This window comes from Canis lupus, chromosome 29 (assembly GCF_003254725.2).
Source record: "Canis lupus dingo isolate Sandy chromosome 29, ASM325472v2, whole genome shotgun sequence".
Classification (NCBI taxonomy): domain Eukaryota; kingdom Metazoa; phylum Chordata; class Mammalia; order Carnivora; family Canidae; genus Canis; species Canis lupus.
In genome coordinates, this window is record NC_064271.1 from 23,140,940 (window position 1) to 23,213,028 (window position 72,089).

The following is a 72,089-nucleotide window of genomic DNA, read 5'->3' on the forward strand; positions in this document are numbered from 1 at the left end:
GCTGAGTTAAAACCCCCTGAAAGCAAAGGTTACAATGGAAATGCTGACAGAGTCCGTGTCATGGCAACATTTGTGAGTGTCGTTTTATTAAAACAATAAACAACTTTTGTTCAAGTGCAAGTGAATGTAAAAACAACAGAAAAAGGGCCCCTTCCTGAGTCTAATGCTTAATCTCTTTCTGTTATTTCCTTGCTGGGGCTCTGATCTGAGTTTCCTGGGCTGTACATGCAATTATTGGTTTGAAATCACCTCCTGCACCCCAGATCCTTATAAAAAGGCCAATAAAGCACCAGGAGAGGGAGCTCACTTCTGCCCTTGTTAAAGTGGATATGGAGTGTATACTCAATTGGAGCATTGGGTATATTTATAACTGGCACTAGAACTATTTTTTTAATTTCTTAATTGACTTTGTATGTATTTCTGTACCAGATTATCTAAGAAATTATATGTGTTTCCTCCTTTATTGCCAAGTAACACATCAAGATCTAAATGATGCCTTATGTGGTAGACATTCTGTTTGCTCTGGAACAGATGGAAGAAAACAGGGAGGGCCAGAAGGCTCACCTCCTCACACAATGCAGTTCCCTGACCGGGCCGAGCTGGTTAATGCCTTTTCACATTTGAAGTTTACAAAGAGAGTCTCAGTGACCCTAGGAAGTATGGAGCTGTGGGGAGAATAAGAGTGCTCTAGTCACCTTGCCCCCCTTCTCAACAAAGTATTATTATACATAGTGTTTGCAAATGACATAAATCTAGCAGGAGAATAAGGACCATCCAAGAAATACTTTCCAAAGAATGAGCACACGAGTAAATATCAGTGAAGCCAAATTAAAATGTGAGGGAAATCAGATCAAATATATGAATTTCCCCCCAAAAGACATTAACGATAACTTCTGTGTTTATAGAGAATTAAAGAATATAACAAAAGGAACTGAGAGGTTTGTAAAGTAACGGTAGGCTAGAGGCAAAAGGGCAGGGGATCGGTGAGAAATTTTCCACTGCTTAGAGAACTGCTTGAACTTACCAGAACAAAGGAGCCCAAATTTGCTCTTATTAAATTATATTGGGAGGCTCTGTGCTCACATCTTTCAACTACCGAGTCCTATCCATTTAGAACATTCTCAAGCCATACTGAAGATTAGAATCACCTGGAGGTGCTTAAAAAACACAATGGTCATGCACAGTTGAATGAGATTTTGAGGCTGGGGTGAAATGTACATCAATATTTTTTTTAAAGCTCCCAGGTGATTCCAGGTTACAGCAAAAACTGTAGACTATGCCAGAGAGACCCCACAACTCTAGAAATACTGACCTTTTGATGGAAAACAAAACCCCAAACAAAAAACTACAGATGTTCATGGCAGGATGTTTCCTCTAGGCAATTCATTGGGCCCCTCTGTTAGCAGCGTTCACAATTTGGTTCTCTGGCTCCAAGCCCAATTGGTAGAATGTCTATAGCAGATGTTTGAATGACATTCACAAATGGAAGCTTCCAAACTTTTTCTTGTTTAACGAGTAACAGCAGGACCTTATTTAAATAAAGATCAGTAGTGATCATTTAATCCCCTTAAAATTGCCTTTTCTTCCTCTCTTCTATAAGCTACGGGACCTTTGGATGCACAAAGCAACATTGTAGACCGCTGCAAGTGGCTTTCTGGAGTAACTGAGTAGTCAATTGAATGATTGAATTGCTATGCACTCCATCCTATTTAGCTATTAAGCCTAAAATTATGGAGGTGGTTGATTATTCCAGCCATTTGAAGGACTGTTCTGAATTCAATCAATTCTTTTTTTCATCAGCTGTTCTCAGGGCCAAACTGCTGAACAGAGTGGATAACACTTGGAATCTGGAAAGGCCAAAGCAAGCCCAACTGGGACTCAGCGAAGCTGGTGGAAACAGTCTTTTCCTCATGTGCTTTTAATGTTTTATGTTTTATCCACGTTTTCATGATTATAAACTGTTACTTTGGGCAAAGAGTTGCTTCTAAGTAGCCAGTGAATTGTATATATGCACACAGGCTCTTTGGATTCACTTACAGGAAACACCTTTGAGCCCTCTTGCCTCCTACTGCTCCTGCTGCTTCTATTAGTCCTCATGTAGCAGAAGCATGTGTGGTGACCACTCTGAGCCAGTGGTTCACAGCTCTGGCTGTGCCCTCTGTGTTTAGGGTGCTTTGGAGGTACCTTGGAAAAATCTGAATCTAAACCAAGAGTTTTTGAGGACTGTTGGTTACTGTCCACTCTGGACTGGACCAGAGTACATTGATCAGCAAATGCTAGCATCTAGCAAGGAAGCTTCTCTGCCCTCTAGACACAGGGCTAATGAAGCAGGATGCATAACACTTTTAGTTTTCATTTTTCTTGGAGATATCTCATCAAAATAATTGCTTTCCTTCTCTGCCTCCAATTCCTTTGGGAGCAATCCATTTAGCAGTCAGTGGTTCTTTGGGAGAATTTTTTTGAAAAGTGAAAATCATAGCTTCTCTTTTGAACTACCTTAACTTTTGAAGCATAATTTAACTGAAGTAATGGATGTGACAAGTCCATTTTTATCATCATTTATTGTTCACAAAGAATTTTTATATAGTTGACCCTTGAACGAGAGCGTTAGGGGTACCCACTCCCACGTGGTCAAAAGTTTGTGTATGACTTTTGACTCCTCCCAAAACTTAACTATTAATAGCCTACTGTTGACTGGAAGCTTTACCAATAGCAAACAAGTTGATTAACTTTTCTGTTATATATATTTTATATTGTATTTCTCACAACTTCCCTTGTGAAGTTTTTGGAATAGATATTGCTAGCCCTTCTAGACAGATAGGGAAACTGAGACTTATTAAGAGACTTGCCTCAGCAGTCGAATGCACTTTTAAGTGCATTTTACCAATTTTATGGGATTTAAAAATTTTTTTATTTAGTTGACAATGTTTTGTTAGTTTCAGGTGTGCAACATAGGGACTCAACATTTCTATACATCACTAAGCACTCATCGTAAGTGTAGTTACCATTTATTGCCACACGGTTATTACAATATTACAATATTATTCCCTATGCTTACACTGTTAATCCGCATGAATTTGGAAGTTTATACCTCTTAATCTCCTTCATCCATTTCATTCATTCCTCCTGTACCCTCCTCTGCCCCACCCAGCAACCACAGGTTTGTTCTCTGTATTTATAAATCTGCTTTTTGTTTTTAAATTCCACATGTAGGGGAAACCATATAGTATTTGTCTCAGACTTATTTCTCTTAGCATGATACCCTCTAGGTCCATCCATGTTATCACAAATGGTAAACTCCCATTATTTTTCATGACTGAGTAGAATTTTATTTTGTTTTTAACAATGGGAAGTGGGTAGCCTGTGGAAAGATCACAACACACTATTTTGAGCAAAAGAAACCCAGGTAAAATGTGACTTCATGACATTTGAATTCCTTAGAAAGTAATTCTGAAGTTGGGGTGAGATGGCACATTCTGAAGCCTAACTATAGCCCCTTCACTTGTGGTATGGCCTGTTTGTGTCATGCTAGTCTCACCCCAGTCTTAGTCTCCAAAGGTGGTCTAGTTATAGACTTTCAGCTTCTCTACAACAAACCACCTATTACTTCAGGTAAATTTTAACCCTACAGCCCAATTCATAGAGGGGTCCTAAATGGCTTTACTCTCTTAGGCAAAGAGAAAGTCAAAGTGGCAACAAGAAAGAGTGTTATACTGACCTGTGTGGGTAGAGACCGAGGGCTAGTGGGTTTCCCCAAAAGCATGTGGCCAATTAGATCATTATGAAGGCAGCAAGGCAGCAAGGAAGCAGTGTTCACAATGGTGGAGAGGATGAGTTCATGCAAGTTTCTGAGAGGGTTTTCTTGCTTGACTCCAACCTCTCAGTATTTACCCATGCTTATCCAGGGACCAAGTGTCATGTGTTCATCATAAGAAAGAAAAAAAATGTGTGTCTTGGAGGAAGAGTGATAATTGCAAAAGAATTCTTAAAAAAAAAAGTGGGGTGTGAACAGCAATGGGTGCCAGCTGTTCCAGGTCACATGGAAATAAGTGGGTAATCTCCAAGATCAAGACTACCTGGGCTTCTTTAGGCTCTGTTTGTAGCTGTGTAACTTATTTTGAATGTATCTATTTCAAAATATTTCCTTTAATTAAATTTATTCTCGGAGTTCCAGAAAAGCAGTAAGATACATTTTCATATTATCTGGGAAATGTGTTGTTAGAAGTGATATGATAGGGATCCACAAATAGGTTTTTGATAGTTATGGTAAAAAGAGGATGAAGAATGATAAGCACACTCTATGAGAAATTGTATTTTTGGTTATAATCTTTGTTATAATGATATTTAAAAGATTTTTTGAGTTTGATTTCCTGTATCTTTTATTTGTTATTATATTTAAAACTTTTAATTCTTTCATATAACCTTCCCATTTAAATGAAAGATGACTGAATATTAGAACCAGGAGGGGCATAGTTTATTTAGCCAAAACACCTATTTATCAGAGAGCAAACTGAGGATCAGAGAAGTTACATGATTTGCCCCAAATCACAGACATACTTAGAGGAAGACCTAGGACTAAAACCAAGGAAAATATACAGTTGATTCTTATTCTTGTTTTTGTCTTGAGTCTTTCCAAATAAGCAAGTTGAGTGAAAACTGTTCGTGAAGCAGGTAAATAAAGACAAAAAAGGATGTGTAAAGTATAGGGTTATGTCAGAATGCCACAGTCAAAATCAGCAATGACCACCTCTGACTGACAGTCTTTTCCAAATTTTTCTCTGGACATCTTTATAATTCTGACTACCATCTCTCTGATATTTTTGTGCATCCTAATTGTCAATTTGTAGAATACCAATAATTTAATCACTCATTATTTTCTTTGAAAATTAAGAAATACAGGAATTTAATAATTCAATTTACTTGTGTCCCCACTGTTCTATAAATCTTCATGAAGACAGGGAGTGAATTATGTTCTCTTGTATTCCTGGTGCTTAGCCTGCAACAAGTATTCAATAAATATTGGTGCACTTTGCAAACCTGCAACTACCTGCCTTGAAAGTTAGTAAACACTTGGATATGCATTTAAAATATCTGACCACATAAAATCTCTTTCAGGTCTAGGATCAACATATTTTTTTAAAATTATTTTTTATTTTTTAAAATTTGTTTTAATTTATTTTTTATTTATCTTATTAATTTTTAAATTATTTTTTAGGATCAACATACTTTTAAGAATCTTCCTAAAGAGGCTAGCCAAAACATTTTCCTTTCTATATTTGTGTTAACATTTTAAGAGCAACCTTTCTAGCAGTGAGAAAAATGTTCGCTTATAGGCATGGTTTACCCTAGGACAGAGTTGTGTTTTTGCAATCACTGAGTTAACGCTCCTTGCTTATGATCTGCAAAGTGATTTTGCATGCAACTGCTTACGATTTTTATAAAAGTCCTATGAGATACATGAGACTAGTAGTATTTTATCATCGTATTTAGGTGATGTACAAAAATCCTCCAAAGTAATTGGGAATATGGACACAAGACCGTTTGACTCTAAATACCATATACTTCTCCAAACTCCATCCTTCCTTCCAGATAGAAACTATGGCTTTGGTAAATTACTCATAATAGTTTTTAATTTCTATAATTAGTTTATCATAATAAAAAATTTGATGATTTAAGAATCATGCAGGACCCACAGCTGTCTTTCAGAAGAAAGGGTGTCATTCAGAAGAATGTGTCATGACAGCATTGTCACCTTCCACACAGAGAGCATCCCACTATAGGATAAGCCATGATATACTCAGGGCGCTATTGGTCTTCCTATTTTGTAGATGATGAAATTAAGTTTCAGAGAGCTGCCATGATTTGCACAAGGTCACAATGATAGAAAATAGCAAAACCAGTGCAATGGCTCAGTTTTCTGCTTGAAGTACAGTAGTGCAGTTCTCTCCTCATTGCCAACACATTCTCTAAGTAGAAGATTGTCCTCCATTAGCATGAACTTCACATGAGTTCTGAGGATTATTTTATTACACTATGGGAGTGATGGTAGGCTATTTCCTCTACCCCAAATCTTCTATCTCCTGAAATTAAGGTAGGGTAATATTTATCCATCTGTTCAATTAATAAATATTTTCTGAGTATTTATAAAGTGACAAGTATCATAGGCAGGCCTTCAGTTATAAATATAGACAAGAGTTAGACCCTTCTCTCAAGAAGACTTGTTCTGGCCCAACACCTGCTTAGGGGAGTTTTTGGACACAGAGAGGGTTTTCCTTCCATTGAGCTAGAAAAGAAATACTCTGTTATATACTTTAACTTGAGGATTGTGGTGGTTTACAGACAAAAACTATCAGAGCACACGGACTGCACAGATGTGGACTTGCATCTTGCCAGACTTTCAGAGGAGTGTAGGTAAAAGACAAAAAAAAGTAAAGATTTCTAGAATGGTCTGATTAGCTTTTCTGAAAATGAAACAAAACTCCTAAATGGCTAGCTACATATATATTGTATCAAAGATACATATGGAATGCCTTCCACTTTATTATCTTGAGAACACTTCTCTCACATTTCAATTTGCAATTTGGGAGGCTTTCCCATTTTTGGTAGCTCAGTAATGACATGGAGTAACGATTCTATAATGATTACAGGACCAAATTATAGGCAGGCTCTTGAGAATGCTAAAAACTTATTATAGATTAACTGAAATACTATCACTAAGTGGTTTAAAAGTGAATGCTCTAAAAAAGACATGAATACATTCTTAATGTCTATTTGTTTTGTAATTATATTTAAAAGTTGCCAAAAATGTGCTGATTGGGGCCACCTGTGCTGTGATAGCTAAAACTGGAAAAGGCCATTCACTTTGACTAACGTAATGATTGGCGGGAGAAATTACTGTTTAAAGCTGACAGAAATTGTTTGCTTCATAGTGAGGGGGCCTACACACTGAAATATGTTCATTTTCCTATTTGTTGCTGGTTTATTATGTCAGTAATCAGGACGGACTCTTTTGCTCAAGAGCTATTAAAATGTCTTTACATGAACCAGCCTGATTAAATGATCCTGTTCCAATTCAATGCATTTTCTATTTGGCAGAACTGGCTTTGGACTGCTAATAAAATGCCAAAACATGGAGTCCTAGAGGTTTTTTTTTTTTAATATCAAATATATCATTCACTTACAGAGAAGTGGGAATGTAAGTCATCTTGTTTTCTTTACTGCTTTACCTTTTAGCTTATTTCCAGAAGTCTTTATTTTTGAATGAATAGTAAAAAGCATAAAGAAGATGATGTAAATATTTTCCAGATACAACAACCTAATTATCAAAATGAACCTTTATGGGGATGAAGGAGTCTACCATTGCATATCCTAAAGGATAATCTTAAACAGTATGTTGACTTCCTGTTTCAGAAATAATCCATAGATCCAAAGTTACATAAATCATTAAGTACTTTTTATTGTCAAATCTCTAAAAGCAGGTAGCAATGACTGAGTCATGGTTTATCACTCATGCTCACAACTTCCTTTATGGTGACAACTGATTTTTGTTGTAATTGGCTTAACTCAGACCTTAAACTAGTAAGTTTCATGGATATGATTATTTTAGTGCATGACTATGCACTGTTGGAGGAAAAAATATTAGATATATCCCCAAAAAAGTGTCATCTGTTATTTAGAACCTCCAGCTCCTGAGATTAGATTTTATATTATAGAATCTTGTTGTTGACTATAAGATAATTTGTATTTTAAATATTCAGAAAAAATAAGAAGGGGTACTTTTCTTCTTTTGCAAAAAAAATATTTTGGAAGTTATTACTATTGGACTCTCTTATGGAGAAATTAGGTCATTTTTGGCCCATTTGGGTGTATTAAGAGAATAACCTGTTCTAGTTCTTTTCGTCAAAGGACTAGATTTTCTCCAGAGTCTATACACTGCATACATGAAGCATACACTCTATCTGTAACGTTAGCTTCTAATATACAGAAAGAGGCCAGAGTTTTTACAAAATCTTTAAAGTTGTAGTTAAATTGCCAACTTTTAAAAAGGTTTTGTGTTTTCTAGAATACTTTTTGAAATCTATTCCCCCCCCAACCCACTAAAATAGCATAAACTGATTATTTGACTAATAATGAAGAATAAACAAAGAACTTATTTTCAGAGGTAAGGAAATATCTTGGGCTTCAATTGAGGTAAGAGATTAAATAAATATCTGCACTTTCCCTGTTATATTAGTCATGTTCCTGACAGCGATTTGTAAATTTAAGAAAATGAGATCATTGTGGATAATAGCACTGGTTAGAAGATAACAGTGTGATTGATCTATCTACTAACCAATTAATAATTACAGATTGAATAGAGATATGAAATCAGGATGCTGGGTGATATCAGACTATTATAAGATCTTGTAGGATCTTATCATCTCCATCTTCTGAACTGGAATAGGAGGTCAAAGAAACAAAACAGGTCATCACAGAAATATGCAAATTAATTTTATGTAAATGAATGTTTATATATTGTTGAATTTATGTATGATAGGGTGAGTAGGAAGGAGGAATGAAAAGTTATTACCCCTGAATCAAGACTTGGGGAGGGAACGGCTTCTTGATACTACCTGGAACTATTTAACCATAACTTAACAATAACTTAATAACTTAATATTAATAACAATATTCATATTATATATGAATATAACTATTTTTGTACCTATCCATTACTAATACAATGCCTGACTCCTATGTGCTCAATAAATATTTGTTGAATTATATTTTTAAAAAAGGATGAGATAAGGAAGAAGGGAAGGAAAACTTTTAAAACACACATTCTGGGGCACCTGGGTGGCTCAGTTGAGCATCTGCCTTTAGCTCAGGTTATGATCCTGGGGTCCTTGAATCCAGTCCCATCATCAGGCTCCCCATAGGGAGCCTGCTTCTCCCTCTACCTATATCTCTGCCCCTCCCCTCTCTGTGTCTCTCATGAAAACATAAATAAAAAATCTTAAAAAAATAAAACACACATTCTGAAGAGACTGAAAAACCCTGGGTTCTCCAAGTGTTTGCTTTTTTGTGATCTAATTTCTCTGAATCTCAGTTTCCTCAGCTGACTAATAAGGGTGATAAGGTAATCTACTTCATAGGACAGTTGTCTGGAATAATGAGATAATATGCAGAAAAGCTCTCTGGAAAACAAAGTGCTATTCAGACAGATGTAATTGGTGTTATCAGAGTAATAGCAGTTGGAAAAATCTTAGTAGATGCTTCCTTTCACAATGTGTATGAAAAATAGCTGGCTTGAGAGATAGAGAATGGCTGAAATAGATAAACGGGATTAAAAGTATACTTATCTCCATGAGCACTGAGAAATGTATAGAATTGTTGAATCATGTTATATAGCTAAAATTAATATAACACTATATGTTAATTATATTTCAATAAAAAATAAAACAGTAATCTAGTAAAAAAAAAAAAAAAGCACCACTTAATGTAAGTATTATGCCAGACCTTAACAACTGTAAGTCTAGTTCTCTTAGGAAAAGATGTACTCTATATATGATTTCATCCGCTTAGGCAAAATTAGATAGATAAATAAGCTTCTGCAGCATATTGGAGACTATGTACTCTATTTGCTGCCTACATGGTTTAAACTAACTGTATTATTTAACTTCATTTTGATCTGTGCCAACCTCAAAGGTTCTGGTTTTTCTTTCCTACTCCCAAATCTAGTTTATTTAGGTAATAGGTTATTAACTTGAGATAAGCACTTACACTTTTATCTGTAGCAATGGGTCAAGAAGTCCCAAAGAGGACAAATACCAGACCATTTGAACTGGTGAAAGTTGGTAACTAAATTAACTCACTCCCTTATTATATGGATGAGATAGCTATTGTGAAGATGTCAAGTTACTTACACACATCCGTTACTTGATAGAGCTTGGAATAGAATCTGGATGTATGGACTCCTAATCCATCTTTTCATTAAATCGATTACATTCTCCAAAGGATAGAAATTTTGAAATCTTGCATTGGAAAAAAATTAGATGCTTGCTAGTTATTTGGAAGAATATACTACTATCACATTTATCCTTTCTTTTTTCCAAGATGAGTGATGAAGTCCACAAAAAAACAAAAAGCAAAAAACAAATAAACAAAACCCCCAAACTCTTAACTGTGCTTCCCTGGAAAGAGATTATACACTAGCACCTTGATTTTAGTTTGTGTTATGAATTTTACTTCTCTTCCTATTTCCAATTGTAGAACTAAATCTAAACATAAAAGGTCATCCCTGACACTTGAGAGGGTAAGCAGTAATGTAATTGGGTATTTGGCTGATGCTGACACACAATATACTCTCAGATTGCACTTTATTCTGTATCTTTCAACAAGAAGACCAAATGCTTAACTTTGGAGTTTGAGGTCACCCATTGTCCCTAATGTTAAAATATAGCTCTGTCTCCAGTTCACAGATAAACCAGGCAGCAGTATATTAGAAATATATCGACAAGCAGGGTGGATACTGGAAATAGAAAAAAGTTGGCATTTGCTGGAAAGTGTATGCAAAGATGTTGCATCATGGCGCTGGCACCCACTGCTTGGCTAGACAGCTTGTCTTAGCATGGGTTCTGTTATGAGCAAACCAGTATCAGGGCCCTCTTCTTTTTCTGAAAAGCTACTCCAGTCTGGAAAACATTAAAGGAGCAAGATAATTCTAAGAAAAAGAGGAAAGAGCAGAATAACTTCAAGTCAGCACTGTGTCTGAGACCTGATCTTTATAAGAACATTATAAAACATCAAAGCCAAAACTGAATAAATGGAAAAATGTGGTACTTATTGGTTATAGAAATATTCTACAATATAAACTCTTTGCACACATAATGATATTCAAATACTGTTCCCTTTTTGTGCCAATGGATAAGTTAGAGTGAAATAAAGATCTATAGGAATAGGTAAAGTTAAGAAATAGACCCTGATTGCTTTACGGGAAAAACATCATTTACACAAGGTTTTAATTAATGTGAGGAGTCATGTTACTTGACATTTTAAGATGCTTGGTCTGAACTAAGCAGAAGAAACCAATTTTTTCCCTGGAATATAAGTTTAATGAGGGCAGAATGGTTTCAATTTCCCAACTAGAAGATTTAAGACCAATTTTTGATATTTAGTTATAAAAGCTAGCAATTTATCATGTCTTTTCAAAAGTAATACATGGTACTTCACATACACGATCTTACCTAATTGTCTCATAAGGATAAAGTCAGGCAGATATTATCACCATTATCATTTTTACGTGAGGAAACAGTTTCGTAAAATGATACAACTGACAATTGGCAGAATCAAGATTCAAATCCAGGATTCCACACTCTAAATTCTAATTCTCCATTGTACTGATTTAATACCTCCCTTCTTATGTGGAAAGTCATTATTCCTGTGATCTTCCGGAAAACGTAGGGTCATCTAATCACACCAGACAAGGTTGTCAAAACCAACCTCCCACCTAATATAGGACTTCCTTCCTTACTTGAGATAAAGACCTCACAATCTTGGTCAAGTTGTTTATGTGAGAGTCCATTCTATTAAACAGCTGTACTTTCTAGAAAGTTTGTCCTTAAATGGAGTGAAAGGTACCTCTTGGTAATGCCTGACTGCTCTCTAAACCTAATTGGGGTGAAGCTTGCTTACTTTTCCATATTACTACCCTTGAAATCCTCTAAGACAGGAGAAGTCCCTTCTCCAACTCTTTAAAAATATGATATAACTCTTTATACCCTTCATCTTTCTTGGTATTCTCCTTATAGAATAAGTGTACCAATTGTACACTCAAGTGTACCAATTTCCCTGTAAAATCGAATATCTAAAATTTAGTCAACTATTCAAATGTGTCCTGACTAGTAAAGAATATGATGGAATTTTTTTTTTGCCAAGATTCTGAAATTTAACTTTTATTAATGTGGCCCAGGTTTACACATTGGCTTTATTGAACTTGGGGTTCAATGAAAACCTCAGTTATGTTTTTTCAGATGAAATATTACCAAAAAAGTTTCTAAACACTTATCATTTACAAATACCTCTTGGGCTTTTGTTATTTTAGTTGCTTGAGAAAATTTTGAATTCTGATTTTGCCAATCCTCCCTTAAACTGCCCAACTAAGGAACTCCACATTTACTATGTATTTGATAAGCTGTCTTCAATGTCCTTATCCTGGGCATTGATAACAAAACCAAACAGAACTGAAAGTCAGGACATTCTGATACCATAAGAAGAGAGTTGAGTAATATGGAGCCCTTCTTCATTCTGTTATTCTTGATCTCTGAGATTTCCTTGTGCATAGAGTAAGAACGATGGAAATTACTTAATGCTTATTCCTCTCAGCTTTCTTTGCCTCCTTTAGCAATTATCATAAACACCACCTTAAGTGTCAGTTTCCCTCCTAGACTATAAATACCTAGCTAAGGATTGATGGTGTAGGCAATAAAAAGTATTTGCAGCGTTGTGCACTTATTTACCCTTTGTCTCCCACTGAAATAAGAGATGGATGGTATATTAAAGAAAAAAGCCTCTCTGTAATCTACTGAGATGATCTTTATATTTTAAAGAAAAAATTTCAAAACTAAGCGCATAATTTTCTTTTTGATTCCTTTCTTCTTGGTCATGCTAGTTCATGGACTCACATTCTCTTTGACAGTTTCTAACACCATTATTTTTGGACTCATATTTTTCGTATCCAACCAGTAACTGCATTCCTTGTTTTATTTCTAAACATCTCCCATGCTGAATCCTTGGGTTTCTTATTTTTAATGTCTTTGCTTTGCTCAGTTCATTTCTTTCCTTCTGGATCATGGCAAAATTATTTGCACCTGATATCTCTTCAACTTTATCCTCCACTGCTTCTGCCCAAAGCACCAGTCTAATCACTTCGTTATACTCACAGTGCATAGTAATTGCCCACTGATGTATTCCCTCGTCTGATACCCACACTCCATGACTTGAGTAGAGTTTTTCCAATCTCCTTTCCCATTATCCTCTCCTGCCCTTTGCTCTGGTTACTATTTACTCTCTCCAGTACGGTCTCAGCTCTGTATTTATTTGGCTTTAGTCTTTTTTTCCCTCTTCCTTGATTAACTTTTCACTTTTATAAAGAGTTCATGTAGGACATGATACTAGGTTTTCAACACAGATTTTTATAAGCAAATATTCATTTATTTAAATAAATTTGTATTTATTATAGCTTAAGGAAGTATGGTATGGAGCCTAAGAGCAGAGCCTTCAGAGTCAGACCCAAAACTGGCTTACCATCATCTAGCCCTGTAATCTTGGACAAGTTGTTTAAACCTTTCAAAGGTTTAACAGTTTGCTCATTTGAAAGTAGATATGGTTATACCTACCCTCATAGTGGTTTTAGGCTTTAGATGAGGCACATGTTCCAGCACCTGGACCATGTCCATGGGTCAAAAAATGATAGAAATATTTTCTTTTATTGAGCTCTTACTATGTGGTAATGTGGCAATCTGTGAGGAATTGGGGGGAACAAATGGGGAAAAAAGATTTCTCCCTAAAGAATTTAAGACAAGGTAGCTTTGTTAAATATAATCTTCAGCCCTTTAAGATGGTGTAATCAGGAAATTAACCAGAGTTCCTGGGAATCAGTATAACCCACTCCATTTGATTGGACACCACAGCCAGTGGCCCTGCATCTAAAAAGCCAAGAAGGTGGGCTTTGTCTGGTCAGGGAGCATAGGGTGCAGTTCTTCCCGATTCAGTCCCCAAAGAGCTTTGCCAGCATCAGGCAAAATGTAGATGAGAAGCCTCCGTAGCCTAAACTGGGCAGGAAAGATAATTTATAGCCCCTCTCAAAGCAAAATACAACGTCCAGCTGGCCTGTCCTGGAAACCAAACCGGAGCTCCTGGGGATCATAGACCAGCTGAATGGAGACCTCAGCTGGTGACCCTGCCCATCTGCAAAACCAGGACAGTGACCCATCAGGCCAAGGAACTTGGTGCAGAGTTCTGCCTAATTGAATCCCTAAACAAGAGCCTTGCTGGCTTTGGAGCCTGTATAGTGGGCCCCTCTGGCCAGGAAATGAATTTATAGCCTTGCCCACTGTTGAATATAGCCCTCAACATCTCCAACCTGGGAACAACCAGAACCATAGAAAGTTGTGTAGCCCATCTCACAGACTAACATATGGTGGTGCTTAAGCAGAGAGCAAAGCCAGTAGCTCTCCCTATCTGCAGAGCAATACCAGTGGCTCCAATGAGCCAAGAAATTCAGTGTACATTCTACCTAATTCAGGTCCACATACTGTCCTTGGGACCCATTCTGCTGTCCCACTAACCCATATAAAGCTAATATATAGCCCTGCCTACTGCTGAGTAGAGTTCTTAGTCCTGACTGTCAAAGAAGACTGACCAGGAAAACTGAACAAGTGTGGAGCCCATTCTACAGCCTCCATTAGAGAACCAAGCCAGCGGCACCAGTCAACCATTTTTAGCCGATGCTGCCCCACCTGTGCCCTGGCTCAGCAGAGGTGTTGCCCCAAAAGACTTTGATATCAAGCTTCAGTTGTCCAAGGATGCTATCAGCTGACATGTCCAGAACTTTAAGCTGAGATGACTGATGAAGGACTGCCAAACTAAACCTATCAAGTTTATGAGAGGATTCTGCTGCCTCCAAATGTGTGGATACAATGTAAGGAATCAAGAACCACAAAAAAGACAGGTAAACATGACACAACCAAAAGAAAGTAATAGAGCCCCAATAAGGGACACTATAGAAATAGAGATCTATAAGCTTGCAAAGAATTCAGAATACTCACATTAAAGAAGTTCAGTGAATCACAAGAACACCCAGACAACTAGATGAAATTGGGAAAACAGTGCATGGACAAAACAAATAGATCAACAAAGAAATAGAAACCATAAACAAACTAAATAGAAATCCTAGAGCTGAATGACTGAAAATTCAATAGATAGTTTCAATAGCAAACTTGACCATGCAGAAGAACCAATGACCTAGAACACCTGATTGAAATTCTCCAGACAGAGGAACAAAAGGAAAAGAGAATGAAAAGAAATGAAGAAAGCTTTGAGGACTTACGGGATACCAGCAATATATATACATACATTATGGAATTACCAGTGGTGAATATAAAGAGAAAAGGACAGAATGTTTATTTAAAGCAATAATGACCAAAATGTTTCTAAACCTGGGAAATGAAATGGACATCCAGATCCATGAGGTCCAAAGAATAGCAAATAGGTTGAATCTAAAAAGGGTTACACTGAGACATATTATAATTAATGTTGAAAGTCAAAGACAAAGTATTTTGAAAGCAACAAGGGGAAAGTAATAGGACACATATGAGAGAGCCCTCATAAGACTATAGGAGAATATTTCAACAGAAAATTTTCAGGCCAGGGATCCCTGGGTAGCTGGGCAGTTTAGCGCCTGCCTTCGGCCCAGGGCATGATCCTGGAGTCCCAATCGAGTCCCACATCAGGTTCCCTGCATTGAGCCTGCTTCTCCCTCTGTCTCTGTCTCTCTCTGCCTCTCTCATGAATAAATAAATAAAATCTATAAAAAAATTTTTTTCAGGCCAGGAGAAAATTGTATGATATATTAAAAATATTGGGAAAAAAGTGTTGACTGAGAATATTATAACCAGAAAAGCCGTTCTTTAGAATAAATATTTATGTTATAAATAAATAAATAAATATTTCTGTTGAAATATTCACCTATAGTCTTATGAGGGCTCCCTTGTCCTTTAGAAGAAGAGAAGACTTTCATAAAAATAAAAAAGTAAAAAAAGAAGCTAAGAGAGTTCTAAGAGAGTTCAAAACCACTAGATCTCTCTCTTACAGGAAATGCAAACAAGAGCTCTTCAACCAGAAGTAAATGGATTTTAATTACTATAATAAAAATATATGAAGCTACTCTAAAATTCATTGGTAAATGTAAGTTTAGTCAAAGTTAGATTCTCTAATATAGTAATGGTAGTGTGTAATTCACTTACAACTCTGAAAGGTAAAAAAGATATTAAAATAACCATAAGTATAATTGGTTATTGAATATACAATATAAAAATATGTAAATTCTAATATCAATAACCTAAAATGTGGAAGGAGGAGGTAGTAAAAATTAAAGTTAACATGTTATCAGCCTAAAACAGAGTGTTTTAAATATAAGGTATTTTAAGTAAGCATCATAGTAACCACAAAGGAAAAAAATCTGTAGAAGTTACGCAAAAGATTATGATAAAGGGATCAAGTATACCACCACAAAATGTCTTCACATCACAAAGGAAGCCAAAGTTAGAGGAAGCATCTAAAAAATAGTCAGAAAACAATTAACCAAATGGCAATAGTAACTTCACATCTATAAATAATTACTTTAAACATAAATGGACTAAATTCTTCACTCAGAAATACAGAATGGCAAATGGATAAAAAAAAAAGACCCAATAATATGTTGCCTATGACACGAACTATAGCTTTAAGGAAACACAGACTAACAGCAAGGGGATGGAAAAGGATATTTCAAACAAATGGTAATCAAAAGAGAGCAAGGGTGTTTATACCAAATGTAATTATCTTTAAATTAAAAATAGTCACAAGAGACAAAGGTCATTGTATAGTGATAAAGAGGTTAATGCATCAAGAAGATATAAATAAATGTGCATACAACCAACATCAAAGCACCCAAATATGTAAAGCAAAAACTAATAGGACTAAAAGGAGAAATAAACATGAATACTGTAATAGTCCGGAACTTTATTACTGTATTCTCAACAATGGATAGATAATTTAGGTAGAGAATCGATAAGGAAACAGTAGATTTGAACAGCACTACCAAATGAACCTAACAGATATATACAGAACATTTTACTTAGCTACAGCAGAATATGCATTCCTCTCCAGGATACACATAACATTTTCTAGGATAGACCATATGTTAGGCCACAAAATAAGCTTTAGCAAGTTTAAGATGATTGAAATCATACAAAGTATATATTGGACGCAATAGTATGAAATTGGAAAACAACAACAGGAAAAAACCGTACATTCATAAGTATATGAAAATTAAACAACACTCAGTTGAGTGACCAATGGATCAAAAAAGGAAAGAAGAAATTAGAAAGTATTTCAGGATGAAGAAAAATAGAAACAAACATACTAAAACTAATGGATACAGCAAAGCTGGTTTAAGAGGAAAGTTTACAGCTCTGAATACATGTAATCAAGAAAATATAAAGAATAAACCTATCTTTACACCTTTAGTAACTACAAAAAGAACAAATTAAGCCCAAAGTTAGCAGAAGAAAGAAATAATAAAGACTAAGCAGAAATAAATGAAATAGAGAACAGAAAAACAATAGAAAATATTAACAAAAGTAACAGTTGGTTTTTTGGAAAGATAAATTAACAAAACTTTAGCTAGACTAACCAAGAAAAAAGAAGACCCAAATCAATAAAATGATACATGAAAGAGGAAGCATTACAACTGATACCACAGAAATACCAAGAATCATAAGAAGCTATTATGAACAACTATAAACCAACAAACTCGAAGAAATGGATATTTTTAACCTACTAAGAATGAATCAGGAAAAAATAGAAAATCTAAAAAAAAATCAATTACTTGCATGGAGATTGAAGCATGAATCGAAAATTTCCCAACAAAGAAAAGGCCAGTATCAGATGGCTTCACTGGTGAGATTCACCAACATTTAAAGATTAATGCCAATCTTCCTTATACTCTCAAAGTTCAAAGAGGAGGGAACATACCAAACTCATTTTATAAGGATAGCATTAGCATGATACCACAGCCAGATAAAAACACTGCAAAAAACAAAAACTACAGGCCAGTATACCTGATGAATATAAATGCAAAAACTCTAAAAAAATTACTAGCAAATCAAATTCAGCAGCACATTAAAAGAATCACACACCATGGCCAAGTGAGATTCATCCCTGGGTTGTAAGGATGGTTTAACATACACAAATCAATAAATGTATTATATTGGTCACATTAAGAATGAAAGATAAAAATCATATGATCACAATAATAGATGCAGAAAAAAAGCATTGGACAAAATTCAACATATGTTCATAACTTTCCATACATTAAGTATAGAAGGAACATACATATCTCAGCATGATAAAGTCCATATATTACAAGCCCACAGCTAACATTATACCTGATGGTGAAAGGTTAAAATATTTCCTCTAAGATCAGAAACACAACAAAGGTGCCCACTCTCACACTACCTATTCAACATAGTACTGGAAGTCCTAGTCAGACCAATCAGGTAAGAAAAAGAAATAAAAAGTAACCAAATTGGAAAGAAAGAAGTAAAAAGGTCTTTATTTGCAGATGATGTAAGGTTATATATAGAAAACCTTAAAGATTTCACTATAAATCTGCTAGATCTCATTAACAAATTCAGCAAAGTTGTAGGAAACAAAATCAACATACAAAAACCAGCAGTATTTTTATACACTAACAACGAATTATCTGAGAAAGAAAGAACTCAGTCTCATTTACAATAATAGTAAAAACAATTACATACTTAGGAAAAAATTTAACCAAGGAGGTGAAAGATTGTGATGCTATAAATGACAAGATATTGGTAAAACAGATTGAAGGCAACAGAAATAAATAGAAAGATATATCATGTTTTTGGATTGGGAGAATATTGTTATAGCGTCCATACTATCCAAATTCATCTATAGAAATTTCAAATTACTAATAATATTCTGAGGGGGTTTTCTGGACAAGTAGAAAAAAAACAATCGTAAAATTTGTATGAAACCACAAAAGACCCTGAATAGCCAAAGGAATCCTGAGAAAGAAGAATAAAGCATATTTCATGATTTCAAACTATATTACAATGCTATAGTTATCAAAACAGTATGGTATTGGAAAAAAAGTCAGATAGACCAATAGAACAAAATTGAGAGCCCAGACTTAACCTATGCATATATATAGCAACTAATATTTGATAAGGGAGTCAAGAATACTCAGTGGAGAAAAGACAGTCTCCTTAATTGGATATTCACATATAAAAGATTAAAACTAGATCCCCATGTTACACCACTCACAAAAATGAACTCAAAACAGATTAAAGACTTAAATAAAAGACCTGAAACCACAAAAAGTCGTAGCAGAAAACAAAAGGGACAAACTTCTTGATGTGAGTCTTGGTAGTGATGTTTTGGATATGACACCAAAGCACAAACAAGATGAATAAAGTGAGACTACAGCAAACCAAGAAGTTTCTGCACAGAAAAACAATCAACGAAACAAAAAAGCAACCTATTGAATGACAGAAGATATTTGCAAACCCATACATCTGATAAGGGGTTAATATCCCAAATCCATAAGGAATACCTACCACTCAATAGCACTCAAATAATAAACAGCACAACAGCATCTAAATAATCCAATTAAAATGAGCAAAGGACCTGAACAGACATTCCCAAAGAAGGCTCTGGAATGGTCAAAGAGTATATGAAAAGGTGCTCAACATCATGAAACACCAGGGAAATAGAAATGAAAACCATAATGAAATATACTTTACACTTGTTAGAATGGTTATCAGAAAGACAAGAAATAACAAGTTTTGGCAAAACTGTGAAGAAAAGGTAACCTTGTGCAGTGGGGGTGGAAATGTAAATTGGTGTGGTCACTGTGGAAAACAGAGACGTTCCTCAAAAATTAAAACTAGGAAGTACCATATGATTCGGCAATTACACTTCTGGATACATATCTAAAGGAAAAGAAATGAGTATGTCATTTTTATTATAGCATTATTTATAATAGCCAAGACATAGAAACAGCCTGAATGTTCATCAACAGATGAATGGGTAAAGACTAAATACACATACAATGAAATAGCCATGTAGCCATGAAAAAGAATGATATCCTGTCAATTGTGACAAGATGGATGGACCTTGAGAGAATTATGCCAAGGGAAATAAGTCAGACAGAAAAACAAATACTGTGCAATTAGACTGACATATGAGATCCAAAAACCAAACCAAAAAGTAAGCTTAAAGAAAAAGATTTTTGGTTACCAGAGGCAGGAGGTAGGAAATGGGAAAAATGGGTGAATGTGGTCAAAAGATACAAACTTCTAATTACAAGTAACTGTTGGTGATATTATGATGTCACAACCATATGACTCTATGGTATATTTGAAAGTTGCTATGAGTAAATCCTAGAAGTGCTAAAAAATTTTTCACAAAAAACCTTTTTTTTGTAACTGTGAAATGATGGATATTAGCTAAACTTGTTTGGTTGGCAATCATTCCACAAATGCTTATGTCAAGTTATGCTGTACACTTTAACCTTATACGTTATTGTATGCCAATTCTATCTCAAAAAAAAAAAGAAAAAAATTAAGTATGGGCATAGTAAACATTCAAGATACTTTTTTTAATGAAAAAAAGAAGTTAAACAGAAGTTTCTCCAAATATTTTTTATATTCATGTAGTGATATAAAAATATGTGAGGTTGATTCATACAATGCATACTATTCGCAACTTTTGAAGTTTAGGAAGAGGAAATAGCTGGTGCAAAGTCTCCAAGACAGGAGTAAGTTCACAATGTTCACAACAGAAAACATGAAGATCAGGGACGATAGTTGATTTGTGGCACAAAGATCAAGGGCTACGCAATCAAACTACCTGGCTTCAAAGTCTTGTTGTACTTGTTAATGCCTTCAAGTCTCGTCTTGATCCCTTCAGGCTGTGATGACAAAATATCACATACTGGGTTGCTTCTAAACAACATTTATTTTTCACTGTTATGGGGACCTGAAGTCTGAGATTAGGATGTCAGGATGGTGAAGACTCTTTTCTGGGGGTGCAGATTTCTTGCTAAATCCTCACAAGGCAAGAAGGACTAGAGAGCTCACTAGGGTCTCTTTCCTGCTGCACTTATGAGCACTAATCCCATTGGTGGGGGTTCCCCTCTCATGATCTAGTCACTTCCTAAAGGCTCTTCCTCCGAACACCATCACTATGGGGGTTTATTTCAACATATGAATTTTGGGGACACAAATATTTAGACCACAGCAAGTCCTGTGTAGCTAAGTTACTTTACCTCTCTGAGTTTTAGCTTTTTAATCTGGAAGATTGAGAATAGAGGTTTTCAAGTTCTGAGTGAGCATGGAGTAGGGATCTTTCTTTCCCAGTTATCATGTAGGAGAAATAGACTGATATTGTTATAGCACCTAGGAATGGACCTTGAAGCCAGTTTGGGGGTAAAGGGATCTTCGTGTTCCAGTGGAAAGTAGCATAGGCCAACAATTATTGCAGTTTGAGCATATAGGAGTGGTTTATTTATTTATTTATTTATTTATTGTAAATTTTTATTTATTTATGATAGTCACACACACAGAGAGAGAGAGAGAGAGAGGCAGAGACATAGGCAGAGGGAGAAGCAGGCTCCATGCACCGGGAGCCCGATGTGGGATTCGATCCCGGGTCTCCAGGATCACGCCCTGGGCCAAAGGCAGGCGCTAAACCGCTGCGCCACCCAGGGATCCCTAGGAGTGGTTTAATAAGGAGTAACTGAGAAGTTGACAATATGGCATTTATAGTCTATATTATTTGATAATTTATATGGTTACGTAGTTTATTTAATCAATACTCAAAAATTTAATCTCTCTTTTTTCTTAAAGATTTTATTTATTTTTGAGAGAAACAGAGATAATGAGAAACAGCATGAGCAAGGGCAAGAGGGAGAAGCAGGCTCCCTGCTTAGCAGGGAGCTCGCTGTGACCCGATCTCAGGATGCTGGGATCAAGACCTGAGCCACCCAGGCCCCCCAACCTCTCTTTCCTTTTCCTCTCCATCTTGAAAAAGCTTTCTGCAGAAATTCTCATCTGTCCTTTTGCAGACGGTTCACACCATTGCTTCCCTTGTTTTTAAATCCAAAAAGTTGTCTTTGCAGTAGTTTAGTTGATTAAAACAAAAAGATCACACTCATAGCTGCCCTTTTAATTCCATTATTCTGTGAACTGCTTCAGGGAAAACTGAACCTTCATTTTCCATTTTAACTCTTCATAGTTTTTGGTACAGTGAATTCTTAAATAGCTGTTGCCTTATTGAAACTAAATGGAGATCAAAAGAAAAACGGGGAATTTGGTTTCTTTCTACTTATGTGCATTGTTTTTATGCTAAGGTGCTTTTTGTGAGCACTTGGGTACTAGGTATTAGGCAACAGGAATGTGAATCTCTCTTCTCTCGACTTGCAAAGTGTCAGAGATCAGAGACATCATTTTACCACGTGCATGATCCTGCTGTTAGAAAACATAGGTTTAGGTTCTACCTTGTTTGGGTGCATAGAGATGTGTTTGCTTCACTTTTTATGAGGTTTAGTAAGGGCTCCAGAGTCTTTGCGCTCTCTTTATACATTGAAAAGCTGCATCATCTATGTTTAAGCCTGCTGATATTCTATTTATTGCTTTTCTGTGTGATTTTTATTGGAATAATTGACATTTCACCAAAAACTCATTAGTTTTAATGTCTCCTAACCCAGTGGGTAGCATAAAAATTCCTTATCAGGTGAAAATTCTTTCAGAAGATTATTCAGAGAACAATGAAAAAATTCATAGGCCAGGGTAAAAAGGGCAGAAACTATGATGGAAGGGAGAGCATAATCTGACATGGTTTCTCTCTTTTGGGCTAAATCAACATCCTCTTCACTTCACATATTTCCTTAAGGCGGTTTTCTCAGGTTGATTTAAGAAAGAGATAGAGATGCTACATTATCAATGGTCCCCAGAAATTTCTGGCTTCAGGTTAGGGTTTCATTCATTCATTCTCCAAGTGGCTTTTCAACTTCAGGAGAGGAAAAAGCACAGGACACTGAAAGAGGGCTTTTTGCCCTTTCTACCTCAGAAGTCTCATTGTTTGCATCCTTTTGAGTACAAAGGAAAATTAGTCCCTTTTGAACACAACAAACATAAATTCTAAGCATCTCCATCCAATTCCCAGGGCATTCTACTTTAATTGATCTAAATTGCAGAATGATGAATATAAACTTGCTATGACTTATCTGTCAATAGGTCCTAGGCTATTCCTTGGGGTGATGAACCAGAAAGTTACTCTGGAGTTCTTCTTTCCAAGCTGTTTTCACTTAATTTAAAGGGAGAAAAAAGCATTTAAAGAAGTAATTTAGGTTCATGGGTTTCAGAGCATAAGACACTAAGTAGCTGTTTTTTCATCACTGCATGCACTTTGGAAATGACAACTCTGCACAACTCTATGGAAAATTACAATACATTAATTAAACAGTCAATAATTAGTAGACAGCAATAAACAGCAGAGCCATTTGCTCACCCTTCTCTGTCCATTTGATGCATTATTCTTGCTAATTGTTGTTGCATCTAGAAATCTATTAGACTGGTTCATGAGACGCAAATAAAGAGTACCAGCAGATTCCAAGTAATTTTTCAAGTGTTATTTAAAACATATAGTCAACGAAGTGAAGAGTAAAAAAGAAGGGTTTTTGGCTTAGACTCAATACTGATAAACTTGTGAATACATGTCATTATTTCATTGCATCTTGTCCCGACCACCCAACCTCTTCTCCTTGTTCATATGAGTGATTGCTTTGAAGATGAAATATCTTTTTTCCTTCCTTTCCTACATTTCACTAGTTCAAAGGATGTAGATAGTTTTATTTTCAGGGTAAAGAAGAAGCAAGGAACTGAAGGATTTACCACTGTCAGGAAATCATCACAGTTATTTTCACTTGCATTTTACATCTAGCTCTTCAGAAGCTATTGTTCATTCACAGTCAGTGAATACATATTTATTAGTTTTCTCAGGCTTCTGTAACAAAATATCAGTCAGGGAAGTTTAAACAGCAGACACTTATTTCTAACAATTCTGGAGGTGGGGAAATCCAGGTACCAGCTCATCTGATTATTGGCGAGGACCCTCCTCTTAGCTTACAAATAGCTGTCTTCTTCTGTCTCTTCATATGATACACAGAGAGGCAGCAGGGTTTAGTGGGGGGGGGGGGGGGCATGTGCTCTGGTGTTTCTTTTTCTTTTAATGGCACCAATTCTATCATAAGAAACTCACCCTTGTGAACTCCTCTAAACCTAAATTACCTCCCAATGGCCCCATGTTGGATGTCAGGGCTTTACCATAAGGATTTAGGGAGCAGGTGAGGGGGGGGGGCGGTGGACACCAATGTTTAGTCCACAATAAGATATTGACTGAGCACTCACTAGATGCTGGGTACTGGGCTAGGTAGAGCTGAGTGGTAAGTGATGAACAAGAATCCCTGCTTAAGAGTTTAGTGGGAAATTTAAGAAATAACCCAAAGTGTAGGATACACAAAGTATAGGGAGTTATGGAAACATAGGAAGGAGAGAGTACTCAACCTACTTTGTGGAGTGTCTATTACAATCCTATTTTAGTCATAAAAATATGATAGTCCCCAAATATTTTTCTCTATTTGTGTCTTTGGACTTTTATTTCCTGATCTCATCTGAGCAGGTGACTTCTGACACAAGGTATCATATCCATACCTTGTGCCCTGAGTATTCTTAAAATTTGGATTTTAAGATTCCCAAGATATAGACATACATGATTTTCTTTCCGTGTGGAAATATAACCTAGCATTTCCTTAACAGAACTGTCTTTAGTCTTTTTCTTTAGTATTTTCAATTTTGGGATAATATGATAATACTTCTTCTAGGACTTCTGGGATTTCACAAAGATCAAATTTTGCATTCCCATCCAAAAGAAGCACCCAGCCCTGCTTGCCTCCCTGGAAAAAAAAAAAATCATGTGATGGATCTCAGAGAATGAGGTGAGACAGTGAAGACTGCTTGGGATCTTTCTTCATCACTACTGGGAGACAGCTTTTGTTAATGAATTCCAATTCCAAGAGGGACTCTAAGAAGTCCCAAGGGCAAGCAATATCCTTTCACTGTCTTGAGGAGCTACTTGGGGGATGATCCTATCAGCATGCTTGAGACACATATACTGCCCCAACCATTTCCCCAGGCTCAAAATTACTCCTGATGAGTAATATAGAAATATTTTGAACCCAAAGGATTCAAAATATTTTACTATAGAGATTATTTTTAGATATTAGATTATTTTCAATATTATTTTTTAGATTTGTAGGTAAAGTGAAAGTTATCTATGTTTATCATAGTAAAAAAATAAGCAATTATGAATGAGTGCTGGATTAAATGTGGTATAAGCATGGACAGAGCCTGTAATTTTTTGCTAAAAATGAAACCATTGCTATTGGTTTTTCCTCTCCATTTCAGGACCTGGGGTATTGACTGATTGGACTCTAGATGCAATCTGGATTCTCCACTGTCGATGTCTATTTCTGAATACAATGGATCATCTTTGACCTAAGGGAAGAAAAACCTATGCCATCTTGAATCATGATTGTTAGCAAAAGGAATAATGGGGAAATTGATGTAATGAACAGAGGTATGGCTTGGTTAAGTGGGTGGACTTGGGACTCAGTCTCTCTTAATTTAAACCCCAATTCTACATTTGCCAGGTATATGACTTAACCCTGCTCTCAATTTGCTCATCTGTAAGATGGAGAAATGAAAGCACCTACCCTGGGATCCCTGGGTGGCGCAGCGGTTTGGCGCCTGCCTTTGGCCCAGGGTGCGATCCTGGAGACCCGGGATCGAATCCCACATCAGGCTCCCGGTGCATGGAGCCTGCTTCTCCCTCTGCCTGTGTCTCTGCCCCTCCCTCTCTCTCTCTCTCTCTCTGTGACTATCATAAATAAATAAAAATTAAAAAAAAAAAAAAAAGAAAGCACCTACCCATTAGAGTTGTTATTTTACCTTAAGAAGTTTGTGTGAGGATTAAATGTAATGCATATAAAACATGTAGAAAAGTGATAATTACATGGTAAGTATTTAAGAAATATTAGTTATTGTGCATAGGAGTTCTAGAATCTCTACATTTATCAGGGAATTCATCTAAGTCTGGTTTATTAAGGAGCCCTTGTCATCCTTTTTTTTTTATTAATTGGAGAACATTGCAGGCTTTCTCATACTACATTAACTAACCTAAATATTTATCTAGGGCTCTCTCTAAACTAACAGGCTCTGCCCTAAGCCAGTGTATTAAGCAGGGAATACATCCAGACTTCTTTAAGTTACTTTCCAAAAATAACAAATCTCTGAACATGCAGTACCCTTTAAAGCAGCGTTTAATCTGTGGGAGAATGTGGACTGTCAGTTTGGAGCTACAAAAGCCATCAAGGTTTATATTTTGTATATAAGTGCCTGTAAGGGACTCTGCTAACAAACTTGGTACATCAGATCACAGGTGAATTTGGGAGAGATCACATTCATGCACTCATTCAAAGCATAGGGAGGCTCCCTATTCTGATAGCAGCAATACTTAACAATGGTGAAGCTGGGCAGTGAGGAAGAATATTTATAATAGACTATATTGTTCAAAAAATAAGTTTATAATACAAATCATAAAAAAGATGCTATTTGTCATTAAAGCAGATTTCATTTTCCTAGGATGAGGTCTTTACATTTTCAGACATTTATCATCACTTCTAAGCACTGTCTCAGGTGACTGGCAAGTAGGGGTAGGGAATCTGTAGTGCCCTCAGCTTTCCCTGGAATTATCCATATAGAGTACATGTCAGTGAGAGACAGAGTCGTCTTATCTCTGAGACTGAAATCCTGGATGTTCTCAGGAGGACAATAATTGTGAAAAACAAGCTAGCAGCAAGTACATATCTAGCTCCCTGGGGTAATTCCTCAAAGCCTACTGATGAGGCAAGTTTACAGGATCCACTCTCCCAGAGCCAGCATCTGACACCAACACCTCTGGCAAAAGGACGCATGGCTGTAACTTACAAGTGTGGGCCAAAAGGGCGGGTTAGGAAAGGCTTGATGTGGTTTATCTCATAAGGGAAACAGAAGAGAGTTATGACCTCACCCTTAGCTTGGAGGCTTTACAGTGCCTTGGCAGATACACACTGGCCTTGGGGTTAAGCTTGTAGAAAGCCCATGTCAACAGAGGGAAACACTGTGACCACCTGTGTACTTTGGCTGCAATAGTGTGTACACAACAAGTGCATACAAAGGCCTGGGAAAAACACAGGAAAGCAAAAGTTGAGGTAGGTGCGGCTGAGTAAGATGGCTCTTCTCGGGATACCCATGAGCATCGCTTAGCCACCCAGTTCATTTAGTTTGGTCGACTTGCTCAGGCTTACCATAAAGTCCACTGTGAACCTGGAAGGAGGGCAGTTGCCAAATGGTACACACTGTGGAGGCATCCTGAGGTCACAGTGGAGCTGGACAAGTCGTCTGAAGGGGAAAGAATCTGAAGTACAATTGAAGATGACTTCACAGGAGAGTTGAAAATCAAGTTAAAGGTGACACTGAAGAGTAGTGAGCTTGAATCAGAGTAGTTCCAAATGGGCCAGGGGTTTCTGACTGATGGGTACTGTGAATCAGGAAGGAGCTCCTGACTCTGGTCCCTTCCATTGACAGAAGTGTTTATGTGGCAAGCAGGCAGCTATTTCTTATGGGGGCAGGACTAGATGTTTGATGAGGGTGTGCAGGCAACATCAACTCAGAAACCAAGCTTTCTTATCTGCACTCTGAAGGGTATTATTACAACTGGCTTCAGGTAATATTACGACTTAAAATTAAAGCATGTAAGTAATTGCATGAAATTGCAAAAAAAACAAAAGCATGAAAAGTAATTACTCTCTTACCATCCAATTCAGCTATACTTTGAGGAAGCGGAAAGGAAATCTGACTTTAGGAACATTTTCCATTGACACGCAAAAACAAACTTGCATAGCCATGACCATTTCGGTCTTATGTGATTGGTTTTGTAGTCTTGGCTTTTGACAGGTACACAGATTATATTGCCTTTGGAGTAACAAAAAATAATGTCATTCACTTGTACTTACTTCACAGAGGATTCAAGTGTTCTCACTTTCATGCCCTTATTTTCTCCTAGGAAGTCTGTGAACTATTATCTAATTTAATAGAGGATGCATATTTTACAAATAAGATAGCAGAGCTAACAAATGATAGATACAGGACTAGAATCTAGTACCTCCTTTCAATTACAACAAAGAAATAATATTGTTTTCTAAATCTTAAGTTACAGCAAAGTTCATCACTATATTTTGGCCCTGACATGCCTTTTAGTTGCTTTCTGCACCCCACTGCCTTTTCACTATACTTGGAAAAAGATGTTTGTGTAGATATATGGAAAAAGAAGTTAAATGTCATAATTTCATGCTTAGGGCAGATGGTTTATCAACATCCTCAGTCTACAGTTACTCAGGCCCACTTCCCTATGGAATTGTAAACTTCTTAGATTCCAGTGGTTGTTTAGAATCTATTACCTTTGAAAGCAATTGGTCAACATTTAATTTACCAGGCAAAGTATTGTCATATACCAAGTAGTCATATGAGGCTTTGAAAGAATTGATGTGCCTCACACAGGTTTACTTCTATAGTTTGCCGATTTTTAGTCCCTGCACTTTTAATACTATTTTTCACTAATAGTGGTTTCAACTTGATTACATGCTTGAGGCACAGCACTCACTTAAGATGTGTTTCCAGAGCTCAAGGGCCCTAAGCCATCAAGAGGCCCCCATTACTGGGACAATGTGCATTCTATTCTATTTGTAAAACAGGTAAGCACAGGGCGGGGGGGGGGGGGGGGGGAGGGGGGGGGTGTGGGGGGTGTGCATTGGTCAAGGGCCAGAAGAAAAGGCAATTACCTCACTGCATTTATCACAGCGGCGGCATACCTGAGTGCTGAGAGAATAATTTGAACCATATCTCAAGTAATTTAATTTGTAAAAAGTAGATATATGCTTCTAGGCTTCATACCAGACTAAGAGAAGAGAGGGTAGAGATGTTCCTGGAACTATGAGTGGAAAAAGTTATTTCAAACTTTTATTATCAGGTGGCAATAGAGATGAACTTTAGGTTTACCTCAGCTTAGCTTTCTTCATGGCAGTGGCAACAAGATTAAGAAGTTGAGTTTATTTTTCTATTATTTTTAGTTTTCTTATGGTTTTATTGTTTTACTTATATCTTTTCAAGTTTTTATTGAAATTCCAGTTAGTATGTAGTATAATGTTGGTTTCAGAAAAAGATTTTAGTGATCTAGTGCTCATCACAAATGCTCTCACCCATTTAACCTATCTTTGCTGTCCCCTCTCCCACCCTCCTGACAACTTGTCCTCTTCAGCAACCATCAGTTTGTTCTCTATAGCTAGGAGTCTCTCATAGTTTGCTTCCCTCTTTTTTCCCCTTCCCCGTTCATTTGTTTTATTTTGTTTCTTTAAATTTACATATGAGTGAAATCATGTGCTATTTGTCTTTCTCTGACTTATTTCACTTAGCGTAATACTCTCTAGTTCTGTCCACATTATTGCATATGGCAGAATTTCATTATTTTTTTAAGGCTCAGTAATATCCAGTTTATATCTGTATTCTTATGTGGACATTTTACAGAGAAATGGCTATTGGAAGCTGGGTATATATGAAGTACAAATCCAAGCTCTGGAGTGCTCAGTCTTGTTGGACTATTGGATAAGGCAAGGCACAGATAAATCACTGAAGTTTGATTTGAGGAATACATACCAAAATTCATCCCCCCTAATGTATCTCTGCTTTATTAAGGCTTTGCATCATTTTTCTTCAGAATTTTTATAGAGAGGCTGGAATTCTTTATTTGCATAATGCACAGCTAATCTGGAGAACAATAGTTATTTTTGAAGAAATTCACTTATCTGACAGTCTTTTCTAGGTATCTGCAAAACGATCTGAAGGATGAAGACATGTCCTGGCAAAATTACTTTGTGGAAGCTTCAAAGTCAGCTATCATTTGCGGTAAGAGAAAAATAGGTTCTGAGAAAAAAAAAGTAGGAGGCATGAAAATAGGAAATCCAGAAGTTCAAGAGGATGGAGGCTGGGAAACAGTGACAGATGGGCATAATGTTTGAGATTTATGACAAGGACTTTCATCTTGGGTATCTTAGATGTGTTCTGTTTGGGGGAGGGAGGGAACATCAAATTATATTGGTCTTGTTGCTGGTTGGAAACATGCAACCTGCATTCTGGAGAAAGGGGCAGACTAGTTGGATGTCACAGGCACAGAGGTGTCAGCTAAAGTCAGGAAAGAAGTGGAAGCCAGCTAGGGAAATTCTGTACAGTAAGAAGGCTGAGGACCAATCATGAGTAACAGCAGCATTTGCAGGGCGGGTTGGGGAAGAGGTCACAAAGACAAAGCATTTCCACAGGCAGGAAGACAGAATTTGAGAAAGGAGAAAGTGGTAAACAATGTCAAATGCTGTGGGGAGCTTAAACAAGATGATGGCTGAGGAATATTATTTAGACTTGAGAATTAGCAAGACCCTGTATTTCTGCCAGAGAAGGTTCAGTAGAGTTTTGAGGGCAGAATCCACAATCTAGTGGTAGAGGTGTAAATAATACCTAGGGAAGTAGGGCAGCCTGGGTGGCTCACTGGTTTAGCACCTGCCTTCAGCCCAGGGCGTGATCCTGGAGACCCGGGATCGAGTCCCACATCAGGCTCCCTGCATGGAGCCTGCTTCTCCCTCTGCTTGTGTCTCTGCCTCTCTCTCTCGGTGTCTCTCATGAATAAATAAATAAAATCTTAAAAAAACTAACTAGGGAAGCAGAGGAATGGCATAGAATGCTTTATTGTATAAATTCAAAAACAGAGTGCTGAGGTTTGAATTCCTGCTTTGCCATTTAGTAGCTATGCCCTTGGGCAAGTTATGAACATTTTTGTACTTCAAGTTTTACATCTAGAAAATGACAGTAATAAAGGCTGTGAGGATTAAATATTTTATTTTATATGTAAAACACTTAGAATTGTACCTGGCCTATAGTATGTGCTATATATAAATGTATTAGTATTTTTTATTATGCCTTAAAGAAGCACATATGAGAAATAAAGTTGAGAAATGTATTAGTTTTCTATGGCGGCATAACAACTTCCTATAAACTTTGAGGCTTAAAACAATAGTGACTTATTAGCTCACTGTAGGTCAGGATGCCAGGCAGAGCTTGATGGAGTTCTCTCCTCTGTTCCTCACAGTTGTGCAATCAGGGTGTTGGCTGGTCTGCATTTATTTCTGGATACTCTGAGAAAGAACCTACATTTCATTCAGGTTGTCATCAGGATTCAATTACTTGTGGTTGTAGGACTGAGATCCTTCTTTCCTTGCTATCAGACAGAGTCACTCTCCACTCCTAAAGGTCACTCACACTCCTTGCCATGTGCCACCTCCATCTTCAAAGCCCAACAATGGAGAATTCATGCATTTGATTTCTCTCACTCGCTTGGTATATGCTGTATGGCCAGTTTGTGGAAACATGCCCTGAATATCCCTATTAATATTATCTTGAGAATGTAGAGATTCTGTATTCTCTATATATTGCTGTCACACAGAATGTGAGGAACATGTTCAGCATTCAAGGTCAGAGTCTCTGGGGGTGACCACCCAGAGCATCTCCATTGTAACGAGGAGTGTCCAGATGGCAGGCCTTAGATCTTCTTAGAACACTGGCCAGGCAAGGAAGGAGAGGCTACAGATAATTGCTATATTAAGTGGCTACACTATAAAAGCAAGCTAAATGTTTGGTGCACATAAATCCTAGCAGCAGATACTTTATCCAGTCTGTGGCTCCTGGACTCCCTGCACGTAAGTTCCCCCAATAAGTCTATGTCTCAACCACTATCTCTAGGTCTTTCTTCAGCCTCATCAGATTATCACCCATCCTTGGCTTAAAGTCTGCTAAGGTGTGGTGACTCACTCACTTAACTTTCTTTTTCCCCCTACAAGAAAGAGCACCATCCCTTCTTAGAGCTCATCTTTTTAGGTAAGTCCCATAAAAAATAATCTCCCATTATTCAAGTCGGGTATGCCATATAACATAAGCAAATTATAGGAATGATATTCTGTTATATTCACAGGTCTCTCCCATACTCATACGATAGATTATACGAAAGCATGGTCATCAGGGTTCATCTTAGAGTTCTGCCTATCATAATGCAGAAAATTAAGTTTTTGTGGATTAGATTGGTATGTTTACAGTTAGAGGGCAAATAACCAGCAGAGAGGGAAATGTTAAAGAAAATAGGAGAAAAAAAAGGTGATATTTTTTCTAGAGTTATATTGTGAAAAGGAGTAGTTATATACGGTATTGAGGACAGAGCTAAATGGGTAACACTGGGAAGGAGCAGAGATATCTCTGAGACTGCAGGAAAGATGATTATAACATGTCACTGTATTCCTTGATGGTTAGTAAACAATCTCAAAACTATGGCATATAAAAATGACCAATTATTTTTCATGCATCTACAGGATCCAGCTGATTTTGGCTGAGCTCTCTCATGCATCTTTGGTTCAACTGGTCCAATTCCATATCTAAATGTTGGCTCTGCTCCATGGTTAACTCATTCTCTTTCTGGTACAAACAGGAAAATCCAGGCAACTCCTTCTCATGGTGATAATAGGTGCACAAGATTTCTCGGGGCCTAGGCACTGGTATACCACCACGTCTGCCTTATTTTAGTTGCCAGCTAGTCGTGTGTCTAGTCCTGTATGAGATTATAAGTACACCACAGAGATATGGGGGCATGGAAGAATTTACATCAATACAATCTACTAGAATGATAAGTTTGGAAACAGAACTATAAGTGGTGATGACATTTACACTTAATGGCATCTAAGTTTTTGGTAATGGGAGAAGACTATGAAATTTAATTTTTATTTGGACACAAGGAAAGTCACACAGACACACAGAAAAGATCTCTCTTTGAATGTTTACAGGGGACAATGGCTTACCTTGATTAAAGGAAATCTAAAAGGGATCTGTGGTAAATTCAAACCACTATGTAAGGCTAAATTAGAAAGCCATTTAATATTAAGGTAATGTGCTGGTTATCCTTCCATTGTAGATCCATTTTCCACCTTCTCATCTCTATACTGCAGGCAACTGTCCTGCCTGGATTGTTCTCCATTGGTCACCAGGTTCTATTTGGATTCAGCCAATAATGAAGCACTAGGAGTAAGGTCTGGGGTTTATTCTCCAGGTCTCTTCCCTGAAGATTGAGTCTTGCTACACTAGGCCATAGCACCTGTAAGGCAGCCCTCTGCATATGTTGCCACTTTAGGTTCTGGTAGTTTCTTCTTCCTCTTGCCTTTTCAGGATTAGGGATAGTAAGGCTTTCCATTTCCACTAGCCTTAATGCCTTAATGTCCTATATTCCATTTAATTGGTTTCCTAACACACTGCCCACACTTGGTATAATTTTTCTTTATTTTTTTTAATTTTTATTTATTTATTATAGTCACAGAGAGAGAGAGAGAGAGAGAGAGAGAGAGAGAGAGAGGCAGAGACATAGGCAGACAGAGAAGCAGGCTCCATGCACCGGAAGCCCGATGTGGGATTCGATGCCGGGTCTCCAGGATCGTGCCCTGGGCCAAAGGCAGGCGCCAAACCGCTGCGCCACCCAGGGATCCCGGTATAATTTTTCTAAACGTTCCTCAGTAGTCTAATTTCAGTGTGTCACCTGCTTCCTGTTAGGACTCTGATTAATCTAGTTAAGGATTTGGGACCTCATTTAGTAAGCAACGAGAAACAAAGCATTAGGAGAGGTCTATAAATGGAACTGTGTTGTGGGAAGGTTAATATGAAAGCCACAAAGAGAGAGCATTATAGGAGGCAGCAAAGCACACAGGAGACTCACAACTGTCCAGATGATAGGGCATGAGGGCCAACACCAGAGGTAGTGCTGTGGGCATGGAAAGGGAGAATGGGTGCAAAAGCAACTGTGGGAACAGAATGGATCAGTATCACAGCATTTGGTAGCAGTTAGATGGTCAGGATGAAAGAGCATGATATTTCCAAAATTTTCAGCCTTGAGAGCTAGGAGATGAGTAATACCATTAAGAACAACCAGGGATCAAACCAGGGATCACAAAAGGATACAATGTTCTGTTTTTGACATTTGGAATTTTCCATGTGATGTTCAGTGTCCTATATATAATTGGAAATGTTGAACTTGGGAGATAGATCAGGCCTGGGAATAATTTGGAGGTTGTCCACAGAGATTCAACAGTAATCAGTTTGAGGTGCAGGGAAAGAAGCAGATACAAAGAAGGGAGAAACAAAATACATGGTCTAAGCTTGGTTTGGAAATACAGTTTCTGAGACTAGGAGGAGGAAGGGAGGAGAGTAGCAGATAAACAAACTGAAACAAAAGAGTCTGTGTATTTCAACCCTTTAGTAAACTTTTTTTGAGAAACTAAATTTTTGTGGATTAGGAAGTTTGTTACTTTGTTTTTGTTTTATTTTGAGGGCCAAGCCTCCTAGCGTGGGTTTTGGTTTCTCTCATGAAGATCTTGGGCCTGGGGTGCCACTTATTTTTAAAAAGTGCAAACATTTCTTATTTTGCTTTTAGACCTTTATCATTTGATCCCTTACAAATGTAAGATCTTTTGATTAAGTGTTTTATTTTGTTTTTAAAATACTTTCACACTCAAGGACAAATAAGCTGCAGGAACAAAAATTGTATTAGCAATCCATGTCCATGCAATTCATAATACCTTCTGAGTATCATTGCTATTAATCTCGTTTCTTTGCCTATATCCTTTATGGACTTTATGTTAATCAATGATTATATTCCCATATAAAAGAAATCTAGGTCAATGGAACTTTATGTTTATGTCTATCAGAGGAATAGTCGTTTGAACATCAGTTTTTTTTTTAAATTTTTATTTATTTACGATAGTCACACACACACACACACAGAGAGAGAGAGAGAGAGAGAGAGAGAGAGAGAGGCAGAGACATAGGCAGAGGGAGAAGCAGGATCCATGCACCAGGAGCCCGACGTGGGATTCGATCCCGGGTCTCCAGGATCACGCCCTGAGCCAAAGGCAGGCGCTAAACCACTGCACCACCCAGGGATCCCTGAACATCAGTTCTTTAGAGAATTCATTTGCATAGTGAATTAAGCCTTCTAATTCATTCATTTTGAATACTTCCCTATCTATAGACATTTTTTAGAATTGGATTTTCTTAAATTAAGGCACACACTTTTTATTGGACTTTTAACTCATCTGAGACAGCGTAGAGGCAGCAGTTTGAAAACCACCTGTAGCTTATGTGAGGGAGATTGTTGACTAATATTATGACAGGTGCTATAGGCTGGGATTTTCCTGGGAACACAAGAGATGGCAGGAACCCTTTCTTTTCTTTCTTTCTGCCAGACTAGAGAACTAGAAATTTGAAGTTTACAAGAGCCAGTGTTAATGTTATCTATCTTACTAGCATCACAGCACTGTCCCTATTCCCCTGTGAACCATCCCTATGGAACCTGCCCACCTTGGCAGGCATCTATCCAAAGCAGCTTTTGCCAAGACACACCAGGCAAGCAGCTCCCAGCCAGACTGATGCCATTCTAAGTGACTCCTGTCCAGGCAATGGGGGAGACATAGCCACACATCAGCACCCCTACAGTTCCTACAGCCAAACCTCTTAGCTGGCTGTGTAGGGAGCTGGTCTTGCCCTTCAGTGCGCCTGAGAGACAGTTATGCTGACTGCTGCCTCTCTACCTAATGAGCCTATGGATGCTTCAGACAGGCCTCTCAATAGGGCAAGGAGCAAACTCTGCCCAAGGTGCCCATAGTAGGTAAAGCAGGTGACTGTAACCAACTAAGCTGAAGGCAACTGCAGCTCAGTCACATAGGAGGACACACCTGAAGCACCTGGTTCTGATGACCAGGGGGTATTGTGCTATAGGGCCCCAAAGGACTTCTTGTGTATGAGGCCCATTTTCAAGACCAAAAGATATAGGTGACCTACCTAGTACAAAGAAACAACACAGAGAGACCAATTGAGGAGACAGAATAATTCCCAAATGAAAGAACAAGACAAAATAAAAAAGAACTAAGTGAAATGGAGATAGGCAAGTTGCCTGATAAAGAATTTGAAGTAATGGCCATAGAAATACTTACTAGGAAAGAAAAAAAAATACTTACTAAGTTTGAAAAAGGCATGGGTGAACTCAAGTGAGAACTTCAACAAAAAGAAAATATAAAAAAGAACTGGGGATCTCTGGGTGGCTGAGTAGTTTAGTGCCTGCCTTTGGCCCGGGGCATGATCCTAGAGTCTCGGGATCAAGTCCCATGTCAGGCTCCCTGTGTGGAGCCTGCTTCTCCCTCTGCCAGTGTCTCTGCCTCTCTCTCTGTGTCTCTCATGAATAAATACATAACATCTTAAAAAAAAAAAAGAACTAGTCAGGGCTGAAAAATTCAGTTACAAAAACATACTAGAGGAAATCAACACAAGACTAGAAAACTAAAAATCAACAATAGACTGGAACAGATCAGTGATCTGGAAAGCAGGGTAATGGAAAGTGACCAAACTGAACAGAAAAAAAACATAGGATAGCTTATGGGAATTCTGCAGCATCATCAAGCATAATAACATTTGCATTATAGGGATCCCAGCAGTAGAAGAGAGAAACGGGGGCAGAAAACTTATGTGAAGAATAGCTGAGAAGTTCCTCAATCTGGAAAGGAAACAGCCAGATCCAGGAAGCATGGAGAGCCCCTAACAAGATGAACCCAAGGAGCACCACATCAAGACACATAACAATTAAAATAGCAAAAAAAGTAATGGTAAAAGAGAGAATCTTAAAAGGAGAAAAAGAAAATAATGATGTGCAAGAGAAACCCCATAAAGCACTCTACTGACATTTCAGCAGAAACTGCACAGGCCAAAAGAGAGTAGTGTGAAATATTCCAAATACTAAAAGGAAAAGAACCTGCAACCAAGAATACTATACCCAGAAACAGTATCATTCAGAATAGCAGGAGAGATAAAGGGTTTTCCAAACAAAATTTAAATGAGTACATTACCAGTGAACCAGCCTTAAAAGAAACATTAAAGGGAATTATTTAAGTGGAAAGAAAAGGCCATAACTAGAATTGAGAAAATTAAGAAAGGGAAAATTTTCATAAAAAGCAAACATGGTAAAATCAGTAGATTAATCACTTACAAAGCCAGTATATAGATTAAAATATAAAAGTAGTAAAATATATTTATAAAAATTAGCCAAGGGGTACATAAAATAAAATGACATAAAATATGACATACATAAGATGTGGAGGGGAGAGTAAAAATGTAGTGCTTTTAGATGTATTTGGACTTAAGTGGCCATTAACTTAATATAGACTGCTATACACATAAGATGTTATATATGAAACTAATGGTAGCCACAAATTAAAAATATATGATGCACACATACAAAAAAAATGGAGAAAGGAATCCAAGCATAGACCATAAAACTACAAGGGAAAAGAACAAGAAGAAAGTAACAGAAGAACTTCAAAAACAACTAGAAAACAACAAAATAGCAGTACATACCTATCAAAAGTCACTTTAAATGTAAGTGAACTAAATGCTACAATCCAAAGAAATAGGGAGACTGAAGAGATTAAAAAAATGACCCATCTAAATATTGCTGGAAGAGACTCATTTCAGACCTAAAGACACATACATACAAAAAGGAAAGAGATAGAAAAACGTATCATGCAAACAAAAGCAACAAACAAACAAACAAAACAATCCAGGGTAGCAACATTTATATCAGACAAAATGGAGGGTATTATGCTGAGTGAAATAAGTCAATCAGAGAAGGACAAACATTACATGGTCTCATTCATTTGGGGAATATAAAAATTAATGAAAGGGAATAAAGGGAAAGGGAGAGAAAATGATGAAAATATCAGTGAGGGTGACAAAACATGAGAGACACCTAACTCTGGGAAATGAACAAGGGGTAGTGGAAAGGGATGTGGGTGGGGGGTTGGGGTGACTGGGTGATGGGCACTGAGGGAGGCACTTGGTGGGATGACCACTGGGTGATATGCTATATGTTGAACTCCAATAAAAAAATGTTAAAAAATAGGCTTTAAAACAAAGAGTAGCAGGAGACAAAGAAGGACAATACATAATGATAAAAGGAACAATCCAATAAGAGGTTATAACAACAGTAAATATCTATGAACCAAACATAGGAGCACCTAAACATAAAGCAAATATTAACAGACATAAAGGAGAAATTGACATTAATATAATAATAGTAGGGGACATTAATATCCCACTTACATCAATGGAAAGATAATCTAGACAGAAAATCAACAAGAAAATAGTGGCTTTTAATGACACATTAGGCCAGATGGACTTAACAGGTATATATTGAATATTCCATCCCAAACCAGAATACATATATTTTTTAAGTGCATACGAAGCATTCTCCAATGTGCCAAAGAAATCCAAGATGAAATAAAAAAATACATTGACACAAAAAAAATTTCAAATCTAATGATTTAAAATCTTTGGGATGCAGCAAAAGCAGTTCTAAGAGGAAAGTTTATAGTAATATAAGCCTACCTGAAGAAGAAAAATCTCAAACAACCTAACCTTATACCTAAAGGAACGGGAAGAAGAATAAGCAAGCCCAAACCCAGCAGGAGGAAGAAATAAGAAATATTAGAGTGGAAATATGAAATGGAGACTTAAAAACAATAGAAAAGACCAGTGAAACCAAGAGCTGGTTCTTTGAAAAAAACGCAACTGATAAACCTTTAGCCAGGTTTAGCCACTCATCAAGAAATAGAAGACTTGAAGTCAGAAATGGAGAAATCAATGGAGAAATATAAAAAATTATATTATGAAAAATTATATATCAACAAACTGAATATCATAGAAGAAATGGATATGCTTCTTAGAAGCAGATGATCATCTAAAATTGAGTCAAGGAAGGAATAGAAAATTTGAACAGATTACTGGTAATGAAAAAACCTCCAATAAACAAAAGTTCAGAACCAGATGGCTTCACAGGTGAATTCTACCAAATATTTAAAGAGTTAATACCTATTCTCCTCAAACTATTCCAGAGAATACATGAAGAAGGAAAACTTCCAAATTTATTCTACAAGGACAGCCTTACCATGATATTGAAAACAGGCTAACACACTAAAAAAACAAAAAAAAAAAACAAAACAACCCCCCCCAACACAGGTAAACATCTCTGATGCACACAGATGCAAAAATTTTCAACAAATATTAACAAACTAAATCCAACAATACATTAAAAAAATCATTCACAATAAATCAAATAGGATTTATTCCAGGGATGCAAAGGTGGTGCAATATTTGCAAATCAATGTGATATATCATATTAACAACAGGAAGAGTAAAAATGATATGATCATCTCAATAGATGCAGAAAAAGCATTTGACAAAATGTGACATCTGTTGACAACAAAAACTCTCAGCAAAATGGGGTTAGAACATAATAAGACCAAATATGAAAAACCTAGAGCTCACATCATACTCAGTGGTGAAACACTGAGAGCTTTTCCTCTAAATCATGAATAAGGCAAGGATGTCCACTCTCACCACTTTTATTCAACATAGTATTTGAAGACCTAGCTACAGCAGTCAGGCAAGAAAACATAAAAGTCATCCACATTGGTAAGTTGAACTGTCACTATTTGCAGATGACAGGATATACATAGAAAACCCCAAAGACTCCATCAACCATCCCTTTGTCCCCCAACTATTAGAACTGATAAAGTCAGTAAAGTTTCAGGATAAAAATAAACATACAGAAATCTGTTGCATTTCTGTACACTAATAATAAAATAGCATAAAGGGAAATTAAGTATTTCCATTAAGTTACACCAAAAAAGATATGATACCTAGGAATAAATTTGACCAAGGAGGTAAAAGGCCTATTCTCTCAAAACTATAAGACACTGATGAAACTGAAAATGATATCAGCAAATGGAAAGATGATATATGGTACTCATATATTGAAAGAATTAATATCATTAAAATTTCCATATTACTGAAAGTAATCTACAGATTCAATGCAATTCCTACCAAATACCAATGGCACTTTTTCAAAGAATCTAGCATTTTCAAATTTTAGACTTGTATGGAACCACCAAAGACTTTAAATAGCCTAAGCAAATTTGTGAAAGAACAACAAACCTGGAGGTATCATAATTCCAGATTTTAAGATACATTACAAATCTATAGTAATAAAAGCTGGCACAAAAATAGACATGTAGTTTGATGGAATGGAAGAGTGAGCCCAGAAATAAAATGATACCTAGTTGGCAATTGAACTATGACGAAGGAGGCAAGAATATACAATGGGGAAAAGACCATGTACTCAATAAATGGCATTGGGAAAAGTGGACAGCTACATACAAAAAAAAAAAAAAATGAAACTGAGCTACTTTCTTACATCATGCACAAAAGTCAAAATGTAATAAAGACCTAAATATGAGACCTGAAATCATAAAACTTCTAAAAGAAAATGTAGGCAGTAATCTCTTAGACACTTGTCTCTGCAATGTATTTATGGTATGTCTCCTGAGACAAGGGAAACAAAAGCAAACATAACTATTGTAACTACACAAAGATAAAAACTTTTGCACAGCAAAATAATCCATTAACAAAATGAATGGCAACCTAGTGAATCAAAGAAGATCTTTGCATTGGTGGATATTGATATACCCGATAAGGGATTAATATTAAAAATGTATCATGAACTCATACAACTCAAAAAAAAAAAAAAACCAAGCAATCCAATTAAAAAATGTACAGAGACCTGAATAGATATTTTTTTTTTCTGAAGACAACCTACAGATGGCCAACAGAAAAAAATGTTCAGCATCACTAATCATCAGGGAAATGCAAGTCAAAACCACAATGAGATATCACAACAGTCAGAATGACTATTATTAAAAAGACAAGAAATAGCAAGTGTTGTTGAGGACATGGCATGAAAGGAACCCTCTGCACTGTTGATGAGAATGTAAATGGGTGCAGCCACTGTGGAAGTTAAAAATAGAAATGATCCAGTAATTTCACTACTGGTTATCTACCCAAAGAAAAGAAAACACTTGTTTTCTAGTTCGAAAAGATAGATGCTTATCTTTAAGCATAAGGGTATAAAGATACCCTTATGCTTATTGAAGCATTATTTACAATAGCCAAAGTATGGAAGCAATCCAAGTATACACTGATAGATGAATGGATAATGCAGAGATTGTATATGCATATACATATATATATATACACACATACACATACATTATATCCACTTATATATGTGTGTGTGTGTGTATATATATATATATAATGTCCATATGAAAGACTGAGATCTTGACATTTACTTAGAATATAAGTGAAATAAGTCAAATGGAGAAAGACAAATACCATATGATTTCACTTACATGTAGAATCTAATGAAACAAATGAACAAAACCCAGATCCTTAAGTGGTTGCTAGAAGGCAGGTTGGTGAAGATAGGTGAGACAAGGGATTAAGAAATGTAAATTTCTAGTTATAAAGTAAATAAGTCACAGTTAAAAGATATAAATGAAAAAATAGCATAGAGTATATAGTCAACAGTATTATAATAACATATATATGGTGACAGATGGTGACTATACACTGTGATGAGGATTGAGCGATGTATAGAATTGTCAAATCAATCTGTTGTACTCCTAAAACTAACATAAAATTGTACATAAATTGTATTTTAACAAAGATTATTGAGATAATATATTTTAAAATTAAAAATAATTTTTCACTTTGAATTTTGGATAACTAAATAGTTTTGATGGCTTGGGGATATTAGGTGGGAACTTTCATTTATTACATATCTATAGTAAGTAAATAACTTGAATCAACAAATTCAAGATGTACCTTTTAATTTCAGTTCAGAATGCTGGGGCAAACTAACACCAGGTTCCAAGAAGAGAAGAGTCACAAAGAACTGTTGCTAATGATCCTCTCATTTGTGCACCTAGCACAATTGGTAAAGGTTTGACTAAAGCACAGTTTTACTTCCACATCTATAATAAAATAGCATTTGTTTGTGGAGATATTTCTTTTCTCCAGCATCACTTGCTAACACCAATTCCTATTACTGAAGACAAGGTTTTTGGTTTGGTCAAGGTTGAAACTCTGGATTCTGGAACATGAGCCACTTTTTTGTTTTCTATGTGTCTGTTAGATCTGGTCTCCATATTAAGAAGACTTCCCTCTTATACCACATGTGGAATTCAACTTAGGGTGGAAACAAGAAAGCATTAAATCATCTGTTGAAAATCCTAAACAATTCAAAAGTCAAAACATACTACATTAGGCATTTTCATTTGGATCCCACTTGTGAGATATGTGTGATACTATGTTGAGATTAATTCAGGCTCATATGACTAGCTGGATCTGGCAAGGCTTACTTTAAATGTATAGTTAAAAAATGTATTTCCAGATCCAAATATATGTAGCAGATAATATAAAGCTAGCTGTGCCAAAACAATTTGAATTTTTGAAATACACTTAAAAAATGTATTTAGCTCTCCAGTGAGGGGTAGTTTAGAACAAGAAGCAGCAATTTGTTGTGTGAGAGCAGTGCAGTAAGACTTGTGAAATCTGTTCCATATTAGCTCTGAGAACTTGGACAGCAGATGATACTTTGAGCCTTCATTTCTTTAACTGTCAACAAGATGAATGATATTTTCTCTAGGTACCTGTGATACAGAAAGATCAAAAATGTGATGATGTGCTTGATAAACTATGAAGTTTTATACCTTGTTTACCAGTAACATTTACAGAACATTTATTAAGCACTGTGCTAGGATTATTAGGCTTGGAATAAACAAAGATGAATAATACATCTGCCTTCTAAGAATTTGTGGTCCTACACAGTGTATGGGAAACAGACATGTAAAGAAAAAAATACAACCTATTACAAATAGTGTAAAAAGGATACAGTAGAAGTTTTAAGCAGTCAATTTAGTTGGAGGAGTCAGGAAAGGATTTCCACAAAAAGTGATCTGAGTAGGTGTTACTAGATCGATGGAAATAGGAGGGTGGTGTTAGTAGATATTCTTTCAGGAAGAGGCCAATATAAACAAAGGTGATAAGGATGAAATAGCATGGCTTGTTAGAAGAACTATAAAACTACATATGTAGACTGTTTTGCTCTTGACTTATTTGTATCAGATACTTAATAGAGTGATGATCTTAAGTCAAATATCAATAAAACCAAGGGATATGAATTCTTTATGAAAGCACATAGAATATATGGACTTTTATTCCTACCTTTTCTGAATATATTCTAAATGGCAACCAGTAGTGCAAAACATAAGATTTGGACTGGATTTCATGATGCAATAAAGAGTTTGGGCAAGGTCTCAAGGATGCTAGGTGTATAAAAGGCATCATTTGTCATATTTGATAGTAGAGGTGGATTTGGAAAAAAATTAAAGTGATTTTTCAAGACATTCACTTATTCACAACTATGCATGTAAGGAAAACATGAATTATGAATTTAAAAAATACTCAAGTTATCAAAAATAAATTTAAACTACCATAATGAATATTTTCTCCTCCTTGCTCAGCTGCTCATAGTGGCTCCCACAAAACAGTCCAAATAAAAGGTCTTTACTTGACGTGTGAAAAATGACCTATGGAATCTTGTTCAATTGCATCATATATTTAACATGCGGCAGACATTTTTATTTAAAATCTCTTCCTGTGTGGATTATTGCATTTCCCACTCTGATCATTTTTTCCAAGTCTCAGGGGATTCTATATATTATACCACAGTCCATTTCTCAAAGAAATAGGGCCATATTGTCTACCATCTGTGTTTCTGATCTCCTTTTCCAGAAAAATATTCATTTTTAATTTGTCCCCTGAGTTTTGAAAATTCTCCAAGAATTCTCCATTCCCCTCTTCATGACCATGTATCCACTACTTATTCTTCCATTCTATTACTGGTTGTTCTCTAAGTCATTCTTTTTGGTTCTTTCTTATGTTCTTTTTGTTGTTGTTGTTTGGTTTTGTTTTTTTTACACTTGATTGGGGCACTTTGTCATGTGCCCAGTTTTCATCTAACTGGGACTTTGGTTACTTATGACTAAATTACTTCCTTTCCTTAAACATCACATTGAAAACAAAATTATCATTGGAGAGATTGAAGAAAGTGTGTCATTTTCTCAATTGGTAAGATCAAGTTCTCCCTTAGGATTTAAAGTCCTTTAAATTTTATTTCCTCTTCTTTTGTTGTTAACCTTTTGGAGATAAAGGTGGACAGAGGTACATTTCAAAAATGAGAACTTTGTTAAGTGATAATTACAGTTTCTCTAATATTTTTTATAAAGAACAATTTCTACTGTTATTTTCAAATTAATTTTAGAATATTTTTCCATATTATATGATTATATATTATGTATTTGCCATATTATATATATTTGTCACATTGAACTTTATTTGTAAATCAAAGAAATCATTTAGATTAACAAAATTTTTTAAAATTAATTTATTTTATTATTTTTAAAAAATTTCTTAATTGAGGGGTAAGGCAGAGATATATCAAGAGAGCTGGCTCAAACTCAAGAAAGATCATTTCAATCTCACAACGGATTGGAATTAGGAACTAGAGGGTGTCAAAAATCAAAATTACTTTCTCTGTGTGACATGATTATTTTTCATTGCTTCTCTCTGCTTCTGTGCCTTAATTTTCTCTCCTCCTTTAGATTGGATTTAATTATCTGTGTACATAATAGAAAATGCCTGCTTCAGCCCCTCAAAACCTCCCATGCCTGAATAAAACAGAAGCTGTGTTATTCTGTGAACCAACTCCCATAGTGAAATATTGAAGATAATTTAGAATTTAGATATGAAAAAGAAAACTTCAAAAGTAGGGACAGGATTGAAAGTAGGTTTGGATAACTTAATATAGGAATAAATTATGGAATAATTACAAATATGGAATAAATTATAAATTAATAAAAAGCCAAAATTTGATGGTTTTAAAATGCTAATAAATTTAGGTTTGGTGATAGTAGGGTTCACTTGAAGGAGTATTACTATGATTACTTATAGTCCTGCTTATAGTGGCATGTGAGCAAGAGCCTAGCCAGTGGCTCTACCTGTCTTCCAAGCAAAGCAGGTGACCTCAGCTGGTCAGGGGACTCATGTGTGGTTCTGTCTGATTTGGGTTCAGCCCATTCTGCTATCCTGCCTGGTCAGTTAAGCTAACTCATAGCCCCACTTACCACTGAGTATATCTAGTAGTCTCACCTCAGTGAGAAACCTGGCCAGAGAATACAGCCATGCTCAGGAATCAAGCCAGCAGTCCTATCTAACTATTTCCAGCCAGCAGTAACTCACCATCCCCCATCTCAGGGCTTGGGCAGTGGCCTTGCCCTAAAATAGATCCTGATAACAAGTGCATCCATCCATCCAAGGATACAACCAGTTGACTCATTAAGAACCCCAAGCTGAGCTGCCTGGTGAAGATGGTACGTCTCTGCTAAAGTGAACCTGAAAGCCCAAGAGAGGATACCACTTACTCAAATATACAGATACCAACATGAGAAACCATGGACCACAAAAGATCAGTTAAACATGACATTACCAAATATAATTTATAAAGTTCCAATAACTGACTGTAAAGTTATAGAGATCTATGTACTATCAAAGAATTCAGAAAAATACTCTTAAAGTAATTAGTGTAAGAATACAGCAACTAAGCAAAATAATGCATGAACCAAATGAAACTAAAGAGGTCATTATATAATGATAAAAGGGTCAATCCATCTAGAAGCTATAGTTATAAATATGTATACACTAAACATTAGAGCAACTTAACATATAAAATGTCAACAGAAACAAAAGAACACATAAACAGCAATACAATAATAGTTGGGAACTTTAATATTCCCCTCTTAGCAATGGACATATTATCCAGATAGAGTCATTAAGAATACAGATTTTAATGGCATTATAGACCAAAAAGACCTAACAGACTTGTACAAAACATTTCATATAACAATAGCAGAATACATATGCTCCTCATAACGGCATGAAACATTTTCTAGCATAGATTATACGTTAGGCTACAAAACAAGTCCTAGCAAATTTAAGAAGATTGAAGTCATACCAAGTATATTTCTTGACCATATGGTATGAAATTAAAAATCAATAGAAGGAAAGCTAGAAAATTCACAAATTTGGAAATTAACACTCTCCCGAAAAACCAATGGATCAAAGAAGAAACTAAAATGAAAAAGTATCTTGAGGCAAAAGAAAATATAAATAAAACATCAAACTCTATGGGAGAAGCAGTTCTAAGAGGGAAGTTTATAGCTCTAAATAAGTACGTTAATTTTTTTAATAATAAATTTATTTTGTATTGGTGTTCAATTTGCCAACATACAGAATAACACCCAGTGCTTAAGTACATTAATTTTTAGATTAAGAAAGATCTCAGTCTCATTTTACACCCAAAGAACTAGGAAAATAAGAACAAACTAAGCCCAAAGTTAGCAGAGGAAGGAAATAATAAGTATCAGAACAGAATTGAAATAAAGAACCAGAAAACAATAAAAAAGATTAATAAAACTAAGAGTTGGTTCTTTGAAGAAAAAATTGATAAATCTTTAGTTGGACTAACAAAGAAAAAAGGGAAAGGACCCAAATCAATTAAGTTATAACTGAAAGGGGAGACACTACAACTCGTACCACACAAAGAATCATGAGATTATCATAAATAATTATATGCCAACAAACTAGACACAACCTAAAAGAGATGGATAAATTCCTAAAAACATACAGCCTGCCAAGACTGAATTAGGAAAAAATAGAAAATCTGCACAGACTGATGTTAAAGAGATCAAATCAACCAAAAATCTCAACAACAAAAAAGCTAAGGACTAGATAATTTCACTGGTGAATTCTAGCAAACATTTACAGAGGAACTGATGCCATTCCTGCTCAAATTTTTTAAAAATTGAAGAGATGGGAGGGGATGCTTCCAAACTTATTTTGCAAAGATAGCATTACCCTGATACCAAAGCCAAACAAGGACACAACAAGAAAAGAAAACTATAGGCCAATATTCCATATGAATATAGATGTATAAATTTTTAAAGTACTAGAAAACCAAATTCAGTAGCACATTAAAAAAATTATATACCAATATTAAGTGGTTTCATTCTGGGATGCAAGGTTGGTTCAATATATAGTAAATGTGATAAACCACAGTAATAGAAGAAAGATGAAAATCATATGATAATCTCAGTGGATGCAGAAAAGATACTTGACAAAATTCAACATCCATTCATCATAACAAATTGGGTATAGAAGGAATGTACTTCCATATAATAAAAGCCATATATGACAACTCCATAGCTAACATCACTCTCAATGGTTAAAGGTTGAAAGCCTTTTCTCCAAGATCACAAACAAGACAAGGGTGCCCATTCTCTCCACTGCTATGCAACATACTCAAAGTCCTGCCAGAGTAACTAGGCAAGAAATATAAAAGACATTTGAATTGGAAAAGATAAAGGAAATTTTTTTTCTAATCACAGATGACAGGATTTGTCAAGATAATCAATAATACTCAATGAAGAGAAGACAATCTCTTCAATAAGTGGTGCTGGGATAACTGAATATGCACATATAAAAGAGTAACTGGACTCTCATATTACATTACTCACAAAAAGTAACTCAAAATGGATTAAGACTTAAATGTAAGACTTGAAACTACAAAACTCCTCTAAGAAAACACTTCCTGGCATGGGTCTTGGCGATGATTTTTTGGCTATGATACTTAAAGCACAACAAAAAAATCAAAATTACATAAGTGATATCATATCAAATTAAAAAGTGTTTGCATAGCAAAAGAAATTACCAACAAAGTGAAAAGGCAATTTATGTGATGGGAGAAAATATTAGCAAACCACATTCTGATATGGGTTCTTTATGTATTTAATCCTTAAAACTCATTAGCAAAAATAATCTAGTTTAAAAACAGGCCGAGGACCTGAGTGGACACTTTTCCAAAGACATACAAATGGTCAACAGGTACAGTACAAGGTGCTCAACGTCTCTAATTAGGGAAATGCTAGTCAAAACTACAATGAGATAATACACCTGTTAGAATAACTCTGCTAAAAAAACCAAGTAGTAACAAATGCTGATGAGGATGTGAACAGAAAACCTTTGTACACTGTTTGTGGGAATGGAAACTGATGCAGGCACTATGCAAAATAGTATGGAAGTTCCTAAAAAATGTAGAGATAGACCTACTGGAAAAAATTAAAAAATAAGGCCACTGAATTTCAAGGGCAGTGAAACTCAAAAGAGGGAGAGAAATATAACAAACACATCAAAACTGTAAATAAAATTATTTTAGCAGATAAATTCAAACCAAAAATTTGGGTTCCCAAATATATACTAAATTGTTGAAATGTCAACACATTTTTTTTGTCATTTCCAAATATGTGAGATTTTTTCAGAAAGATATTTAAAACATTATAAATCTCTTCTGAGATGCTCCCGCTTTAAGTCCTAACTGCACTGGGAACATGACTTTGGAACTGAATCCTATCCTGACAAGGCAGTATCGTGGGGCTCAATAGCAACCTGTAGAAGTTCAAAATGTTTTAATAATTGGCCAAACCAATATTCCTTTTGGATGAAAGTATTTGTTTCTTTGTAAGCTTTGTTTCCTATTCTGAACAAAGCATTAATGCTTGTTATGGTGGAAAATTATTTTTCATTTTAAATAGTGGCATCAGTCTAACTCCATGTTATCACAGGGTTCAAAATGAGGAAGTAAAAATTGATTTGACTATGGTAAGATTTTGACTTTGACCTCAGCAAACAATACAAATTGGAAAAAATAATTTGATCATAGGAAGGACAGAATAAAAGGAGAAGCAGGAGAATAGGTTAACTTTTATACCCATAGTAACCTATTCCTGAAATTTTTTTTTCTACTTAAGTTGACTGTCTAAAATTTGGTTGAATTTGATTTGAAATTTTCAGTAAAATTATAGACCCCCTCCACCAAGGTTATTAGGCATCTTAATTGTTGAAATTTTCAGGAAATACATAATTTATGTAATTATTTAGGTATCGTTGCTTTATAAATAATACAAGAAAATAGAAAATACCCATTCTTTAAGAGTTCTTCAGTATATTTTGTATGTTTTGACTTTGTGTCTCAGTTTTTACATAATCTTTGTTGCAAAGTTTGATATTTATTAAATTATTCAAGTAGGTTTTAGCGTTTTTCTAGTCAGACAGGATAACACAGTTTTAGTTTTATCAATTAGCAAGATTCCTAATGTATTATCATAATTCATTTGGTTTAAATCATAGACCTATTAATTCATCCTATGTAGTTAATATCAAACTTTTACTTTATATTTGAAGTTTAAAATTAACATCAGTGTATATTCTTACATGTTTATGTAGGTGAAATTTTTCATGTGTAATATGTCTAATTAATGACTACATGTGTTGCATCTACTATGAACAAAATACTTTAATATGTATTTTAAGAACTATAAAGAAAAAATTAGACATGGATCCTACCCTCAAAGTGTATACAATATCCTAGGGAAAACAAGATCTACATAAATAAAATTAATGCAAAGTAGATATTGAAATGTGATTCAAAATATAAGGTGATATTAGAACAGAGAGGATTTCAATTCACCTGGAAGCATAAAACCATGCCCTTAGGAGATATCTCTTAGGAGCACATTTTTGAAGAATAGTTAGGATTATGATTGGTGATGAGGTAAGAACTTTCCAATTAAATAGAATGAGCAAAGGGGTAGGATTCCATGGGGGAAAAAATGAATGACTAGTTCTTCAAGCAAACATGGGAAGAAGATAAGGTTGGAAGTTTGATTAGACCAATATGATGGTGTGCTAAAGTCAGCTGGTATTGCCTTGTGAGAGCTAACTTAACTTTTCAAGAATTTTGTTAGACAGCTGATATCATTTTGGTAGCATAAAACTATCCATGATAATAGGAATATTTACACATGCAAACTATTAATGCTAGGAATCAGGGTTGGGACTTTTTTTTTTTTTTTTGGAAAGTGTGTTAAACATTTACGGGCATACCACTAGACCCATCTAGGCTTGAGGGCCTGATCCTCAATATAATTCATTTTATAATGCTGAGTTTTGATATATGTTCTACTACTTTGAAGACAATACTTTTGGAAAAGAAAATGGTTAATTGGGTATAAACAAGAGGTAAATATAAGAAAGTTGCTTGAAAATAGGAACATTTTATTACATGAGATAAAAGCCATAAAATAGTCTATCACATTAAATAGTTCCAAGGTAGAAGAAAGAATATTTGGTGAAGTAGGACTCATTGACATGATTGAAGAATCTAACATAGATAATATGACAAGTTTTAACAAAAAGCAAAGAGCAATAGTTATTGCAGTAAGTGAATAGCTCATCATAAAAGCCCACTGGTTTGACAACACATAGTTCACATCACTGCTAGTCTGGGAGGAGAATGAGATACTGTTAGTGGTTTTATCTAATAATGACTAAAGGAGCTGCCTGAATGGTGTACTTACTCCCTAATGACTAGAGAGGGTGGAGAGCAAGCTTCTGTATGACATATTGCTCTCTCTCCTCACTGATTAGAACTCCATGTACAACAAAGCTCCTCACATCACTAGAGCTTAAAGAAATCCCTAGAAGCAAAATGCTATGTTCTGTGGATCATTTTCTGTTTGTCTTGTCTGACAGGGAGGAATACTTTATTAACTCTTTATCAGGAATGAGCTTATTTATCAGAGAGAGAGGCATTCTATGAATAGCTTAGTTTGAGTGACATTCTAATAACCATAAAATAAGCATGAAAAAGTTCCCGAAAAAAAAAAAAAAAAGGAAAAAGAAAAACTTCCTGAAGTTTTAACAACTGTCTTCAGGCATTCAGGCCTTTAGGAAACACAACAACCCAGTAATTGCTATCCATCTTGGAATCCAGGGTGGAGAATTTTGAACAGTGTCACAGCTGGGGTTCAGGGCATGTGTGAAACCCCCAGAAACATATGCCAAAGTTTGTTGTGTGTGTTCATGTATTTTTCTTGAAAGAGGTCCCATAGTTTCTTTTCTTCAGATTCTCAACTGAAACTCTTGCCCATCCAATGTGCCATTCTGTTACCACAGAAAAGTCAAGAATCATGGGTTTTAAATGAAAAATGAAAACACAGCAGTCCAAAACCTTTGGGATACAGCAATAGTGGTCCTAAGAGGGAAGTATATTAGCAATACAGGCCTACTTCAAGAAGTAAGAAAAATCTCAAACTAACTTTATACCTAAAAGAGCTAGAAGAAGAACAAACAAAACACAAAACCAAAAGAAGGAAGGAAATGAGATTAGAGCAGAAGTAAATGATCTAGAAACTAAAAAATAAAACAGATCAATGAAACTAGGAGTTGGTTCTTTGAAAAATTTAATAAAATTGATAAACCTCTAGCCAAACTTCTCAAAAAGAAAAAAAGAACCCACAGAAATAAAATCACAAATGAGAAAGAAGAGATTGCAACCAATACCACAGAAATAGAAACAATTATAAGAGATTATGAAAAACTATATGCCAACAAATTGGACAACTAGGAAAAAATGAATAAATTCCTAGAAACATATAAACTACCCAAACTGAAGAAATAGAAAACTTAAACAGAGAAATTACTAGTAGTGAAATTGAATCAGTAATCAAGAATTTATCAACAAAGTCCAGGACCAGATGGTTTCTCAGGGGAATTCTACTAAATATTTAGAAATGGAAGGAAAAGTTCTAAATTCATTCTATGAGGCCAGTCTTGCCCTGATACCAAAACCAGGAAAGACTTTATTAAAAAAGAGCTACAGGCAATATCCCTGATGAACATGGATACAAAAATTCTCAAAATACTAGCAAATTGAATTCAACAATACATTAAAAAAAATAATTTACCACAATCAAGTGGGATTTATTCCTGCCTTGCAAGGGTGGTTCAATATCTACAAATCAATGTCATATAGTACATTAATAAAATAAAGGGTAAGATTCATGTGATCATTTCAATAAGATGGAAAAAAGCATTTGACAAGGTAAGACATTCATTCATGATAAAAACCCTCAAAAAAGTAGGTTTATAGGGAATATACCTCAACAAAGTCCATCTATGAAAAACCCACACCTAATATCATCCTAAATTAGGAACAACTGAGAGCTTTTCCTCTACAGTCAGGAATAAGACAGGGATAGCCACTCTCACTACCATTATTTAACATAGTACTGGAAGTCCTAGCCTCAGCAATCAGACAAGAAGAAGAAATAAAAGGCATCCAAATTGGCAAAGAAAAAGTCAAATTTTCCTTATTTGCATATGGCATTATATATATATTTTAATTTTAAAAATTTATTGTTCTTTCTTTTTCTTTCTTTCTTTCTTTCTTTCTTTCTTTCTTTCTTTCTTCTTTCTTTTCTTTCTTTTTCTTTCTCTCTTTTTCTTTCTCTCTCTCTTTCTCTCTCTCTTTCTCTCTCTCTCTTTCTTTCTCCTTTCTTTCTTTCTTTCTTTCTTTCTTTCTTTCTTTCTTTCTTTCTTTCTTTCTTTCTTTCTTCTTTCTTTTTTTCTTTCTTGTTGCTGTTGATTTGTTCTTGCGATGGCTACAATACCAGACAGAACAGTGCCCTCATAGCTAACACCTGTGCAGGGCTGCAACTCCTTTAAAACATTAGGATCTGTTTTCGGCTACCCTCTTCCGCCTCACCCCTCAATTAAGTCAAATAATTTCCACATATTTTAAGTAAAATACATTTAGCCCTGTAAACACTTTCCCCCATATGCCCACCCTCTTTTTTGTCCTCTCTCATGTCTGGGGGTGACAAATTAACTAAAAAAACCCCACAAAAATCTTAAAAAACTAAAACTTAGAATATAAATTTGTATCATATATATATATATAATATATACATATATATATTATATATATATCCCAAAAGACTCCACCAATAAACTGCTAGAACTGATAAACTCAGTAAAGTTGTAGGATATTAAAATAAACATACAAAAATATGTTGTATTTCTATACACCTATAATTAAGCAGCAGAAAGAGAAATTAAAGAATCATTCCCATTTACAATTGCACCAAAAACAAGAAGACACCTAGGAATAAACCTAATCAAAGAAGTGACAGATCTGTACTCTGAATCTATGGAACACTGATGAAAGAAATTAAAAATGACACACGAAACAGAAAGATATTCCATGCTCATGGGCTGGAAGAACAAATATTGTTATAATGTCTATACTACTCAAAGCCATCTACACATTTAATGCAATCCCCATCAAAATAACTAACATTTTTCACAGAGCTAGAACAAACAATCCTAACCTGGAACTACAAAAGACAACAAATAGCCAAAGCAAACCTTGAAAAAGAACAGCAAAGCTGGAGGCATCACAATTCCAGACTGTTATATTACAAAACTGTAGTGATCGAACAGTATGATACCGGTACAAAAATAGACACATAGATCAATAGAACACAATACAAAACCCAGAAACGAACCCTCAGATATATGGTCAATTAATCTTCAATTAAGCACAAAGAATATCCAATAGAAAGAAGTTTCTTCAATAAAACAGTGTTGGGAAACCTGTAGAAGACAGCAACATGTAGAAGAATGAATCTGGACCAAATGAATTTAAAATGGATTAAAGGGGGATCCCTCGATGGCTCAGCGGTTTGGTGCCTGCCTTCGACCAGGGTGTGGTCCTAGAGACCGGGGATCTAGTCCCACATCAGGCTCCCTGCATGGAGCCTGCCTCTCTCTCTGTGCCTATCATGAATAAATAAATAAAATATTTAAAAAATAAAATAAAATGGATTAAAGACCTAAATGTGATGAGACCTGAAACCATAAGAATCCTGGAAAAGAACATAGGCAGTAACTTCTTTGACACTGACTTTGGCAACTTTTTTTCTAGGTAGATCTCCTTAGTCAAGGGAAGCAAAAATAAACCTTTGGGACTTTATCAAGGTAAAAAGTTCCTGCTCAGCAAAGGAAGCAATCAACAAAACTAAAAGGTAACCTACAGAATGGGAGAAGATATTTGCAAATGATATATCTTATAAAAGGTTAGTATCCAAAATACATAAAGACTTATAAAACCCAAACACCCAAAAAACAATTCAGTTAAAAAATGGGTAGAAAACATGGATATTTCTCCAAAGATGACATATAGGTGGCCAATGGACACATGAAAAGATGCTCATCAGCACTTATCAGGGAAATGCTGATCAAAACTACAACGGGATATCACCTTACACCTGTCAGAATGTCTAAAATCAACAAGGGAAGAAACAACAGGTGTTGGTGAGGATGTAGAGAAAAAGGAACCCTCTTACACTGTTAGTAGGAATGCCAACTGGTACAGCTACTCTGGAAAAAAGTATGGAGATGCTGGAAAAAATTTAAAAATAGAACTATTCTATGATTCGGCAATTGCAGTACTAGGTATTTACCCACAAAATGCAAAATTCAAAGGGGTACATGAACCCTGATATTCGTAGCAACATTATTTTCAATAGCCAAATTATAGAAACAGCCCAGGTATCCATCAATAGACGAATGGGTAAAGAAGATGTGGTGCGTGTACATGTGTATATAATACATGTATATGTACATATCATATATACACAAACACACACATACACAATGGAATATCATTCGGCCATCAAAAAGAATGAAATCTTGCCATTTGCAATGATGTGGATGGAGCTAGAGGGTATGATGCTAAATGAAATGTCAGTTAGAGAAAGACAAATACCATATGATTTCACTTATATAGAATTTAAGAAACAATGAATTAGTGAGGGGGAAGAAAAACCAAGATATAGACTCTTAGCTATAGAGAACAAGCTGATGGTTTCCAAAGGGGAAGTGAATGGAGGATGGGTTATATAGGTGATGGGGATTAAGGAGTGCACTTATTGGGATCCCTGGGTGGCGCAGCGGTTTGGCGCCTGCCTTTGGCCCAGGGCGCGATCCTGGAGACCTGGGATCGAATCCCACGTCGGGCTCTCGGTGCATGGAGCCTGCTTCTCCCTCTGCCTGTGTCTCTGCCTCTCTCTCTCTGTGACTATCATTAATAAATTAAAAAAAAAGGAGTGCAGTTATTATATGGAAGTGTTGAATCACTATATTGTACACCTGAAACTAATATTACACTGTATGTTAAATACCTGGAATTTAAATAAAAACTTAAAAAGAACCACTGGTTTTCCTCATGATTGTTGGGTGCAGCCACTATGGAAAACAATATTGAGATTTCTCAAACAATTAAAAATAGAACTAATGTATGTTCCAATAATTCCAATATTGGGTATTTAGCCAAAGAAAATAAACACACTAATTCAAAAAGACACATGCACCCTTATGTTTATTGCAGCATTATTTACAATAGCTAAGTTATGGAAGCAATCCAAGTGTCTATTCATAGATGAACAAATAGAGAAGTGGTATGTATACATGTCCTGAATATTACTCAGTAATAAAAAAAGAATGAGACCTTGCCATTCGCAACAACATGTATGAACCTGGATGGCATTAAGTTGAGTGAAGTAAGTCAGAGAAAACAAATACCATCTGATTTGACTTATATATGGAATCTAAAAAGCAAAACAAATGCACAAAAAAAAAAAAAAGAAAAGAAAAAGAAAAAGCAGAAGCAGAACCATAAAGATAGGGAACTGGTGGTTTCCAGGGTGGAGAAGGTAAGGGAATGGACAAAATGGGAGAAGGAAAGTGGGAAGTAGGGGCACCTGGGTGATTCAGTGGTTGAATGTCTGCCTTCAGCTCAGGGTATGATCCTGCAGTCCCGGGATCAAGTCCCGCATTGGGCTTGCTGCATGGATCCTGCTTCTCCCTCTGCCTCTGTCTTTCTCTGTGTATCTCTCATGAATAAATAAATAAAATCTTAAAGAAAAAGGAAAGTGGGAAGTATAGGCTTCCAGTTATAGAATAAATCACATGGATGAAACGTTCAGAGAAGAGAACACAATCTCTCTTTATACAACATAGTATTGTAATGGCATTGTATGGTGACAGATGGTAGCTACAGCTGTGGTGAGCATAACATTTAAAATTGTTGAATTCTATGTTGTACACCTGAAACTAATGTAACTGTGTGTTAACTAAACTTCAATTAAAAAAAAAAAAAGAATTGCTGGTTCATCCTTTCCTGGATATACTTGAACATTTTTAGAAAATAAGAGAAAGATGAATGTCCCTTTATCAAAAAGAGAATTGACTTATTCCCAGAAGTTAGTTCATTTTTAAGGACTGCATGTGAAAAAGCCCTTCAAATGTTTTGAGGCATGATGTATTTTTATCTTTCTCTTTTAATGCTTAAGAGACAAATGAAAAATGAATTATTATTCTTACTATCCTGAATTAAGGACTAGAGAAGTTAGGGCTCAAGGCTTCTTAACCTGGACTACTTACCACTTTGGAAGTTTTAAGAAAATATAATGGTCAGGCCCTGCTCCCAAAGATTCTGATTTGGTTGATCTGGTGTAGAGCCTGGTTATTTGCATGTTGTAAAAAAAAGTTCGCCAGGTGATTCTAGTGATTCAGCATAGTTTGGAAACCACTGTGTTAATTGCTCCAATAATGGAATTTGTGTCTGACATATGGGATTTGAATCCTTCCCCTAAGCATGGGACTATTACAACTTCCTCTATACCATTCTATCAGACAATTAAGTAATGATAAATTACCATATGAAGTTGGTAGTACAGACAGTATTACTGACAGGGAAAATTTTTCTAAAAACTTCATCCTCCTTCAGAAGTAATGGGATATTCTAAGACGACATTTTGGACAAAAGTACTAGAGCAAATTAGACATTATTAAGGAAGAATGAGATTTGCTGATAAAAACTGCCACTAATTCCAGGAAAAGTTAAGACTACATTTTTAAAAATTCAGAATGAAGTAAAATTCTATACGAATAGTAATTGTCAAGTAGAGCAACTGTGTTCCAATTTTTTAAATAGATGATTTTTCTTTGATTTGAAAATTTGAAATTGGCTTTACATTGGCTATGGCAAATATCTTACTATTAAATCTGTTCGAAATAGCAAACTGGCCTGTTGAAGAAGGAATAAAGAAACAAAACAAAATAATTGTCTTATTGGACATAGATGTCAGAATTATCAGGCAAGGACATTCTGGTTTGGTTTCAATTGATTTTTCTCCATTATGGATATTTTCTTCCTTGCATGTCTATAATTTTTAATTTGATTCATACTGTAAATTTTATCCTTTCAAGTGCTGGATATTTTTTGTAGTCATATACGTTTTGAGCTTTGTTTTAGGAGATAAACTACGCAGAAAGAGCTTGGTCTTTTGGGTCTTCCTTTTAAGATTGGTTAGCAACAGCCAGAGCAGCACTTAGTTTAGGCCCAATTGTTTTCTTTGAGGGAGGCAGGAAACTTTTGAGCACTCAACCAAGATCCCAAGAATTATGACTTTTTCCCCCTGATTGAAGAGAACAAGTGCTATTCCTGGCCCTAAATGAACATCTCCAGGATTCCCCTAAAAACTCAGCCAATTTGTTCTCTTCAATGTATTCCTAATTTATTTGTATTTATACAAGCTTCTCTGCAATAGTCTAAATATTTTAATCTTAAATTCATAGTCCTCTACAGTTTGGCTGAAATCATTTAAGCTTTATCAATTTTGTTATATTTCAAAGCATTCCAGCTGGGATTTCCCATTTCTGGAAACTGTTCTTCTGTTCTCATTTCTGTGTCTTTGTTCTTGCTATTGTATGTAAAAGAGAGTGACCACAACACAATAAGTAGGCTGTGAGTGGTAGGCATTACCTTTTCTCCTAAAGAGTGTCCTACTGCCTCATCTGTACATGTTGAAATCATCCTGCATCTTGAGATCCAGTTCTTCAGGAAATTTCTTTAGTCCTTTCAGGTGAAATAAATTTCATCTTTTTTACCCATGAGTCTTCTGACATAATACCAAAATTTTTGGTTAACTGGTTAATGTTTTGACAAATATTTAATTCCTACTCTGTGTTTTTTTCTATTAGGTTATAGTATATTTTAGGATAGGAACTGAGTTTTACTAATTTTTGGACCCTTTGGGATAAAGCAAAATACCCAGGAACTCAAACTTCTTTTTTTTTAAATATATATTTATTTATTATTTATGATAAAAAGAGAGAGAGAGGCAGAGACACAGGAGGAGGGAGAAGCAGGCTCCATGCCAGGAGCCTGACGCAGGACTCGATCCCGGGACTCCAGGATCGCGCCCTGGGCCAAAGGCAGGCACTAAACCACTGAGCCACCCAGGGATCCCCGGAACTCAAACTTCTAATAAATATTTGATTTGATGGTTACCTGGCATTATCTGGCTATACTCACTCTTACCAGATTCTTACAGGCTTCTCTTACATTACTCAGGAGCATTATTAATCACGTTAAATGAATAAATCACTGCATCTTAACACTAGAAAGCATACTTCATTCACTATGTGAAAAGGAGATTAATCACAAATAAATGATTGTATATTTTGAACTTCTGCTCTAGTAACTTATCATCAGTGGTCACATTTGAAATGGCTGTTTAATTATTTTCTTTTTGTTCCTATGTCTTAATACATCCCGCTGCTCCTAATCATCAGTCACACAGACCCCTTGTTGCATTCTAATTTTGTTATTGCCCTACAGGACAGCTTTTTTTTTTTTTTTTTTTTTTTTTTTTTTTTTTTTTTTGCACTTCTTTAGGGTTCTTATCTCCTTTTCCCTCCAAAGTTACATAGTCTATATTTTAGGATATCATGTCTTAAATGCCATTTTTACATAATGGGATAATAAATAAAATTTGGGGGTAAAAAATGAAATCTTCATATTAATTAGCTATGATAGGACACAGACACAGAAAAGTCTGTCCAGGCAGGAACCTTGTAATCTGATACAAGAACTTCACAAACATGGACAAAGTACAGACCCCAGAGGAAGATGGGAGTCAACCTAGAGCTAAGCAGGGGAATATATAACATCACTGTCTCTGATTTGATTCCTTAGGGCATTTCACAACGCATTATTAAGAAGTTTCCCATTCATTATGGTCTTATGACATTTTGGAAAAAACTAGAAATAGGATTGTGAGTTCTCTATTTAAAAATTACCCTCTAATTTTATGAGTTATGAGTTCCCTCATGAATTTTATAAGGATACCTAAAGTAGGGTTAGTTGACAAGAAAGGACTTGGAAATACGTCACTTTGAAATTATCTGTGTTTTGGGGAGCCATGCTGAGGAAAATAGCTGCAATATGACTATAAGGACATTTTAGCGCTTTGTAGGTAATTAAGTAATTTGTACTGACAGAGAGTTCCAACAAAGAAAAAATTATTTTAATAGTCAACTCAGACTTGAATGAATCACAAGCTGGACTCATACAAAGAAATAAAGAGCATTAGAAATGGTAACAATGGGATAAATATAAAACTATTATTATTTATATCCTTTTAAAAGATAATCAACTGTTTAAATTGTACCAATATATTGTGAGATTTTTAACATACAGAAGTAAAATGTGTGGCAACATAAGCACAGAAGCCTGGAGAGGAAAGGAATAGAATGTAATTATCAGGTTCTCCTGTGATATGTGAAGTAGTATACCACTTGAAGCAGCTGATAGTGAGTTAAAAGTTTTATACCATAAATCTTAAAGTGACCGTTAAAATTTCAAAAACAAAGAATGTAGGTAGAAAGAACAAAAAGAAAATGAAATGAAAAACCCTCAATCCTAAAGGTGGTAGAAAAATAGGGCAAAGTGGACAAAGAACAAATAGGACAATTAGAAAATGAATAATGAAATGAAAATGAATAGTGAATCATATCAGTAATCATTCTAAATGTAAAGATTTAAGGCTCTCCAATTAAAAGGCAAAATATTGACAGATTATATAAAAAAGCAAGATCCAATTATATATATACTCTATAAGAAACCTGGTTTAAATATCATGATCCAAATAGGTTAAAAGTGAAAAAAATGGAGCAAGTTTTACCTGGCAGATCCTAATGAAACAGAGCTGGTGAAAGAGAGCTGGAGAGGCTCTATTAATATTAGACTATTTAAAAGTCTAAAAATACTATCAGGGGTAAGATGCCTATTTCACTGTAATAAAGGGAATGACTTCTCCAGGGCAACTTAATTCTAAACATTTATTCACCTAATAACAGAGCTTCAAAATATATAAGACCCAAAATGACAGAATAGCAAGGTGATACAAACAAATCTATAATCTTACTTAGGGATTCAACTCCTCTTTCTCAATATTTCATAGGATAAAGAGACTAAAAAGTAGAAGAATATTGAAGTGTTAATAACACTAACAAGTTAATCTGACTTTCATACAGTACTTCATGCAAGAAAAAAAATTCCCAGCAAACTAGGACTAGGAAGAAACATCATCAGTCTACTATGGACATCTATAAAAAGCCTACTGGGGCAGCCCGGGTGGCACAGCAGTTTAGCGCTGCCTTCACCCCAGGGTGTGATCCTGGAGTCCCGGGATTGAGTCCCATATCAGGCTCCCTGCATAGAGCCTGCTTCTCCCTCTGCCTATGTTTCTGCCTCTCTCTCTCTCTCTCTCATGAATAAATAAAATCTTTAAAAAAAAAAAGCCTACTGACTGGTACAGGATACCTAATGGTGAAAGACTGAATTATTTCCCCATAAGATCAAGAAAAAGCTGAAGATGTTCACTCTCATCATTTGTATTCAACATCGTGGTCAGAGTCTTAGTGCACTACAACAAGAAAAGGAATAGCTGTTGAGAATGGAAAGGAAGTAGCAGACCTGTATTTGCAGAGAAAAATCATCATCTACAAAGAAAATTCTACACAAGATAGTAGAATTAATAAATGAGTATAAAAAGGTTGCAGGATACAAGTTTAATATACAAAATTCAAGTGCATTTTTGTATGCTCACAAATAACTGTTAAATTGAAATTAAAATTCAATACCGCCTACAGTAACATCCCCAAATATGAAGTACTTTGAGAATAATTTTCAAAAAAGATGTAAGAATTATACAGTAAAAACTATAAAATATTGCTAAAAGAAATTTTAGGAAACCTAAAAATGTGGAGAGACAGCATGTTCATAATTTGGAAGACAACATTGCTCAGATGTCAAGTCTCTCCACATTGGTCTATATATTCAATGTGATCACTATCGAAATTTCATCAGGTCTTTAATAAAAATTGACACGCTCTAAAATTCATATGGAAATACAAAATATCTGGAATAACCACGATGACTTTTAGCTTATTTTCATGCCTGTTAAAACTTGCATCAAAATATAATTCATCAAACTTAGGGTTTTCAAATCAGTAAAATTAAAAACTATATATTCAGGGGATCCCTGGGTGGCGCAGCGGTTTAGTGCCTGCCTTTGGCCCAGGGCGCGATCCTGGAGACCCGGGATCGAATCCCACGTCGGGCTCCCGGTGCATGGAGCCTGCTTCTCCCTCTGCCTGTGTCTCTGCCTCTCTCTCTCTCTGTGACTATCATAAATAAATAAAAATTAAAAAAAACCTATATATTCATATTCTCATAATGGGTTAACATTCTTACAACATTGGCTTAGGTGAAGTTAGGTGAAGATATAACACCAAAAGCACGATCCATTAAGAAATCCTTGATAGGGGCACCTGGGTGGCTCAGTGGTTGAGCATCTGCCGTTGGCTCAGGTCATGATCTTGGGTCCTGAGATCAAGTCCCACACTAGGCTCCCCGCAGGGAGCCTGCTTCTCCCTCTGCGTATGTCTCTCTCTGTGTCTCTCATGAATAAATAAGTAAAAATCTTAAAAAGAAAAATCATTTATAAATTGAACTTAAACACAATGAAAAGTGGCAGCTTTTATAAAGACACTAGAGAATGAAAAGACAAGCCATACCGAGATAAAGTATTTGCAAATCACACAACTTATGAAAGAATCTTATCTAGACAATATAAAACAACTTTCAAAACTCAAAAAAGAAGAAAAAACAATTAAACTGGGTAAAATATCTTAACATACACTTCAAAGACGATATACTGATGGCAAATCTATTAAAATACCAAATATCGATATTCACTAGGAAAATGCAAAGTACAGTGAGATGCCACTACACACCTATTATAAATGTCTACTATTAAGACTGAGAAACTGGAAACTGAGAAATTGGAACTTTCATACACTGCTGGTGGAAATGTAAAATAGCACAACTACTTTGAAAACAGAACTTACCAGTTTTTTTTTTTTAAATTAAGCTTAAGTCTACCATATAGTAGTATATCCATTCTACTCTTTATTATTTACTCATGAGAAGACTATGGCCATGAAAAGGATTGTATATGGATGTTCACAGCAACTTTACTTTTAACAGCCAAAAGCTGTAAACAAACAAATGTCCATTAACTGGTGAGTTGCTAAACATATGTTGTTTATCTATACAATGGAATGTTCTTCAGAAATAAAAATAAATGCATTATTTATTCATGCATGCAAAGGCATGGATCAATCTGAAAATAATCATGTTGAGTGAAAGAAGCAACCAAAAAAAGAATATATGCTATATGATTCCATTTATATAAAACTCTAGAAAATGCAAACCAACATATAGTGATGAAAATCAGATTAGTGGTTGCCTGAGAAGGCAGTGGCAATGGAAAAAGAGCTTGCAGGAAGGAGAGATTACATAAGGGCACTAGGAAACTTTTGGGGTGATTGATATTTTCATTACCTTAATTTTGAGTTCATGTATGTATATGTATGTGTGTGTGTGTATCATGTATGTGGATACATAATTATATACTTTAAACTTACAGTTTATTGCTTGACAATATACCTTAATAAAGAGATTTCTAAAAAAGAATCCTTCCAGGTAATTCTGATGCCTCCTAAAATTTGAGTGCACATGGTCACCAGATTTGGGTTTCTCAAATCACTAAAATTCAGAATTATATATTTATATCCTCATAATGGTATCTTGATTCAGTAATCAGAAATTAAGACTAAAATTAGGAAATGGCTGATGGGACTTTAACTATTTTGAAGTGCTAGTAGGGGAAATATTTGAGGTGTCTATTTCATCACTTGTCATATTGCATTGTAGTGCCTGTAGCTCAGTGACTTCTATCCAAGCTCATTCCGAGGTAAGAGAGCAAGGGTTTTAATGGAGAGTCAGTGCACCTCAGCTGGGTCTGAGAGAATAGCTATAGTTGGTAGAGGAGTGTGAAAGCTGTACCCTGGATGCTTTCCGCGTGGACACAGGCCATGTTCACTACCAGGTACTTTGTATAGATAATCTGGAAAAACCAACCATGGTATATATTTCATGTAAGCATTAATTATGCTCTTACTAGTCATAGAGTTTCTAACTGTCCTTCCCTTTATGAAGCTTGGAGAATGGACCATTTGCCTAAATAACCTATTTACTAGTTCTACCTAAGTCTTAAAAGTCTTTTTATAATGTTAAAATTCATTTCTTTTAATGTGTTATTTTTTTCCTCTTGCAATGGAATAAAAGCAGGAAAATAATCTAAGATGTATCTATTAAAAATAAAATGTTCCTTTCCAGTTCCTATGAGATCCCAGGGTCCAAAGACACAGGTGCAGACTTTGGAGAAAGTGGAGCCAAGAGAAAGATTCAGAGCTAGGGCAGAAGGTTGGAAAGATCTGGGAATGCAGCTGCGCTGTGTGGGAAGGCAAATCTCAAAATGGACAAACAGCTGTTTGAATAATACAGTGGAACCTAGAAAAAAGGAAGCAAAGGGAGATCATTGTTGATGAAAAAGGCTATGATCAGTTTCATGGGTAAAGGTTTAGTTCAGAGGGCTATAAAGCTTAGACTCAAATCTCTGGTTTGAGATTTGGAAGACTGGAGACTGGGAACTACAAATTTACAATTGTGTTTCTTCCAGTTCTCAAAATATGCTGAAACATCTCTATAGTGACTGACACTACACAAATACCACACGATATTGAAAAGAACCATTAGCTTCACTTACAGAGAACAAACTGATGCTACCAGAGGGGGGATGGATGAAATAGATGAGGATTAAAGAGTACACTTACGACGAACACTGAATAATGTATAAAATTATTGAATCATTATAACTGTTTTGCACACCTGAAACTAATATGACTGTATCTTAACTATGCCTGAATTAAATTTTTAAAACTTAATAAAAAAAAGAGATAGCTTATCAGACTTGACAGCAGGGATTTGATTTTTAAGCCAGTAACAGATTTATTGATCTGGTTTTGAAGTTTTTTATTTTATTTTTATTTATTTTTGTCTGTCAAATCCAGTCAGAAAGTTAGGGGCTGAGTTAGGTGTGCAACACTGTGACCTGGTTATTCATTGGATTTTAGATATTTATATGAATTTAGTTGATGGAGATAATAGTTTTAGATAATTATTCCTCTGAATCTTTATCAGGGACTTTTCCCCTCTTACTTGAGAAATCCCAATAATTTCACATCTTTCTCAGAATAAAACAGGGGATTTAAATAGTTGTAGAGATGATTAAAACGTGCTTCTACTGAATTACCTAACATGCAAAATTATTTGTATTGCTTTCTTTCCTTTGGCTTTGAAACTGGCATGTAACAACTTATAAAAACTATGTATTTTATATTGAATCCTTTTTCTCTGATCCAGCTACTGGTTTCTGTGCTGTACTAACAATTACACTCTCAGATAATCTTTGTTGGCCTTTTATAGCTATCATTTTCTAATTACTGTGCTAATTTTGTCTTTTTTCTCTGCATCCACGATTATTTTATCTTATACTTGTTCTCCAAGGTAATAATTTGAATTTTTACTGGCTGTCTTGTTCCTTGCTTTTCTAATTGACTTTTTTGGGTCTACAATAATGCTTTTAATGCTTCATTTATCAGCTCATCTTTTTAAAAATAATATTTTTGAGTTCTAGTTTTATTGACTCCATATTCTCATTGAATGTATGTGTAGCTTGAACTTCTCAAGGGTAATTTTTTTTTTCAGATTGCATTCTATTATATTTTCTTTATGTTATGATTCCCTTTTTTTTCTTTTCTTTTGGCTTTGTACAGTGCTCTGAAAAATGAAACCTGGGCATTAGTACCCTTCCTCTCCCCCTGGTAGAATTCCAGAGTGGTTTATAGACCTTTCCATTCTCATGATATTTTTCAGTATTTCTCCTCCACATTTCTGCTGCTTACTCAAACTATTAACCCTCATCCTTTCAAATTGAGGGTGTTAGTAAAAACTCTCATGAGTGCATCTACTTTTTTCCCCCTCAATATTTCTTTAAAGTGATAGGGACTGGGTGAGGGACTGACACTCTTTCATTCCTCTTCAAAGGCTAGGGCCTTCCTCTTATTTAGAAACTGCTCATGAGTTTGCACAGTTGGTGTTTTGGTTTTTTGTTTTTTTTTCCATTAGCTACTGGGAGAAGGGGGTCTCTAAAACCTGATTCACTACCATTTTTACTCAGTCTGTCTCAAGTTTTTAGATGAATCTATAGGTATCCAGACTTTCCTTCCAGGTTCAAAAAGATAGGGCACCACTGTGTAACTGTTCTCAATCCTTCCTCTATGGCTTTTCCCTTCTATTTCAGCAATATTTATTGAGGGCCTGCCCAATATGATTACCAAATCTTAATTTCCTTAGTGTAGAACTTGTATCTTTTTCTTTTTTTTGTATTCCCAGGACCTACATGAGGCTAGAACTTAATATATACTTAAATGCTTGCTGAATAGAAAGAGAAGTTGAGGTGAATCATAATCTTCCATTGTTCTCTTTTACCGGTGTTTCACGAATACATTTATCTCTCTGGGCTCTCTCTAACCTTGTTTCTATATTTTTCTATTTTTCTCTTTAGTCTTAATTATTTAAACTTTAATCATTGTACTATTACAATTTTTTTGTAGTCATAAGCTATTATGCTGGCATAATAAAAGTTCAGATAATAGGGCAAGCTCCTGTCTTCCCACCTTGTACAGTAATATCATTACAAGTGGCCATTTATAGTCACGTTCATATGAAGATGAGGTGTTGGAATGAAGTCTGTTATATGTGCTTCCATAGCATCTCTCCCAGGTCTTTCACACAGAAGATGTTTTTTTTTCGTACAGAATCAATGGCATAACATGGTTCCCAGAGACACTTCCTGTTCCTTTTTATTTCTTGTGCTTATGCTTCTCTAAATGTGGAACCTAAAAGATCTACTTACCTACCATAGATATAGATACATGTGCATATGTGGAAAATTAAAAAAAAAATTTAGAGATTTAGAGTCAACTACAAGACAATTGTATATAATGAATGGTGACAATTATCATCTGACTTTATTGTTACTTTAGATACATAGTGAGCTGGAGGGAAGAAAACTTTCAGGTAAAGCCTGGAGGTATTTGGGATGCCTGGGTGGCTCAGCAGTTAAAAGTCTGCCTTTGGTTCAGAGCGTGATCCTAGAGTCTGGGGATCGAGTCCCACATCCAGCTCCCCACATATAGAGCCTGCTTCTCCCGCTGCCTATATCTCTGCTCTTCTCTCTCTCTGTCTCTCATGAATAAATAAATAAAATCTTTTAAAAAAAGCCTGGAGGTATTCAAACCCATGTTTAAAACTGTGAGGCATCGTGTAATGCTGGCAATTCCCAATTTCTGGAATCTTGTTTGGTATATTGCATACCTCCCTTCTCTCTCCTTGTCGTTGCTCTCATTTCATTTGGTCATTTTGCTGCTCCTTACTTAGCAGCTGGATTTTAATTACTGATGGCAAACCAGGCTGCTGCATCCTTGAAAAATTTTCTGATCTGTCTGTACTCAAAAAGTAAAAGTCACAGAAATGTAAATAAAACCTAATTCCACAGACCCTCAATAGAAAATTATGTGGATTTCTCAATGACACAGGTATAGAAAAGACATTTTCATCTTTTTTTTTTAACAGATTATGATATTTACTATGAGGCTAAATCTTAGGAAGGTATTCTGAAGAGATTAAAAATTCCTTCATAGCTCAAAGCATTCAAGTGAGAACCATTTTCAATCTTACTTCTCCTTAGGTGTAGTGTCCATTTCCCTATTCCCTTATTTTTCTTTTGTCAGTTGCTGTGGTTTCCCCACCCCTCCTGAGAACAGCTGCTTTCTAACTGTGGGCTTCTTCACTGTCAGCACTGGCCAAGTAAATAGGTCAGAGAACAGTGGGAAGGTGGCCAAGGGTGTGGTTAAATCTCCATGTGGAGCCAGTTAATGACACATGGAGCTCTATCCACCATCCAAACTCAAACTCTGAACTCCAACTATTACCTTTCTGCTAATTATACCCATATTTATAGCTCTAGCACCAACTTTGCCCTTAGAGCAGGTCATCTTTGTGTACAAGTTTCTGTCATAGAATCAAAGATTATTACAGCCAGAAGAAGCCAAGTCCACTGTGCCTCACCCATATTTCAGATGAGAAAAACTGAGAGCTGAAAGGATAGGTCCTAAAGTCACATAGTCAGTGACTGACTGGGTCAGGCATAGTCTCCAGGGCTCTTTCCTCCTAGCCCCACACTTTTAAAAGTCACATCATGCTGCATCCAGTCTTTAAAATCTTCAGTTCAGAATATAACATATTTTTCTAATAACTTGCTACTCATTTCAGCTTTCCCATGTTATTGACATCTTCATTATCATGTTCTCATATTTTGATTCTTCCATATTTTGTATATATTATCTATTATGTCTGTTAGATTATATTCTTATACCACATCTCAGTGTCCTCTCTTTAAGAATCACTGCCTCTGTGCTGAGTACTTTATGCCCATATAGCCATAGAATCATCCTGTTTCCTGTCCCTATTTATAGTTTTTGTATTTCATTCACATAAAAATATAATCCAACATTTACCATGTACCAGGCACAGTGGATATATGGCCAGCCCTCCTGTACTAAGGTAGGAAATGTATAATAAAGAATACAGATAAAGACTTGGTTTCTCTGCTTTCTCTTCTCCCACCGTATCATCAACCTATTGCACTCAATTTTGACCACACTATTACCACCCAAACTGCTCTTGACCTGGTCACTAGTTAAGTGACCTCCACATTGTTAGATTCAATGTCCAAGTCTTAGTCCTCATCCTATCAACCAGTTATTGTTTAACAAATGTTACTGAGTATATGTCACATGCCAGCTCTTTTACTTTTATAGCCGCAGGACCTGAAACAGAAAAAAAACCAAAAATCCCCGCCTTTATGGAGTTTACATTCCAAAGGCCTCATTTTACAAAGTTGATTATCCAGTCTTATTAAATGCTTCCTTTCTTCCTTAGCCCCTGGGATACAATTTTTTTTTTAAAGAATTTATTTATTTATTCCTGAGAGACACACAGAGAGCGAGCGAGTGGCAGAGACACAGGCAGAGGGAGAAGCAGGCTCCATGCAGGAAGCCTGATGTGGGCTTGATCCCTGGTCTCCAGGATCAGGCCCTGGGCTGAAGGCGGCACTAAACCGCTGAACCACCTGGACTGCCGCAATTTTATTTTATTTTTTTAATTTTCCTACCTTTATGTTTCTGATCTTATTTGTTGCTCAAAACTCATTTCTCAAGCTCTAAGCAGTGTAGTGCCATACTTTTAAGAACTTGGGGGCTTTTCTCTCTTCCTCTGTCTCTTCCCCAGGTGATATCACACAGTCCCATAGCTTTAAGTACATCTAGAAGCTTCCCTCAGGACTTTCTTAACTGTTTATCAGTAAGTATTCCCTGACCACTTGATCCAAAATCATATCTGTCCATCAACCTCTGTCCTCTTGCCCTATTTTTTCATAGCATTTAACACTATCTGTTCTGACACATTGGTTTGCCTATTTATTGCTTTTCCCCCTCTTCAGAATAAAATCTTCATGAAGACAGGGACTTTGTTTTGTTTGCTGTTATATCCCAAGTGTCCAGAATTGTACCTGGCCCATAGAGGGCATTGTGTAAGTATCTGACAAATGAATATTAATAAGGGTCATAAGGGAAGGGCTTATGATACAGTAAGAGTATATTCGATTTGGAAAGGTCGGTGAAATTTCCCTGAGAGGATGACAATTAAACTGATGTAGACAATTATTAGACAAATCTGGGACATTACATACAAAGGGAAGATGTGCAAAGGCCCTGTGGCAACAAGAAAAATGATCAATATGAATAACAGAAGGGCTCATGTTGCTGGAACACACAGAGTGTGAAGGAGAAAATTGTAAGATAAAGTTGAACAGATAGTCAGGAACATAAACTACTCAGGGCTTTGTAGGTTATGTGCAAATTTGTGTTTTTTTAGAATTCAGAATTTTAGAATATATTCTAGGGGAAATGTGAAGCCATCTAAATATTTTAAGCAGCTGACTGCCATGATTGGATTGGATTTCATCAACATTCTTGCTGAAGTACATAGAACAGACTAGAGATGATAGAAGTGAACAGAAGACAATTGCTTAAGTGGTTAATGAGGTAGCCTAGAAGAGGAATTATGCTCATAGAAACTGCAATGTGTCATGGAGAAAAGAAATGGATAGACTTGAGAGTTATTTAAGAGATCAATTTGATAATCAAGAGTTAGATCTATGGAATGATGGAGAGAAATATCAAAGTTTCTGGCTTGCTTTTTATTGAGATAAGAAATTACACAAAAAGTTTGGAAAGTGATGAGGGTACTCATCCATGAATTCAATTAAGACATTCTTTCCTTTTGGGGGATATGTAATAAAATCTTTCCCAGTCTTTCTTCTCCACCCAAAATCCCTCCAAAACTTTCCAAAGACTTGACATATCCTCAGACTTTGCCCTATCCCTATTTTTTCCCTTTCCCAAATTTTTGGAAGGACAGGTCCATATTTGAGATTTCCACTCTAATACACACCTAAGCTTGACTTCATGCAGTCCAGCTTTCCCATTGTCCAATCTATTGCCTCCTATCTTGAATCTAGAGACGTTGCTACAATTGTTTTGGCTTCTGACTTCTGACATTAGTTTCTCTCAGGTTCTATAGGTCTATTTTTTCCCTGATCCAAATGTGTTTCAGGTTGTGAAATACTTAAGCCTCTCCTTTGCATATCTGCCATCACCTAATACAGCAGAATATTTTTTTTTCCGGAGCTACAGATGTGAATTTCTATCTATTAAATATCTCCACTGGGCATTAATACCTTTAGTCTCAGAAAGAGCTATCCTCTTATTCCCCAAACCAGATTTTCTTTGTTGTATTGTTTCACTAACCTCTCAGCCATTTTAAACTAAAGATCTATCATGCTTTCTTCTTTATGCCTCCATCTTATCTAATTTATTGCTATATTCTAGGATTCTCTCACTTCAAATATCTTACATTCACTATTATTTGTATAGTGTTGCTACTGCTCTAATTTAGCCTTTTATTATGACACATTAGGATTTTTCCAGAACACATCCTAACTTATATTTTTGCTTTTAGTTTATCATATTGTCCACCCTACATATTTGTCTGATCGACTTTTTTTTAAAAACATGGTTTTACTGTTGTTATTTTCTTATGTCAAAACGCCAATGGATATTCTTTGCCTACAGAATGGGGTTCAAATTCCTTAGTAATGTATGGTTATTTCAGAGCCCATTCCAGTATAGTGGTATCCTACTTTTCCAGCCTCATGTCTTAATTTTGCCCTTGCAAAGCCTTATCTCCTGGTCCAAGAGAACCAAGACTACGGACACTCTTTTCAATCTGTTCACATGTTTTAGAGTTTATTCCTTTAGCAATAGCTTTCCTCTACATTTCTGCCTGTCAGAATCTTCCTCATCTTTGAAGACTTTTAAAACACCACATCCTTCATGAAGGTAGGTATCTACATAAGGCTTGTCTTGTCTCTCCAGGACTGTGGTTCACCTACTCTAAACATATCAAGTAGTCAAAGACTTGGGGTGATTAGGGATTTATTCAATATCACAAATATGTGAAAAAAATGAACTGGATCTGTGACTCATTTCTCCTGGGTCTCAGAATAGAATCCTTATATTAGAACTTTATCTCAATTGAACTGCTTGGTAATATGTATGAACATGTATGAGGCCAGTGAAAGAAAACTTGGTTAAGATTGCTTGAGTTACCAGAATTAGTTAGCAACATTTTTAATCATGAAATTAGAAAGGTAATTCCTTTTGCCCATCTCAAAAGTACTGGAGCCAAACATTGCTTGCTCTGGTTATACTCCCCATTATGTTTGGCATTCCAGCTGTAGTATCTTTCCAAAAACTATTTACAGCATTACCAAAAAGAGCCAACTTGTGACTAATTGGCAAAGTTTTGAAGAGAATTAATATATATTTGAACTTTGGAAAAGATGGAAATCATGGACATTTGGTCCAACAGATTTTCCATTTTGTTCTGGGAACAATTAACCACAAACATGTTGTATAGTTTCTAGGGCACCACCCAATGGCCAACTGATTCTCTTCAAATTGAAAGCATATCATTCTCTTCAACATCATTGTTGCCACAGCCAAATTCTGGGCTTATGTCACTTTGCCCAAAGTTCCAAGGGGGATTGATTTCACTTTAAGCACGTTCTTGATCTTTTTTCTGGGTAGCTCGTGTTGTATGATTAGATTGACTCACTGTAAATAAACTGGAGGATTTTTGTGTAACCCAAGTCTTTTATTGAAATGAAGCATTTGCTACTAATCAGGTTCCTGCACTATTAATCATACAACTGGCTCTTCACTTATTTTTTAAACTCCAAATCCCTAATTATTTTCTACCTGACCTTTTGCAAGAGTGAGGAATTTTCTGGAGTTTGTATATTTGACATGTATTGAACAAACACTATTTACACATTCACAAGAATGCTTGTAAATGCATCTGGTTGACCTGTTGATATCTATATTTTTAGATTAATATTTATAAGTCATTTTCTCTTAGTGCTTCCTTTGTAGGCATCATGGCATTTTTCCATTTGGGTTGCGTTTGCATTATATATTCCTGACACTTAAGTATTTGAGTCTTGTTCTTTCTGATTACAGCTGCCTGTGGGATTCTATACATTTTCTCATTCAGTCTCTAAAATA

At 35.8% G+C, this 72,089-nt stretch overlaps 1 long non-coding RNA gene across 3 annotated transcripts; it reads left to right on the forward strand.

The window, feature by feature from the left end:
• Nucleotides 1-26,994: 26,994 nt before the first annotated feature.
• LOC112678407 (uncharacterized) lies at nt 26,995-42,009 on the forward strand. 3 transcript variants are annotated; one of them, XR_007407175.1, is made up of 5 exons: nt 26,995-27,139; nt 28,551-28,681; nt 29,806-29,888; nt 31,868-31,904; nt 41,842-42,009. It is a non-coding gene; the product is annotated as an uncharacterized LOC112678407 (long non-coding RNA). The 3 variants fall into 3 exon arrangements; XR_003147548.3 differs by lacking the exon at nt 31,868-31,904; XR_003147549.3 differs by lacking the exons at nt 31,868-31,904; nt 41,842-42,009 and adding an exon at nt 36,536-37,638.
• Nucleotides 42,010-72,089: the final 30,080 nt, after the last annotated feature.